This window comes from Rousettus aegyptiacus, unplaced genomic scaffold, assembly GCF_014176215.1.
Source record: "Rousettus aegyptiacus isolate mRouAeg1 unplaced genomic scaffold, mRouAeg1.p scaffold_m13_p_1, whole genome shotgun sequence".
In the NCBI taxonomy this organism is placed as follows: domain Eukaryota; kingdom Metazoa; phylum Chordata; class Mammalia; order Chiroptera; family Pteropodidae; genus Rousettus; species Rousettus aegyptiacus.
Window position 1 is genome coordinate 7,027,823 of NW_023416284.1, and position 63,820 is coordinate 7,091,642.

Below are 63,820 nucleotides of genomic sequence, written 5' to 3' on the forward strand. Positions count from 1 at the left end.
CCCCTGCCTGGTTCTGTGACCACCATGCGGGGGGTCTCTCCCATAACCGCTTCCTTAACTGTTTAATAGAGTCCCAGCTCAGACATCCCAGGACGCTGAGCCTGCTGCACCCCGGGGAGAGTCCAGCAGTGGGTGTCCTGGGAGAACGCCCCAAGGAGGGCAGTTTTTCCAAGTGGATTCCAGGAGCTCGAGGAAGGGGGGTCAGGTGTAGTGACTTTGTTGGGAGGTTCCTGGTGCGAGACAACTACTAGTGAGCCAAGTTGACAAGATGGAAGCCTGACATGACGCCTTGCATGCAGGACAGACCGAGGTGCGACCACCTGAGGGTCCTTGGGCCATTTCGAGCACAGGGAAAACAACTGGCCCTCTTTAATCAGAGAACCCGACCCTGGCCGCCTGTTTCTGAGCCTCGGTTTCCACCTCTGGCAAAAACAAACACGAGATCAGCAAATGAACTCTTGACCTGCAGCCTTCCTGGTGGATGCTCAATAAACATGTATGGAATGTAGAAGGAAAGTGGAGAACTCATGGAAAGGAGAAGCGCTGGATGGGAAAATCATCCCACTGCGAAGGAGTTCAAATGAGGCTTGTACAGTCTCTCTCTCTCTCTCTCTCTCCTTCCTTCCTTCCTTCCTTCCTTCCTTCCTTCCTTCCTTCCTTCCTTCTTTCTTTCTTTCTTTCTTTCTTTCTTTCTTTCTTTCTTTCTTTCTTTCTTTCTTTCTTTCTTTCTTTCTTCTCTCTCTCTCTCTCTCTCTTTCATTCTTTCTTTTCTTCCTTCCTTCCATTCTTTTAAGGTAAAACTACTAGGCTCCTCCTCTAGGTAGAAAACTCTCAAAGGGCAGAGAAACACCTGTGAATTGATAACCAAATGCTCTATTCTCTCCATCAGTCTCTCCAAGAGTCAGTCCACCTACCTAAACACCCATCCACCCACCCACCCGGGTGCCCACTCACCCATCCACCCACCTACCCACCTATCTACCATCCATCTACCGATTCGTTTTATAGTAAATATATACAAATGGGGGCGAGTGGCTGTTGGTGGCTTTCTCTGCAGTCCCTGATTCCAGTGCCTCCTGCGAACAATCTCCAGGGCAGGAGAGTAGGTCTGGGTTGATTAGTGTCAGGAGCAGGAAGTTACTCAGGTTTTGCTCTTCCTTGGGGTGGGGGTGAGGTGGGACCTTTGAGACCAGCTAGAACCTCCCAGCCTCCTGTCAATCTCCCACCTCCAGGGGCGGAGCTGCCCTTTCTGCCCTTAACCCCAGCTCCCTGGGGCCCCGGACAACCCAAACCTGTTCTATCAAATCCAGGCGGGCCATTCAAACGGCAAAAGGAGGGAGTGACTTGTCTTGAGTCATCTCTTCTCTCTCTTGGGCTGCTAGTGGCCGGCTCTTCCTGAAGCAGCTCTGGGTTAACCGCGGCGCCTCGGGGTAGGGGAAGGGAAGGATTAAAGCTGAATCCTGGAGAAGCAGCAGCCACTTAAATGACTTCATAGCTTGCGGTCAGGCGCCAGCAAGGTGCACCGAGGGAGGTCTGCCGGTGCCGAGGTGTGCCCCAGCCGGCGCTACACGTGGGCTCAGGCACAGCATGCTTCGCAGGCTGCCTAAGGTGGGCGCTGGCTGCCAGCCCGGCCCGCCCCCGCCCGGGATGTGCGCCCTCCGCACGCTGCTGGGACTCCTGCTCTTCGGGGCTCTCGGAGCCTTCCCGCAGGTAAGGGGGTGTTAGGAGCCTGGGGGAGCACCAGCGGTCCAGAGCCCCCTTCTTCTGACCGCTGCCCTGAGTCCCGGGCAGAGCGGGACACACGGGACGCAGAGGACGACAGGAACGCTCCTTATCGCATTCCCCGCCCAGCTGGCGTGAGGGGGCGCGGGTCACATGTAGAGGGGGGAAAATACGCAAGTCCTATAGGTAGGAAGTTGGCTGACAGCTCCCCCCGCCCCCACCCTTGCAGAACGCTGGTATTATTCATTTATTTATCATTGATTGAGCTGAGGGGACTACCCGCGGGAGATAGGATGTGTGCGGGTGGGGGTCCTGGGCGCATCAGATGAGGCCCCCCTGGGTCTGGGCACGCCAGGTAGGGCCTCCTATGGTGGATGCCTCCCTCCGTGGGCTCTCGCTGCTGCTTGACACTGGTCCCAGGCAAGGCGGGGTCTCCCTTGGCCAGAGAGGCTGCTGTTGGGGTGCTCTCTGCTACTCTCCCTGGTCCCCGAGCTGGCCACTGGCGGCACTGGCCTTGGGAGGGAGGGAGAGCGAGGCAAGGGTGACAAACAGGAGCCAAGGTGCCGGACCACGTGGATCCACTCCTCCACCCCAGTCCGCCAAACAGCACTCGGATTCCGTGCCCCGGAGCACGGAGCACATGTTGGGTGGCAGCCCCCGGAAAAAGGTCAGTGGCGGGCCTGACATCTGTTGTGGGGAGCCCCGGAACCAAATCTGGGGGCTGCTTTACGAAAGCTGAGCACCTTAGCGGCTAGGTGCTGGAGAGGGAGAATGCATTTATCAGACGAGGTCTACTGCAGACGGCTGAGTGCAGGGTCCGAAGGGGGTTCAGCGCTTTTTCTTTTGAACCTTAGGGCAGGGGGAGGACGGAAGTTGGGTGGGCTTCAGGGAGAAGGAGGAAGAGTGTAGGAGGGAAAAGGGGACAAAAAAAAAAAAAAGAATTTGTATTTAATTACACAAGGAATATGTGACTATATCCTGAAAGCAAAAAATTAAAACTCTATAGAGAGAACTAACTCTTTCGACATTCCTTCATCCTGATCCCTTCAAAGACATAACTGCCATTATTGCTTTGGCTTTGTAGAAATCTATAGGGTTTTCCATATACTACACTACACAGGACATGTGGTTCTTCACGGGGCTTTTGTAGTGTCTGCGGCAAGTCTTGGAGACCTTTCCAGGCCGCTACGAAGCCCCTGCTTATCTCTGAAAATGCTCTGTAGTATTCTGTCACTCGGGTTCCATAGAGTATTGTTTTTCTGCCCCTGACGGATGGGTGAGATAAAGTTCCCACCATTGTGTCTCACTTGTCAGTTCGTTTGCTAACGTGATGTACATACAGCCCCGTCGGGATGCTTCGGGGAATGTGTGGGCCTCCTTCCCAGAGAAGAGCGTGTGGAGGTGCTGGGGGAGACGGCGTTCATATAAAAAGAAGCTGAGAAGAGCGTGTGGAGGTGCTGGGGGAGACGGCGTTCATATAAAAAGACGCTGCCGAATTACCTTCCAGCGTGGCTGGACGACCTACCCTCCCGCCGGCAGTGCGTGAGAGTAGCAACTTCCCCACATCCTAACCGACGTTTGATCTTATCAGAGTTTTTATTTTTGTCAATGTGATCTGGTGACAAGGGCCATATTCTTGTTGTCTTAATTTGCATTCCCGCCCACTGGAGAGGCTGAGCGTCTCTCTCGTGGGCTCAGACGCAGGCCTGTTTCTTGGCAGGGTTGGGGCACCCATGGGGGAGGGGGCCGCTTGCCCAGCTTGAGAGTCTTCCTGACCGCCCCTTCAAGCCTTCTTCCACTTCTATTGCCCCAGTAGATTCGAGAAGTTCATTATCTAAAAACGCCCAAACTCAAATTGGGGCTTGAATTTTAAATCTCTTTTTTCATCCCTGTCTGATTTTACAAGATGCCATCATTTTCTGTGGTTTTACCTTGGGGCAAGAATGCTTTCTTGATGTGTGTCACCTTCTGAGAAAGAGAGTTAGCCTCTGACGCCAGGTACCACAGTCTCCCCAACAATGGTTTGTTTTTTTTCCCCGGTAATGTGACCCAGGATTACTCAGGCACAAATCCGGAGAGAAGAATTCTTTGTCCTCACACATCCCGGGCCTCCACCTTTTCCTTCCAGGCACCTCGGCTTGCAAATGGCAGGGGAGGGAGGCCCGGAGCCTTTCCGTGAGCTCCGCGGCCACAGAATTTCCCTGTATCATCTTCTGGGCCAATGTTAAAGCTACAATGAGCCTCCTTCCCGCATTCACGGCCTCCGATTCTAGCACCTTCATCCTCTAGCCAGAGGCAGACCTCTGTCCTGCGTCTTCTCCTGCCGGCGAAGGTTCCCATGGGTGGATTTTTGCCGGGGTGATAAAAACTCTATGTGCCATTCCTCCCATCAGGGTTTCCAAAGCGTGGCTGGCAGCCTCACAGAGTGGATTACCACTGACGGTGGGCTTTGGAGAGATTTTCTGGTTTTGTTTCGGTCAGGGGGCTTTTCCAGGGCTGCTCGCACCCTACGTGGAAGCCGGGTTCCACCTTACGCACCAAGAGGAGGGTACCCCAAGAGAGGCGCCCCTGATGTGGAGGGAGGGAGTGGGAAGGAGGTATGGGCTGGTCCCAATGGAGGCCTCCCCTTCCTCAGAGAGAGGCTGGGGCAGCCAGGGGAGCGCAGTGGGGAGCGTGGGGCCCGTTACTCAGCTCGAGAGCAGTCACTGCTGGAAGCGGGGCAGCACTTACTGTAAGTTTCTGCTTCTGTTCCCACTCATATCTGACCCAGCGTCGTTTCTTGGGTTGATTGTGATTCATCCTTAGGCTCGTACGCACGCACGTACGCACGCACGCAGCACGTTCCTCGCCCCTCCTTCGCCTCGGGAGCGGGCTGAGGGATCCCTGTGTCTGGGCAGGACGTGGAGGCTGGGGGTCCTCGGCACAGGCGGTTGGTTTAGCACAGCCTGGGTCAGCGTGGTGGCCTCGTCACGCCCGTGCACTGACACTGGGGCGGCTCGTCTGGGATCATGGTCTCCGTTTTCCGTTTTCCGGACTAGGATGTGAGGCCCAGAGGTGGGGGAGGGTCTTGCTCACAGTCCCAGGGTCGGTGGGGGGTGGAGCAGGACCAGAGCCCCAGACCCAATGGACAGAACGTCGGAAGAGGCTGCTCCGGACAAGGCCAGTTCACCAGCGCCACTGTCCTCCCACCTCCGCCAGGGGGCTGCGGGTAGCGCGGCCTCAGTCTGGAATCTTCGCCGCCTGTGATCGGAATCCACCGGCATTCTCCGCAGCCTCGCTGGTCAAAAGGGACTTTTTATACGCCGCTTGGTCCAGTCAGTCAGAGTGGCTAGATCCTTGGTGACATTCAGCCGAGTATCATTTATTTATTCATTCAGCAAATCCTAGAGGAGAAGGTGCCCTGTGCCTGGCCCTGCTCTAGGTAATCACCAGGCCTCTGAGCGTAGGCCTCCGGTGACAAGGGGGCTCACTCCCTCCTGTGGCAGCTGGGTTAGCTCTGACATTTAGGTGGTTTTTATGAGGCACCGAAATCTGTCGCCTCGAAGCTTCTACCCATCGGTTCTGGAAGCCAGAGCTGCATGAGCTCGCTAGTCATCACTAACCTTCCTCAAAAACACCTCCTAGTGAAATGAAGGCCGCGGCCCAGGGCCCCTGAGGTCTCCCAGCCAATCACAACTCCCAGGACCTCCAACACGTGTTCCTCACGCAGCGTGGGCTCAGAGCCTCTTCTTACCGATTCATTCATTCCGCAAACATTATCAAGCACCTACTGTGTGCCAGGGAGGGTTCTAGACGCTGCAGGGGCATCCACGCCAGTCTACCCTCATTTGCATGGGAACAGACCAGTGCTTATCGCCACGGAGAGGGTTGTAATCGTCTAGTGAGAGAGATGGGTGGCTACCCGAGGTGGGGAAGAGAGGGTGGCCTCTGAGGGACGGTGACGTGCACAGAAGGGAGCCCGCTGGTGGGACGTTTGCCGAAGAGTGAGGCGGAGGAACAGGAAGGAGCCCAGTGTGGCTGGAGTGGAGTGAGGTGGGGTGTGGCGGAGCCCGCGGTGGGGAAGTGGGGGAAGACAGGCCTTTGTGGGCTGCTGCTTTTGAAGGGAGTGACATCATAGGACACGTCTTCAAGTTTCCTCTGTCTGCTGGCATGAGGGAGGGCAGGAGAACGGGCAGCATGGGAGCAGGAAGACAGGCTGTTGCTGGGGTCTGGAGCAGGGGCGAGCAGAGCCAGGATACTTTGGAGCTGAATCCATAGGACCTGCCGATGGACTGGGGGCGAGCGTGGGCGGGGCCAGAAGGGATTTGGAGTCCTGTCCAGGTGTGGGGCCTCCACATCAGGTTGAATGGTGGCCTTGGTTACGGAGGCAGGAAAACTGGGCACAGGACAGAAAGGTGTTTCGGAGAAAAGCATGCGGTTCGTTTTCTCCACGTTCAGGTGTCCAGTGGGGGTTGAGAGCCAGAGTGTAGAGCTCTCTACAGGGCTTGGGCCCCGATGTGCGTCTCTGGTACCAGAGGCAACGGCAGAATTATTGGTGTCGCCTGGGCCCGTGCCCAGAAGCATCAACACCTCCCTCGCTGGAGCCGCCTTACTTCTGTCGATGAAAAGATGGAGCCCAAGGCTCCATCTTTTCTTGGCCACCACATTATCTTCTCCATTCATTCCAGCCCCTGGGTACAATGTCTACGGGCTTTCTCTTGTTGCCGTAACAGCTTATCACAAATTTGGTGGCTTAGGGCAGCACATATTTATTATCTTGGAGCTCTGGAGGTCTAAAGTCTAAAAGCGGGCCAGGAGGGCTGCATTCCTTCCGGATGCTTTAGGGGAAATATGTTTCCTTGCCTTTCCCAGCTTCCGGAGGCTGCCGGCATCCCGTGGCCCATGGCCCATGGCCCCTGACCACTCCGACGTCCGCTTCCGTTCCCACACGTCCTTCTCTGACTCCGCCCCTCCGCCTCGTTCTTCTGACGCCCCTGTGATCACACTGGGGCCTGCACGGATGACCCGGGATGCTCTCCTCATCTCCAAAGCCTAAACCGAAACCCATCCGATAGTCCCTTTGCCTTGGAAAGGACCATGTTCTCAAATTCCAGGCTGTAGGACGTGGGGCCTTATTCTACCCCACATTTTATTTTGCTGAGTCTGGCCCACAGCCTCTGTCAAGTCTCTTTTTTTGGGTGACAGTAGGGCATGATGGTCAAGGGTATGGCTTTTTTGGTCATCTTGCCAAGTGTGTATATCCTGCTCTTGGGCAAGTTTGGTCACTTCTTTGTGCCTTGGTGTCCCCATCCGTAAAATGGGGGTAGTAATAGTCCCCTACGCCGTAGGGCCCTGGAAAGGATTTTATGGGTTCACATGTGGAAAGTGCTGGGAACAGCTCCTGGCACACAGCGAGAGCGGCATGCAGGTGACTCGTTAAGTGCCTGCTGTGCGCTAGGCATTATGGGTGCAGGGCGAAGGTAAACCACTTGCAGCGCTTGCCCTCAGGGGTGGAAGCGTGGGCAGAGGGATATGGAGGACAGCGTGACCTCTACCGCGTGGAGAACTGTCCTAGGCCTGTGGGGTCCCACATGGGCCCGTCCTCACCCTCCCCTGGGTCGGTGGGGGCGCAGGCTCCCAGGCTCAGGTACTTTATGCAACCCCAGAACTTTTGTGAAGGCTGAAATCTGAACAATTGGCTCGCGAAACCACCCCCGGGGTTCCTCTAGGGCAAGGGGGCGTCAGCGGGAAGTGGGGAGCAAGCAGTTGCCGAATTTGGACTCAAGGGCACACCTTGGCGATGACAGTTTACTGGCCTCCGTCCCTCCCACCCCCTCTCCTGTTAGCTGCTCTACAACCAATAGTGGCTCCTGTTGCCAAAGGCAACATTTCCCAAAGTCACTTCCAGGAAGTAGTAGTTCCATGAGGAAAGGGTTCCATGGCGCGATAAGTTTGGGAAACATTTTTCTCTCTGCCCTGCCTGCCTTTCCTTGGAGAATAGAGAGCAAGTAAACCCACACGAGGCTCTAAGAGGCCCGAGAGTGATTTAAAATGAAAACCTCTCAGATGGAATCCAGTGAGTGTGTGTGTGTGTGTGTGTGTGTGTGTGTGTGTGTTTGGTTTGCTGTCACCCGTTGACCCCCTGCAGCACCACCATTTGCTAGAACACTAGATGGGAAATGACAAATGAGGGCGGGCGTCTGGCCCTGGGTCCTGGGCCCCTTTCCTCCGGTCCCCACCGTCCAGCCTGTGAAACCTCCGGAGGCTGCTGCTCTTTCCTGCCTCCGGACCTCTGCTGCTGCGGTGGCTTCTGCCCGGGAGGCCCTCCCCTCGCTCCCGCTGCCGAGCTCTCACCCACCCTTCCAGAATAAAGGGCGGTCTCTTCCTCCGAGAAGCCTCACGAACCCCCCGAGGTAGTTCTTCTTCTCGGCTTTCCTCGTGATGCTCACACTCTTCTGCTTCGCGTCGGTGGTCTGTGTGTTTTTCTGATCTCGTCTTCGAGGTGCTGCTTCCGTCATTCGTTCCGTGGATTGCTTCTCAGCGTCTCCCGTGTGCCCGTCCCGGGAGCTGACTTCGTGGCGCGGAGCTGGCTCGAAGTGGCCTTTGCGTCGCCTCCAGCGCCTGACCCAGCTCCTGGGTCCTGCTGGGCCTTCGGTGAACACGCGGTGCGAGGGGACTCAGGTTTATTCTTCGCCTTCTCAGTCGGGGCCCTGTTTTATTTTCCTGTCGTGGCTGTCATTACGACAAACGTGGTGGCTTAAAACAACACAAACTATTACCTTTCGGTTCCTAAGTCCCACGCGGTTGTCACTGGGCTGGAGTCAAGGCGTGGGCGGGGCTGCGTTCCCTTCTGGAGGCTCTCGGGGAGGGGAGAAAGCCGTTCCTTTGCCTTTCCTGATGCGAGAGGCCACCTGCGTTCCTCGGCTCGCGACCCCCTCCCGCACCTTCACTCCATCTGTGTAGCGGCTCTCGAAGCTAGCTCCCGTCATCACCGCCTGTCCTGCTGACTCTCCGACTCCGACTCTTCCATCTCTTTCTTGCCCTCTTAAGGACCTTTATGCTGACTTTGGGACTACCTGGATAATCCAGGATGACCTCCCCATCACAAGGTCACTGATTAGCAACCTTAAGTCCCCTTTGGCAGGTAAGGTGACAGTCATAGGTTCTGGGGATTAGGATGTGGACATCTTCGGGAGGGCACTACAACTTCTCATCGCCTTCCTTCCCGCATGGCAGATGCTCAGTGACCATGGGCACTCTTCTTGTAAACGCCATCTCAGAGAAGGTGCTCACCCCTTCCTGGGGCTCCTTCCTGCCTGGGGTTCCAGGACCCAGCCTCCATGGCTGTTTCTGGGTCTACCGCCTTTGGGTTTTGTTTCTAGCCGCCTGCACAGAGCCATGCATACTCCCCCTCAGCTCCTGGAAGCCAGAGGTGGGAACTTGAGGCAAGCCAGATCTGGCTCCTGCACATGGGTGTGACAGCCTTGAGGGATGTGACCCGTGAGTGAGCAGGGACAGACTGTGTGCCTGTGGGTGTGTTGAAGGTCAGGGAGGAGGAGGAGGACTTCAATTTTAAGTGATCTCTTGGTCTGCAGCTCAGGAGAGCCCTTGCCAGGGAGAGTGGGGTTCAGAGCCCCCCAGGACTAGGAGATGACCAAGCCCAGCCTAGTAGTTATTTATAAGCCTGGCTACGTTCAGCAGAATAACAGTGCCTTACAATGTCCGTATCCTAATCCCTGGAACCTGTAAATCACTTCGCATGGAAAAGGGAACAAAGTAGATGTGATTAAGGGTACGGATCTTGAGATGCAGAGGTTAGCCTGGATTATCCAGGTGCGCCCACTGTCTTCACATGAGTCCTGTAAAGTGGGGAACCTTTCCTGGCTGTGTTAGAGAGAGAGGATACAGAAGAAGGGAGAGGCGCGACAGGAGAAGGACTTGACCCGCTGCTGCGGGCTTTGCAGATGGAGGAAAGCAGTTCGCAAACCAAGCGAAGGGAGCCAAGCAACGGGGCAGCCTCGAGAAGCCGGGAACGGCCTTAGTGGACAGCAAAGAGAAGCACCTCGATCTTAACCACAAGGAGATGGCTTTTCCCCCTGGAGCTTCCAAAGGACCCAGCCTTTCCTACAGCTCGATTTTAGCCTGCTAAGACCTGACCTGGACAGGGGTGACCAGGGGGTGGGTCCCTCAGGAAGTGGCCTGTATGAGTGAGGTCTGAGGAATGAGTCGGGGTATGCCGGACAAGGGGAAGGGGGTGGCGAGGGGAACCGCGTGTGCAAGGCTGCGGGCGGGAGAGGGGGAGTGGGTGCAAACGGGAATGGGGCACAAGTGGGAATGGAAGGGAGGCAGCCATGAGGGGGCGCCCAGGTAAGCCAGGACCGGCGGGCCGGGGTCTCCTGGGCCACTGTCAGGACTTTGGGGTTTATCCACAGGCGAGTTGAAGCCATCTGAGTCTTCAGTAGAGTGAAGGGGAGGGGACCAGGTCTGTGCTTTGGAAAGATCCCTCTGGCATCCACTGTGGGTGGGCTGTGGGAGACGGGGTGGATGTGAGGAGACCCTTGGACAGCCACTGTCAAGTCCAGATGGTGGGGAGCTGAGGGAGAACCGGTGGACTGGAGGGGAGAACGGGGGGTTAAACAGACATGACTAGTGATGCAAGGCATGGTGGGTAAGAGCCGTGCAAGACGGCTCAGGCCGAATCCTGGCTCTAAGGCCGCCCAGCCGGGCGACTTGAGGCAAGTTTCCTAACCTCTGTGTGCTTCAGTTTCCTCATCCACAAAATGGAATAGATAGTAGGTCTGGGGTGGGGCCTGGGAGTCTGCATTTTGAGCAAGTTCCCAAGTGGTGTCAATGCTGCTGGCCCAGGCACCTCACCTTGAGTAATAAAGGTAGGGCTCTCCTGGGGTGGGGTTGGGGCGCACCTCCCAGCTCTGCCCGGCTCTGCCCAGCTCTTGGGATATTTTGTGTTTGATCTGACTTTCCCACCCCATCCCCCCCCCATCCCCCTTCGCTCTAGACGCTCAGCTCCTGTTCCTCTATGTGGCTGAGACCAGGTGGGTTTTTTTGAAAGTGAAATTTATTAGGTTTTGTAGGGAAAACCAAACCAACCTGAAAATAGAGAGGCCTAGAAATGGGAAGGTTTCAGGCCAGTCTCTCTTTATCTTGATGCCATTCAGGTTGGACCACAGGCCTTTGGTTGCACAGCTCATCACCCTGTGGATACCTCGTTCTGCCTCGAACCTGCTGGGGAACCCCACCCAAAAGCCCCCCTTCCAGTCCTTGGGCTTCCCCCTCCCACTCTTGCCTCTCTGACCCCCCTTTCCCTCCCAGGCCATGGCTAGAGCACAACCCAGCTGTGTCTCCCCCTTACCCAGGGGTGGCAGGAGCTGGTGGGACATCCAGGGTCTGGGCCCATGGCCAGTGGAAATTGGCGGGGTCCTTGAAATTCAAGAGGTCAGACGTCTCGGGGCTGCCGCAGATGCTGAGGCTGCCACTGCCTCCTCTGCCAGGAGCTGGGGTGGGTGAAGGGCCCGTGTGAGTGAGCAGTGGGGGCAACAGGGACATCATTGGAAAGACGGGAGAGGTGGCAGAGGGGGAGCGATGAATGCGCCTGGGACGGGAGACGGGGCCAGATTCGGGGACCCCAGACGGTGCTGTAGGGGCGAAGCTCGGGTCCCCAGATGCCCCCTCTTTCTACTTACGGGCCGGGGACACCCCCGTGAGGTGGGTTGTCTTCCTCAGGGGAACGACAGCTCGTGGAGGGCGTTCTGGGGTCCGTTCAGCTCTCTGGCACACAGTAGGTGGTCGATCCTCTCATGAGTTCAGTTGACTGGAACTCAGATCCCAACCCCGCCACAAGGGGTGACTGACCCTGGGCTGGTCTTTCGCCTCTGAGACTTGCGTCCGTGGTGTTAGGGTCTCACAGGCTGTGGGTTCGATGACTGCTGCTGTTAACTTCTACGACGTGTGTGCATTCCACCGACTCCATTTTCTGTGTGCTTATAAAATGATGACATCATAGGCAACCGCCACCCCCCCAAAAAAAGCCCAAAACCAAAAAAAAACAAAAACAAAAAACCTCCCCAGTGCCTTTGCTAAAGAAGGCCAGCCACAGCGGCTGGGGGGGAGGGGGGGGGGTCTCGGGGTGGATGTTGGGGGATGGGGCCGAGTGGTGCCCGGACCTGGACCCCACTTACATCTCCGGGAGTGGCTGAGAGAGCTGGGGCCCAGCACTTCCATAGGATTAGGGGTTTATCCCCTCCCTCCATAAACCTCATAAGGCAACTGAGGCCTCCAGTCCTCTCCTCCTCCCTTCGTGGGGTTCTGATGCACGCACGACATCTGGACATGCTGGCTGAGAGTCCACGCCCCTCCGGACCGCAAGAACAGAGCGCCCCCTGGTGGCAAAAGTGTGGGAACCACACCGATTTATTGTTGAGCCGCGTCTTTGTGAGGTGCTATTATTTACACATTTGGTTTTGTATAATAGCTTTATTTTCCACTTTATGTAGACATGTATGGTTATTACTCTCATTTATACTTTTTTTCTGAGCCATTTTCAAATTAGTTGAGGACATTTTGATCCTTCACCCTTAAATATTCCAGCATGTTTCTTCTACACCAAGGGGGTCTCGGACATAGACAAGTTATGGAGTCCAGGCCCTCAGCATCAGCAGAACACAAACAGACATTATGTCCATAGTCAAATTTCATCAATAGCTCAATATTCTCCTTTACGTCAATACCCGCTTCTCACCCCGACTCAGAATCCATCCCAGACATTGAATTCAGGCGTCCCGTCTCTTTAGTCTCCTTTATTCTGGAATATTCTGCAACTGTTTTTTATCTTTCATGCATTGGCATTTTTAAAGAGTCCAGGCCAGCCGTTTTGTAGAAAGGCCCTCAGTTTGGTTTTATCTGTCGTTTCCTCGTGGCTCGGTTCAGATTACGGGCTTTCGGTAGAAAGCCCGCGGATGAGGTTTGTCCTTCTCAGTGCGTTTTTGTTTTAAAGAGGGCAGCCTGTGGCCCAGGGAGGGGGAGAGACCCGGGGACACAGTAAAGCTCAAATCTCCCTTTTACATTCAGTTGTTGTGCGACCTCGGGTGGGTGGTGGTACCTCCCTGAGCTGCAGTTTCATCACCTGTAATGTGGGGCGATGATGATCTGGCCCCAAAGAGCTGGGAGTAGCATCAAAGGAGAGACAGATGTGTGTCTCCAAAAGAGTAACGTGCACTACTGTGGGTCCCCTGTTCTTCTCTGCACCTGTCACCCCTCCATTGCCCCAGGGCATGGCGGCAGGAAATGAAGGTCAAGCAGTAAGTCTCCCCTCATCTGCCCCCGCTGCTCTGGGGGGTTCGTAGCGGTCAGTGAGATGAGCGGGCAAGCCAGGAGGGGGAAAATCCAGGCCAAGGACCCAGGATTTTCCCCACACTCAGTAGGCGCAATGGGGTTGAACCCTCACACCCCTAGGCCACCCCACCTGTAGGCTTCTGAGCGCACTTGGTGAGGTGCTGCAGGTAAGAGAGAACCTCAGGTTGGCCTGGCAGGTCTCTGCGCCTGGAGGTGCCCCCAGGAGCCCCCTGCTTTATTTGAGAAGAGTGAGCTCCTGCTGGAGAGAGGGGCTGGGTCTGTGTGAGTGAAGAGAGTGCCGTGTGACTAGTGGTGTGCAATCGTCAGGTTTTATTTACTATTTACTATCCCACATTTATGTGGTGACATTTCTGGTGTACAAAAAAAAAAAAAAAAAAAAGGAAAAAAGAAGACTGTAATCCACGCTCCAAGTGTTCACCTTCTGGCTACACTGGCCTCCTTGCTGCTCTCTGATCAAACAGAAATATTTTTTTAATTTTCACTGTTCTCTTGAGTGGCGAGAAGATTGGGGGAGCCCCTTAGGCCACCTGGGCCTCTCCCAGGGGGAGGGGAGGTTAATGTCTTCTGTTTTCTGCCTCCAAACCAAGAAAACCCCACCCCATTCGTCCTACAAGTGGCCACTTCCTCCTGTGCCAGGCACCAGCTTGGATGCTGGGGGCGTAGAAGCTCCCTCCTCCCCTCTCTGCTCCCCTTCCTCCCTCTGCCCCCCTCCTGGGGCTCCTTGTTCTGGGTCTGCCCAGAATCATGCTCCATGCTTTTCCAGGTTCTCAGCAGAGACCTCCTCTCTTGAACCCCTAACAAAGGTGCTTAACTTTCAAAGAGCCCTGGAAACCAGTGGGGGCAGCTATTAAAAATGCATATTCCGTAAAAAGTGACTCTTGACTCTGCTTCACGCCATGTACCAAAAATGAAACCTAACCGACACATTTAGCAGAGATTCGTGTTGTGGGCCTGAGCCAGAGGCCACGTAGGAGGCAACTGAATGAATCTGAGAAGGAGGGGATGGGGCTGGGATCAGGCAGAGGAGTGGGAATCCTGGTCCCGAGAGGCTGGGACAACTTGCCGATGGGTCGCAGGTGAGCACTAGAGAAGGAGGGAGTCAAGAGATTTGGCCTGAGTTAGGGAGGGCTGGAGCGGGTTTGAGAGAGAGATGAAATCAGGAGTTTCCATCTTCTGCAGTGGAAGGCCTGGTCTCAGGCCTGGCCTTGACAGTGAGTGGAGACCGGCGTCTTGGCACCTGAGGGGCTGGAGGGAAGATGGGTGTCTGGGACCACCCAGGCCTCACCAGTTTGTCCTTCCCTTCAGGGTCGTGCCCCCACAGACCCCTGCGTTAGAGACCCCGGCCGCTACCATGACAAGGCTGCAGGAAGGTGCTGTTACCGCTGCCCTGCAGGTGAGTGGGATGCTGGGGCTGCAAAGAAGAGGGGCTTGGGGAGTGGGAAAGATGGGAGTCAACACCTCTCTGTGCTTTTAGTTAATAGCTGCCCCCGCTGAACGCATACTGTGGACACACGAGTCTGAGACCTTCACACGTACCGCATCGTCTCATCAGATCCTCGCAATTATCTGTTACTGTCCTCATTTTGCAGATGAGGCTATTGGGGTGCTGCAAGATTAAATAACTTGCCCAAGATCACAGAGGTGGGAAATGGTGGAACCGGCCGGGGCTTGGAGCCCGGGGTTCTTTGACCCCAGAGCCTGGGCTGTCAACACCCCCTGACCTCCCCTCATTTCTGGGCCTGGATACCCTTTGCAGTCCTCATTTCCTCCAGCCCAGAGGGTGCATTTGTCCCCGGGCCACCTGGACTTTAAATCTCTCAGTGACCAGTCTTCTGCAGGGAGCCCACTTCCTGAAAGTCGCACCCACCCCCAGCACAGCGATTGGCTCGAGCAGGTTTTCTGGAAGTCCTTCCCACTCTGCCATTGGGAGTGGGCTGGAGTCTTCAGGATACATAGGGTGCCCACCTATGAACCGTCTAAGCCCCCCAGGATTGCTGTGTGGAGGGTGGTGACAGGCCATCATGCACAAGGTCATTAAGGGTATGCGGTTGGAGCTGGGCAGGAACCCTGGTCAGTTCCTAGAACTGCGGCCTCTTTGAACCACCTTGAGGGCTGACCGAGCCCATGCTCAGGTCACCAAAGGACCGAGAGAAACATTTTGGAGAAGAATTTGGTATTTTCTATTTCCAAAACTGATTCAGAGTAGTCACTATAGGGAACAAAGTAGAGCTTTATTGGACTTTCTCACTTTTATTTTGGGATTGGGTGTTGGTTTTGAAGTATGTATCAGGTGGGTGGGTCCCTGTGCTTATTTTAGCACTTCACACTTCAACGCCTACCTAATTGGCCAGCCAGCCACCCACCCGCCCGCCCGTGGACCTGTCTGTCCACCCACCTGCGCTTTCCCCCACTCTGCCCTCCTCTTGTATCCTCAGGTGCCCCTCCTCCCCGCTCCCGTCCCATTTTCCATTCTTTTGGTCACCCGTCTCCCATCCATCCACCCATCTGTCTCAGTCTGCTCGGGCTGCCATAGCAAAACACCACAGACTGGAAGCCTTAAACAACATTTATTTTCTCATAGTTCTGGAGCCTACAAGGCCAACGTCAAGGTGCCGGCATGGTTTGCTTTCTGGTGAGAAATCCCTTCTTGGCTCTCAGACAGCCGCCTTCTCATAGCAGAGAGAGGGAGAGAGAGCTCTCTCTCTTTTTCTTCTTTGAAGGCCACCAGTCCCATCAGATCGAGGCTTCACTCTTTTGACCTCATTTAACCTTGATTATGTTCTAAAAGCCTTGTCTCCAGATACAGTCACATTGGGGGTGAGGGCTTCAACATAGGAATCTGTGGTCCAGCCTACCATCCAACGATTGTTTATTGCTCCTTCTAATAGAGAGGTCACTTGCCACCTTTCCAGCTTCTCTCCCTTGGTCTTTCTATGGGAACTGCTGTGCTTGGTGCGCTCTGAGCTTACTGTGTGTCTTCAGATCTGGGACTCTGCACACACCTGTCAGCACCTGAGATGCCTCCTGCTCCCCACTCCACCCCCCGTCTCTACCTGCTGCAATCCTGGCACCCCTTCCTCTATGAAGCCTTGGGGTACCAGCCCAGTGCTGTGTGGCTGGTCACACACTGCTTCTCCCTAGGCCATCTGCAGTCGAGGTTCTGGAGTGCTGTGGCCACACTGCTCTGTGACTTTCCATAGGACCCACAATCCCCACTGCAGGAAGAAAGACAGGCACTTCCTTCCCACCTTCTCCAGCCCCCTCAAAGCCAGCCTAGTGAGGCCTTGACAGAGAGCGGGTGGAGAGAGAGAGTGGCATCCTGGTCCTGGACCCCCTCCACTTAGGCGCTGCGACTCCCTTCCCCCCAGGTTCTTTCTGCAAGGCCCTGGTGACTGAGTGCCCACTACCGCTGTGGTGGGCGGGGCATTTTACTGGAGTTTTATTGACCCTGTGCTTCCGGGCAGATAAGAAAGGAAAAATGAAAAACCCACAAAAACCCCTTCCTTGGTCTCTTGGGGAAATTTATGACATTTTGCTTGCCCTCCGCCATCAGCACTCAGCTGTGTGGCAGGGTTTGCATGTGGGCGGGTTGGTGGAGGAAGGAAACCGGGAGACCTTTGAGATTAGAAATTTAGATGTCATCAAATCTCTCCTCTCACCCGGGCCTGTAAAGCCCTCTCTAGCATCTTTGACAGCTCATCGCCAGCCCTCTACTTACATACCGTCAGTAACGGGGAGCTCACTCACTGTTTCATAACAATGACAGCAATTAACAGTGAAGGAGCATGCTCCGTGCCAGCCATGCTGCTGAGCCATTTACCTACATATCAGCTTACTGAACCCAGATAAGAAACCCAGAGGGGGAACTTGGACATGGTGGGGTTTGGGGATTTGCCCATGGTCACATGCTAATAAGTGGCTCAGGTGGAGCTCTTACATGGTCATCTAGCTCAGAATCCCAAGTCCTTCAGTCTTATTTGGTGATGACATCCAAAGGATTGTATTTGGGAGGCAGCAGAACATATCAGAGAGAGCTCATGTTGGGGGCTACAAACCCCTCACTATTCTGCACCCAGCTTTCTGGGTCACTCTCCATCTTGTGCCCAGACTCACTCCACATAGGAAGGGGTCTCCCTGCAGATGTGCAAGACCGGCCAGGCCTGGTGTTAGGTGGACAGCATGGTTTGTGCGGGGCCTGGCAGGTGTATCCCATCTTGCCCCAGGAGCTGAGAGTTTCTCCAAGGGCTGTGAGCAGAAGGGAGAGGGAGAAGGCCTCCCCTGCCTTCCCCATCCTAGGCCAAGTTCAGCCGGCTCACAGTCCCCTCCCCAGGTTGCGGGTCTCCTTCAGGGCAACAGGAGGGGCACTGGACACATATCTTTCGGTCGTAATTCTAAAGCTAAGAGGAAAGCCTTCAATGGCTCAGATAAGTCCAGATGTCCACCTCTGCTCTGGTTCCTCAAGTGCAGCACTGCCCTGGACCACTGCTGTGGGGCAGGGTGGGATAAGGGACAGTTCCCCAAGAAGGGCAGCCTGTGGGCTGGGAGCCCTTCCAAACACATGTCTGCTGCAACAGGCTGTTTGCTGGGGTGGTGCTGCTGGGAGCCGTGAGAACACACTCCTGGGGGACCTGACCTGGCCGGAGTATTCACATGGGGGTTTCCTTGAGGAGTTGGCATCTAAAGGAGTCTTGGGGATGAGCAGGAGTGTGCCAGGCCAAGGTGGGGAGAGGGCGTGCCCTAGTTAGAGGACGCAGACTATGCCAAGGCCTGGAGTAAGCAAGGGTGGGCCACTCAAGAACTGTGAGGGGTTCCATGTGGCTGAAGCACAGGGTGTTAAGGGGAGTGGGGGAGGAAAGAGAGGAGGGGCTGGTGGCTCAGACTCAGTGAGGGGAGTTTCTGGGGCCAAAGCAGCTGGGGCAGGGTGGCCTGACCGCCTGGATGCTGAGCCAGAGGTGAGAGGTGGTGACGGGAATGTTAGGACAGACTCTGAGAACGTCTGCAAGGCGCCGATCAGAGACTGGGAGTGGAGTGAGGTTGGAGGCGGGTGAGGGCAGAGGGACACTCGGGAACCAGTGCTAAGAGCACCACCCAAACTCGGGAGTCTTTCTTAACCACTTTTTGTTTGTTTGTTTCTGATTATGAAAGAAATACTCAGTGGAGAAGATCTCTGTGGAAAATGGAAAAATGGTACCCAGGTTGGCTGAAATATACAGTGTATGAAGTGAACGATGTACAATAATGCCAGACCAGGAGTCCGGAGACAGAGCGAGGCCTGGGGGGTGCCAAGATGAAGAGTCTATTGATTAGATAGCCAGGACATGTATTGATCAAATACATTCCAAAAATATGTTCCAGGCACTGTGATAGGAGAATCATTGGTGAGCGGAAATGGAAAGATACATCCTTGAGGAGCTGCCACTCATGTGGAGAATTCAGACACTGAAAAAATTTATATGACAAATAATCATGAGATTACAACAGAGTTAGCTGTAAGAGGGTGAAGTACATGGGTCTCTGACAGTTTATAGCAGAGGCCCTACCCAAGCTGCTAGGAAGTGATGCCTCCATGATGGTGTGAAGGCTGATGGGAGTTTACTGGGGAAAAGGGGAGGGGAGCATTCCTGGAAGAGGACTAGCTTATGCAAAGGCCTTGGGGATAGAGGGGAGCATGGTCCCTTTGGGGAACAGGAAGACCCCAGTGTGGCTAGAGGTTAGAGCAGGGGGGGCACAGGTAGGCAGAGCCTTAACGACCATGGTAAGGACCTAGGCCTCTATCCTGAGAGCCACAAGAAGCCTTTAAAGGTTTTAGGCAAGGAGTGCTGGGATCAGATTCACCCCTGGGAAAGACCACTGGGGAGCTTCTGAAGGTTGCTGAGCCAGAGGGTGCCAGCCATCAAGCTATTATTTTTGAGAGGACCTCAAGTGTGATTTTAGAGTAAGGGCTCTGACTTTGGAGCTCACGTATCCCAAGGGTCTGTGAGTAGATTTTAGGGGGGTGTGAACTTGAATAAGTTCACTTATTTTTATTAGCCTCTAACTAGAATTTCCTTTATGAATTCCTTCCATTATGAGTTAAGGCAATAATGCACAGCAGTAATAGTACCTGTAGCTTTTCCATTGGTGGAAATCGGAAAGTAATATAATATATTACAATTATATTATATTACAATGGCTGCAGATATCATGAAGTATCGTTTATGCTCATTACTACTTTGAAACTATATTGGTTATTAGGTCTTATTTAATGAGTGTACAAAGAATCACATATATTACTGTGTCTTAAATTGATTTATTGTTTTGATAACTGTGTTCCAACACACCTGGGTTTCTTTGTAATGTATTTGACTTTATGCACTTAAAAATGTGATTCTGAGCAGTGTCCACAGGTTTCCCCAAACTGACTGAGGGACACAAGAGATGTTGAGAACCCCTGGTCCAGATTCTGTTGTAACTAACAGAAGCCCAAGTCACTTAGGCCCAAACAAGACAAAAGAGAGATAATTGGCTCTGTAACGGAGAAGTCCATGGTGCCATAAATACAGGTTTGCATGAGGTTATCAGGAGTCCGTTTCTCCTCGTCTGTGGGTTCTGTTGGCCTCTGAGTCGCCTCCTTCTCAGGTAGGCCCTGCCCGCACTGTAGCAGCCGTGATCCGGCAACTCTGGGCTTAAAATGCCTGTACCACCTGGAGTCCAACAGCAAAGACAGGGTCTCTTTCCTGGTGGTTTTCGTCAAACTCGGAGATGGAGCTCATTGTCTAGCATGGGTCATATGACCACAAACCAATCAGTGATGAGGAAGAGGTACTCCGATTGGCCTGTCTGGATCACGTGCCCATCCTGAAGGATGAGGTATTCTGATTGGCCAGCCTGGGTCATGTGCTCATCCCGGAAGCAGGCTATGAGAGGCGTCCCAGCTAGAGCATCCCAGAGAGTGAGGCTGGGCAGATGCCCACGCTGTGAATGTGCGGGACGCCTCTTGTCCTTTTGTCCCACACAGTCGGTCTCAACATCGTACATTTCCCATCCCTGTACACTGGAGGTCAGGGACTGCTGGGCGATTTGTTTGCCTCTCAGGCTGGATTAGGCTCCTCACAGTCTGCGGACTACGGCTCCCCAGTTCCCACAGTGCAGCAGGACTCCTACCAGGGCTGCTAATGACTGGAGCTCATCCAGTGCTTGCCGTGTGCCAGAGACGGCGTTTATGGATGTTCATCTTCACAATCTCTAATCCTTGCACCGAGCCTAGGAGGTGCACCCCACTATTAACTTAATAGTGACCATGAGGTCATCGTAACTTGCCCAAGGCCAAGCAGCTGGCATGTGGCAGCCCTGGAATCCCAGGCCCAGCTCTGATCCTGCCTCCCAGGTGACCTTGGGCAAGGTCTGCTCGCTTGGGCGTGAGTGCTCCCATGTAAAACACAGGAGTTGGGGGGATGGGACCTTTGCCGAGGCGGCCTGGCCTGGAGCTTCTCCGCTTCTCTCCCCAGGGCTGTCCCCACAGCAGCCATGCCCACAGAAGTCATCCGACTGCAGGAAGCAGTGTGAGCAGGACTACTACGTGAACAGCGATGGCCGCTGCACGGCCTGCGTGAGCTGCAGAGGTAAGAGCCTTGTTCTCTAGAAGAAGTTGGGGAGCATCTCGATTTGGCGACTGTACTCCGAATTGGTCCCCTGGTGCCTCAGTTTACCCCTCTGGATTTGTGAGTTGATACCAGCCATAACCTTTTGCATCCATACTTGTTGGAGAGACTTAGTTAACATGTTTTCTCAAGAGAGGGACTCACATTTATTGAGTTTAATCTTCGCAAAAGCCCCAGGAGAAGATTCTGTTCTTATCCCTTGCTTTACAGTGAGAAAATTGAGGGTTAGGGAGATTTCGGGCCTTTCCAAAGTTACAAAACTCTGTTAAGTGGTACAATTAGAGGTTGAACTGATGGTCTGAAACCAAGAGTTGCGTTCTTTCCCCGAGATTATAATGCTTCCAGGAGAATCTTTCAATAAGCGCTTTGGTTGTTCGTTTCTGATGATGGTTAGTGAATGTGGTTTGTGTGCTGTCTGGTGTTTATTTTGCTTTCGAATGGGTTTTTTTTTTTTGGTGGGGGGGGTGGGGAAATTTGTTAGGATTTCTTGGCCTAATAGCCATTCATATTTCTTAACATGTTTAGTATGTTTGAAAAAAGTACATATTCTGTTTGTGGCATATGAAATTCTATATATACCTATTAGGTCAAGTTTGTTCATTGTGTTATTTAAATAATATGCATTCTCATTTATTTTTGTCGCCTTCACAGGGGTTGATCTCTGAGGTGGATGTGTTTAAAAAAACTCTCTCTCGATATGCTTGTTTTTCATCAGATTTTCACTGTGTTCTATCTTATTTTTGCTTTATATATGTCAAAGCTATGTTATTAGGTAAATGTTCATGCATATTATGCTTTCTTAGTGAGTTGGCCCTTTTATCAACATGAAATATACCTCTTTGTTCCTTGTCATGTCTGTGCCTTAATTCCATTTTCGTTCGATATTAGTATTGCCATTCTTTCTGTTTATGTTTATTCTCTGGTATAGCTTTACATTTTTAAAATTAATGACTGCATTTTATTAAGTGAGTCATATGTGTTCACTATCAAAAATCCAAGCACTACAGAAGCGCCTCCTCCCCCATCACTGGATGACTGCCATTTCTCTGCACCTCTACCCAGAGAGAAAAATGGGTAGGTTAGTAGCCAGGCTACAGAAAGAAGGAATTTTTAAGAGGATGAGATCATACTACTTATGGCATTAAAAAGATTACATTTAATTTTATTCAAGTGTATTAGAGGAAGAAGGACCTAAAGTGGAGAAACTAAACTACAAGAGAGAGTAGTTCCTTAAAAAAAAACCTCTAAAATTAAGAAAAGAGGTTATGAAAATCAATAAGTGGTTAGGAACCACTACGTCTTGTTTCCAAGTCCTGTTCTACTCATTTCAGTTCTGGGACAGTGTAGCCTAGGTTGACTCCCTGCGGTGAAAAATGAAGTAATTCGCTCGCCCACCTCCCTGTCCTCTCTCTTCCTGACTTTTATTGCTTCCACATTTTTATTTCGTCATAGTCAGTGATGTTTATATTCTTTTTCTGTGACCTTAAGTCCCTCGGCATGTTAGCTTACCTTTGCTCTGTAAATTTACCCATTGCGCAGTGTGGGTACATTTTTACCACGACTTCTCCATTCCCGAATTTTCCATTTTGATTTATTGCTTGATTTCACAGTCACGTGGATTTTTCAGGAAAGACTCATCTTTGTACATGCCTTTATTCCTTTCATGTTTGAGAATGTCTGTTGTCTTTATACTCGGATGACAACTTGGGTTGGAATAATATTATTTCTGGGACATATTTTCTCTAGAGCTTAGCAGGCACTGGTGCATTGTCTTCTTGTGATTAATATTGCAGTTAGCCTTCTCCCCTGCCCTTCGTAGATCACTGCGAGAATAACTCTCGTTTAATCTTTAAGGACCAAAAGGGAACCCAGAATTTGCCTTGATAGTAATCGTTTGGAAGCAGCTCCTCCTGGGACCGGTATGCCTGTTCTAGCTGTGGCTTTAGTCCTTCCTCCATCCCAGAGATGTCGACGTGGATTTTTCTCTCTGCTAAGTATGCTTGTTTCAATGCCGCCTTTATGGAGTGCAGTCATTCTTATGTTCGATTATCTTTGCCTTTCCTCTTTGTCTATCTCATCTTCCCTGACGGCATTTATATCTTTGTCTTTTTACTTTGCATTCACTGGTATTTTCTCAATCTCTTCTCCATGCCATTAACCCAGTTTTCTGTCTAATCTGCTTCTTGCCTCCCAGGTATCCCCAGTGCTCAGGACACTGGAAGTTTATTGATTGCATTTCTAATGATGGTGCTGTCTTCCTTCTTATCTCAACCTTTTTAAAAATCATCTCTTCTTTGAGCTCTTCCTTTATTGATATTCTTAGCTAAGTTCCTTTAGGGTGTGAAGCTTATCGTAGACTCTGGGTTCTTTGTCTTTGCAAATGACCTTCCTATCTTTTTTAGATCTTTCTCTCTCTCTCTTTTTTTTTTTTCACCTTCCCTCCTCTCTTCCTTCCTTCTTTCTTGCTAGAGTATGTTTGCAAAGTCGCCATGTTACAGCTTTTTTTTCTTGCTCAAACTTACTTTCTTTCTGCCCTGATGCCATGGGGGTGACTTATCCTATACATCTGCTCTAGTTTGGGCTCTAGTTTGTCTTCTCAGCTCAGAGCTTCAGCTGGGGACTGTTACTTTAAAAAAAAAACAACAACACTGTGGTAAAATATACATAACATAAAATTTATCATTTTAGCCATTTTTAAGTATACTATTTAGTGGCATTAAATACTTTCACATTTTGGGGCAATGATTATACCGTCCAGCTCTAGAAGAATTTTATCTTCCCCAGCAGAAACTCCACCCCCATTAAATATGGCTCCTCTTCCCTCGCCTCCCTCCCTTAGCTTTTGGCAACCACCATTCTACTCTGTCTATGAATTTACCTACACTAGGAAGTTCGTATAAGTGGAATTATACAATTTCATTCTTTTGTGACTTCTTTCACTTGGCACAATGTCCTGAAGGTATCTGCATGTGGTAGCATGTGTCAGAATTTCAAATTTCCTTTTTAAGGCTAAATAATATTCTACTGAATGGATCTACCACATTTTTTTATCCATTCGTGTTGATGGACATTTGGGCTGTTCCACCTTTTAGCTATTGCAAATAATGCTTCTGAGAATGTGGGTGTACAAATATCTGTTCAGATCCCTGCTTTCAGTTCTTTTGCAGTATGGGCAGTAGTGGACCTGCTGATCGTGTGGTGATACTGTTTCATTTTTTGAAGAATCCCGAGTGTTAGTTTTGAAACTCATCTTAGGAGTCTGGGGTCAGGATGGGAGGCAGCATGTAGCCAGAGATGGGGGCACGGATCTGCTTTCCCTTCTGTCAGCCTTTTCCAGAGCTCATGCTGCTTAGGAAGGGGTGTACCCCACTCCTGGGGCTTCTGCTTACTTCCACAACTTGGCCCGGCTTCCCGGAAGTTAAGCCCAGGCAGTCTTTTCTACCTCTGCCCAGGCCTGTGATATTATGTGCCGCTGCTACTCTGAGAATTTTTTTTGTGTTTTCCAGGGATGTCTACTCACTGCCCTCAGTCTACTTCTCTCCAGATTTTTTAGGATTCTCAGGATTTTATTCTCTCCACAGTACAGTACCTGAGGTCTAGGTGAGAGTTAGGGGCCACACCAGGGTCACGACAACAAGGAACAGAAAGTGGAGAGTGTCCTGAGATGGTTTTAGGAGCCAGGCTTGGGGGAGGTTTTTATCACTGCTGCCCATATCTCATTGGCTGGACCTTATCATATGACCCCAACCCAACTGCAAGGGAGGCTGGGAAATGTAGTCTTTCTGAGCCCAGGTGAAACAAGGATCGGTGAACACAACATTATGCTTGAAGGGACTCCTTTTTACAGCTGCAATTTCCCTTTGCATCTGCGAGAATAGTGATTATACTGATTTCAAAGACGTGTTCTGTCTTCTGTCTGCGTTCTCAAGCGTTAGGGCTTTTTGAGTTGGGGGCTGTTTATTCTTGGTGTTTATTTTCTCTCGAGTTTGGTGACTTCTAGTTTGGCACCCCATATCTCATGACCTGATTGCATGCAAACCCCAACTCTGACAGAACCCCAACTCTGACAGTCGTGGGGGTAAGCCAGTGGGGGCAGGGCACCAGGCAGGGTTTGCCAGTGGCTGGGCTTCTGGGTCTGTAGGGTCCTTTCCTCCCAGGTTTGATCAGCCCCAAGGCAACGCCCAGCTCACTTCTCACTTGACCCAAGAGTCTCCTTGGGGAGATGCTTGGTTTCTAGCTCTGCGGTGTAGTGGAGGAACAGTCTGGGAAGACTGACCCACCTGGATGCTCCTGCTGCATTCTCTGTAGAATTCCCCAGGGCCCACCTCTGCCACGTACCCACTCAGAGACGGGGGCTGCCCCAGAGCCTCCACTCCTAGCACAGTCCTCTTGGGTATATTTTTAGCCATGGTCTCCTTCTCCCACCCACTCCCATCTGCCTTCCGTGTTTCAGGACGTCTTCATTTCCGGTTGACCAAGGATGCCTCTCTTACTGTTTTCCAGGGATGTTTGTATCAATTAATGAATTTCTTTTACCAGTGACCGTTTTCAAGTGTACAATGCAGCGGTTTTATTATATTCACGATGCACAACCACAGCCACTATGCAATTCCAGAGCATTTCTGCCTCTCTAAGAAGAGACCCCTTCCCTCCCAATGCTCTCCTCCTCCCGCCGCCTCCCATCCACTTTCTGTCTCTGTGGACTTGCCTGCTGTGGACATTTTGTATAAACGGAATCATGCTGTATGTGACTTTTAGTGTCTGGCTTCCTGTGCATAATGTTCTCAAGGTTCATCCACGTTGTAGCATGTGTCAGGATTTCATTCCTTTTTGTATGCGTGGATAGAGCACATTTTGTTTATAATGTTGATGGACATGTGGGTTATTTCTACTTTTTGGCTGTTAAGAATAATGCTGCTGTGAACATTCACCTACGAGTCTTCGTGTGCACAGGGGTTTTCAGTTCTTTTGGGTATATACGTAGGAGTAGAATTGCTGAGTCATACGATAAATCTTTGACTTTTCGAGAACCTGCCAAACTGGTTTCCACAGCGCTGTCTAATTCCTATTCCCAGAGTATGGTGTGAGCATTCCGATTTCTCCACATCCTCGCCAACGCTTGTCATTGTCTGTCCGCCCGGTTCCTGCCATCCTGCTGGACGTGAAGTGCTATCTCACTGTGGTTTTGGTTTGCATTTCCCTAGTGCTGAGTGATGTCGAGCATCTTCCCATGTGCTCACTGGCCATTTGAATATCTTCTCTGGAGAAAAGTTTTCTCAAATTTTTGGCTTATTAAAAAAATACTTAATGGACTCCTTTTTTTTTTTTTAAAGAACAGTTTTAGATTTATTGAAAAATTGAGCAGAAAGCACCATCTTTTCCAGAATGTCATGAAGGTGGAATCACAGGATGTAGCCTTTTCGGCTTGGCTTCTTTCACTTGGAAATGTGTACTCGATGACCCCCCCCCTTTTTGCCCACTTTAAAATCGGGATGTTAATTTATTTGTCATACCATTTTAGCAGTCTCCAGGGATGCGGGCTGGTGGTGGGGGCTGGCTCGTGGACCCTGCCCGCCCTCAGGAACACTCTGGAAAGAGGGGCTGAGCATGCCGGCTGCCATGCCCAGCGGAAGGCCGCAGCAGCACCCTCTCTCACACGCCAGACTGCCCCTGGGAGCTCATCTGGATCCCTTCCCTCGCCCTCCCCCTGTCCTCTGTGACCCTTCTCTGTGTCCCTTAGATGACCTTGTGGAGAAGCAGCCGTGCTCGTGGAACTCCTCCCGCGTCTGCGAGTGCCGGGCTGGCACGTTCTGTGTCACGTCAGCCACCAACTCCTGTGCCCGCTGCTCCCCGCACTCTGTCTGCCCCGCAGGGAAGATTGTCAAGTTCCAGGGTAAGTCCCCCCACCCGCAGCCCAGGACCCCGACCTGCACCGGTGCTGTCCGCACCGCCCGACCTCCAGATGACTTCTCACCTCTCACTTTCTGCTTCCCGTGGGACAGACCACCTTCCTCTCATGACCTTGCCTTAGGTGCACCTGCTGCCCCTTCCTCTCACCTGTGTCTTAGGCTCAGCGAGACTCTGCTGGCCCAAGGCATGGGCCTGGCTGGAAGAGGTCTTTGGGTTGGTTTGAGGCCCAGCACAAAAGCTTTCTGATGCCTGATAAACAGGAAAGAAACCTCAAGTTTGTGTCCTGGGTGTTTCTTGGAAGGTTAGGGCTGGTCTCCCTGTTTCACAATTGATGCTTTGGGAGTTGGAGGAGCCAAGAGATTGGGCACCAATATCAAGACTGAGAAACCTGGGTTTCTTTTCCAATTTGCTGTGTGACCTCAGGCAAGTTCCTTGTCGTCTCTGGGCTTCTAATTTTCTGACAGTATTAGGCCAGTTGGTAACCAGAGAGGAGGTAAGGGCCACAGAGCCTGTGCAGGTGGCATTGAGAGTGTGGAGAGTGGGTGGGCTGTAGAGCACAGGCCAGAAGAAGTGCCACAGCCCAGGGGACACGGGGAGGGGGCAAGATAGGATAGAGCCATGTCCACTGCGGAGAAAAGCACCAACGCTGAGCTCATGGCTCCTCCCCCCGACCTGGTTCTTTCCCCAAGCGCCGCCCCACCCCTCCCCCGCCCTCCTGCCTTTCTCCCTTCCCTCACTGACCGCGCTGCACGTGCACAGACAGCCCAAAGCCCAGTCCCGCGGGCTTTGCTTCCCAATTCCCTTCCTGGTTCCCTACCTCCTACTTCTCTCCCATGGCACACAGCCAGGGCCTCTCTTGCAAAACCAAATCAGATTGTGTGTGTGTTTCTTTCTGTCACAAACACACCTGCCTGACACACTAGTATCTTCCCGTTGCTCTAATGATAAGGACACAATCCTTTGGTAAAAGAACACAGGTTTTCATGGGACATTAAAAAAAGTCTTCGGCATTTCTGGGTGGCAGGCTTGTTGGACTTCAAGTCTGGGAGGGTGAAGCAAAGAGAAAAGCCAGGGACTCACCGCTGAGTTGTTCCTTGGGTCCCAAGGCCCCTCGCTAAGCTGCCTTTTCCTCCCCACCTTTCAGAGTCTTTGCTTTACACACGAGGTCCAGGGCTTTTAGCCGTGCCTTGTGGGAGGGAGCGGGGGAAGTGCATCCGCTCCATCTTCCCAGAAGCAGGGTCTCGAGAACGAGACTTAGCACAACCCGGGACGCCCTTCCCTCCCCATTCACTTAGTTACCTCCCACTCAGCCTTGGTCTGGGTCACACAAAACACTCCGCTAAGGGGCGTGCAGAAGCCCACCACCTGCGCGCAGGGGCGGGGTGGCGGAGTGCAAAGCACTCCGGACCCGGCACGCAATCACTGGGGTTTTGTATAGCCTTGCGTCTATGGGCATGTTCCCACCCCTCTCTGGGCCTTAGTCTTCCCAGCCGTCAACTGCGGAGGTGTGGCTAGAAGGCCTTGGGGGCCACTTTCCAGCTCAGGAACTCTTGCATCTCTGTGAAAAGTAACCTTGAGTTCAGTTGCGGCAGCCCAGGTGGGTGGACCAGCTCAGGCTGGTGAAGCGTTCTCGGTGGTGTTCCCGTAACTGCCACACGGTGGCGCCAGAGGCCTCTTTGCTGCCCCTACACCTGTGCTGCCCAAGGTGGTACCACTAGGTGGCCACATGTGACCCCCCGAGCGCTTAAAACGTGTCCAGTCGCAGCGAGATATGCTGTCAGTATAGAATATATATTGGATTTCAAATATTTAGTATAAAAAATGTAAAACATTTCATTAATTATTTTGTATATTGATTATCTGCTGACATAGTATTTTAGATCTATTGTGTTAAGTAAATCTATTATTTAAATTAATTTCATGTGTTTCTTTTTACTCTTTTAAACGTGGCTACTAGAAAGTTTAAAATGACCTGTGTGATTCACTCATATTTCCATTGGACAGTGCCAAGTGCTCCAACCTTTGGCTGCGAAACCCTGACTAACTTCTAAATTCCCCCGTGGGCTCTCCCATGGGGCAACTCCCAGGGCCTCCATCCCTCCAACTGGAAAATGGAGAGTCATTTCCGTTTCAGATGCAGCTCCTCGCAAAGCCCCACGCTAAGAGCTCATATAGTCTCTCTCTCCTGAAATTCTCAAAACTCCATAAGGCAGACTGTATTAGCCCCGTTTTACAAGTGAGGAAATTGAAGTTGAGAGATGGCAGGCAAATTGCTCGGGTCCACAGCCCAGGGAGCATCCGAGCCGGAGTCTGAACGTCACCTGCGGGCCCTGTCACCCCAACACACAGCAGGTATACAAGATAAGTCAACATTGCTCATGCTACCTGCAGTGAAAATGTCAGATCATATCCCACACATGCAGGCCGCGTTCTAAGTGACGGGAAGGGGTCCAGATGAGGAAAGGGACGTACTGTTTATCGGGCACTTATTACATGTCACACCGTGTCATAGGCGTGTGAGGTACACCCTTTGTTTATCCTGACAACAGCCTTGTGAAGAGTGTGTCATTATAATCAGTGGGCTCACCTGGCGCAGCTAGGACATGACGGAGGTGGCTGGCAAATCAAATCCACGTGGCGGAAAGTGCTGTGTATTTTCCTCTCCACCCTGCTTCCACCCGCTAGTCTTCAGGACTCTCTGTGTTGCAAGTAACAAAATCTCAAAAATTTTTTGGCTTATGTAACTGAAAAGTCTGGGGATAGCTCGGAATAACTTCAGGAACGGCTGGATCCAGGAGCTCTGTCTTTCCCTCTTTCTCTTCTCTACTCCCCTGTGTCTGGGTATCTGTAGGATGCTGACCAGCGACTCCAGGCTTGCTTTCTGTCCAACCCCAGTGGAAAGACAGCTTCCTACATTTTCAACAACTGAAAACAGAACCTCGAAAACGCATCTCATAGACATGGCCTGGGTCACGTGCCCATGCGTGAGCCACTCCATCATGGCTAGAGGGATGAAATGCATTGACTGGCCCAGCCTAGTCCCATAGCTACTCCTGGAAGGGGAGAGGGGTTCAGTCAGTCCCAGCCCCTAAACACAGAGCCTGAGATTGGGTAGAGTAATTCCCCAGGGAAAATCAGACTGCCGTACCCCGAGGAGGAATGGATGCTGGGCAGGCGCAAACGCCAGGTGGCCACTGAGTTTTCTAAGTGCCCATCCCAGACCGTGGTTTGCGGTGGTAAAAGTTTAATCCTGGAGTCTTCGGACTTCTCAGCACCGACTCTGAAGGCATTATGTCTCCCCTGCAGGTACAGCGGAGAGGGACACAGTCTGTGAGTGGCCCTCCCCAGGGACCAGCCGTGACTGCAGCACCGACCCAGAGGACTGCAAGGCGCTGGCCAGGTGACTCCCAGCTCCCTCCCATCCAGCTAGCCTAGTGTGGGGCTGTCTCGCCCCACAGGAAGCCCAGGACACAGTTGGGCCAGGTGTGCGGGTGGGGTTCAGCCCACGAGGTCAGGCTCCAGGGTGCCTCTCTGCCAAGTCCATAAGTCATATGCGGTCCTACTGTGTGCCAGCCCGCCCTGCACACACAGGAGACCCAGAAGCCTAGAAAACAGCCCTTGCTCCCAGAAGCTGACGGTGGGCCCAGCAGGGTCTGTGGGCCGAGGGGCTGGGGACCCTGTCTCTATAGAAACAGTTACCCCCGAGCAGAGTCTTCCCTTGCCCTACCAGAAGAATTTGTCAGTGCCATCTCTGGCTTCTTTCTCAGGGACACCACCCCCCAGGCCAAACCCATTGTGACCTCAGCAAGCTCCAATGCCGGGACCACGCTTCTTGGAGGGGGCCGCACCCCGGAAGGTGATTCCAAAATGATGCGGGCTCCCAGCCCTGCCCTCTCCTCAGGGAGGCCCGGGCCAGGGCCAGGTAATTTCCCCAGGGAAGCTGCGGGCTCTTTCCCAGAGCACTGGTGTCTGATGGGCGGTGGTGCTGTGTGGGGTGGGGTGGGCCGGGCAGGTGAGGGGAGAAGAGGGTCCGAAGGTCTGGGCACTGAGGGCACCGAGGGCCAGAGTAGACAGCGGAAGGCCTCGCTCATTTCACACTGGCCTTGAGCGCCTCCTAGATGCCAGCGCTTGTAAGGGCGCAGGTGAGCCCCTGTGTGTGTTGATTTGATACCCTTTTGGTTCCCATGGTGATGGACTGAGAGCTTCCCTCCTCCCCCCATTCTCCCCTGCTTATTACTGAATAGCCCTCCATTGTAAATGCACACCACGCTTCGCTTATCCAGTTTTTGGGTAGTTGGGTTGTTTCCGCTTTTGACTATCATGAATAAGGAAGAACAAGTCTTTGTGTGAATGTATCCTTTCAGTTCTCTGTCTCGCTTTTAAAAGTCGATTTGTAGGACTTCTTAGAATTCTGGGTTTTGAGCCCTTCGTCCTAGGGTGGTGCTCAAATATCCGCCCCGCCCCGGGTCTTGCCCTCTCATTCTCTTCGCGGTGTCTTTCCACGACAAGGCGGTCTTCAATTTAATGCGGTCGAGTTGATCCATCTTTGCCTTTATGCCTTGTGCTTTTTACGTTCTGCCTTGTACGCCTTCTCCTCCTCTGAAGCCTCAGACACGCCCTGCGTTCGTTTTCTGGGATCATTATTGTTTTGCCTTCCACATTTAGATCCGCCGTCCACCTTGGCTTGTAGGTGTGGTGAGAGGCCGTGGGGTGGTCACAAGTGTCCACGTGGAATATCCAATTGAGCCAACACTGTTTATCAAATAAACTCTCCTTTCCCCAGGGCCTTGCATGCCAGCTTTGTTGTAAATCGAAGGTCCCTGTCCGCGTGGGTGGAATTCTGCACTCTGTTCTAGTCCGCGGGTCTTTCGGTCTGTTCCGCGGGAATACCACACTGAATCCATCATTGTCATTTTTCAATCGCTCTTCGTGGAGGGCCGAGCAGCTTCTCCATCTTTGTTCTTCAACAGCGTATTGGCTAGTCTGGGTAATTTGCATTTCCATATACGTTTTAGAATCAGCTTTTCAAATTCCACAGACTGTCCGTTGGGATTTTGATTGGATTGAACCATACCCGTAGGTTGGTCAGTTTAGAAAGAAGCCACGGTGTTGAGGTGTCGCGCAGATGCGGATGGCACTGCCCTGCGTTGGCCTGGGCAGTCTTCACATTCTCCCAGCAGAGCTTTCTCATTTTCCACGTGGAGATATTTACATCTCCTTGTTAGATTTCCATCTAGTATTTGATATTTCTGATGACGACGCAAATGGTATCTTTTTCAAGGTGTCCTGTTCTGACTCTTTATGGTCAGTATGATTTTGCACCACGTGAAATTGCCAATCTTTGACTGGCTGATCTATCAAAACAGCAATTTCACGAGGTTCAAACCAATATACAGACATTCAGTTTGTTTTGATCAGTAACATTGCATCCGCTACCTTGTTAAATGCACGTGGTCGTTGTAACAATGTACCTGCAGATTCTTTTGGATTATCTGCACCCTTCGGCATGTCATCTGTCCCTAACAGATTGATACCTTCCTTTCCAATCGTTGCCACTTTCATTTCTTGTTCTTGCCTGGAATCCGGGTACCGTGCTGAACAGAAGCTGTGACAGTGTGTGGCCTTGCCTTGCTGCCGAACTCAAAGGGGAGGCTTGAGGAGGGCGGGGCCGTCACAGTGAGCCTGGGGAGAGGGTGCTGGCATAGTGGAAAAGGTGGACTGAGAGGGGTGGGACCAGAAGCGGGGGGGACGCAGGGGCTCTTCTCCTGTGTGGCCTTAGACACGTTCCTGACCTCTCAGCCTCACGACTCCCGCTGAAGGCCTGATGGGACATGCGCAGAATCTGGGAGCTGCCCGTGGAGCCGGGGGCTTCGCCGATTGGCGGGGGGGTGAGGCCTCTGCCGAGCGCGCCCCGACCTTCTCCGCTTCTCTCCCCAGGGCTGTCCCCGCAGAAGCTGTGCCCTCAGGGGTCCAGCAACTGCAGGAAGCAGTGTGAGCAGGACTACTACCTCGACGGGGACGGCCGCTGCACGGCCTGCGTGAGCTGTTCGGGAGGTGAGAGTCGAGTCCTGTTTTTCCTTCCAGGGCTCTTCCAGGGAGCAGGGGGTGCGGGTCTTGCAGGAGAGGCTGAGACTCGGGGGGCGGGGGGCGCCGAGCTTGGCCTTGGGCTTCTCAGCCCTCGGAGTCGGGCTCACCGCCCTGGCGTTTCGAGCAGCCAGCTCCCAGCGACGCCCACTCGTGATGGCGGGTTTTTGATGGCGGAGACCCCTTTTCGGAGAGTTTCTATTCGCTCGCTCTCTTCTGCAAGGAAACATTTGTTAATCGCCTCCCTGTTCCACACTCCTCTCATTCTTTTTTGTAACTGTCGTGTGAGGCACAGATTGCGATTGTCCTCATTTTAAAGATGAGGAAACTGAGGCTTTGGGAAGTCAAGGGACTTCTAAAGGCCACAAGCCCTCAGAGTGGCAGGGCTGGGACATAGCACGTCTGCCCCCCGGATTCTGGGCTCCGGTCACTCCACTGCTCCGCCTCTCGGAGCACACTCCGGACGAGCGCTTGCTGAGTGACCGCTGCGTGCGTGGCAGAATCACGGCCTGCAGGTGTTTTTCCTGAGCCAGCTCACCACAGCCTCCTAGCATCGCCCACCGCCCTGTGACTGCCATGACGGCCACACGGGGCGGGGCGGGGGGTGGGGTGACCCAGGACCCAGCCTGCCATGGTCGCGAGCAGCCCAGCCCACTCGCAGAGGCCGCCGGGGGGCACGCGTGATTCTTTCTCCTGGTGTAAGGTTCCTTTCATGCAGCACCTCAGGCCAGGGGCACCAACCAGAGAGAACACTCAGTGTGGCGTCACCAGGGGCCACCGTTCAGTGGCTAAGGCCACGTCGTAAGTTTTCTCAGAACTTAGTGGTGAAAAACAAACCATTCGTTGTTCTCAAAGATGCTGTGGGTCAGAATTCAGACAGGGCACTGTGCGGACAGCTGGTCTCTGCTTCGTGCTGTCTGGAGTCTCATCTGGAAAAGTCGAAGGCTGGAGGCCGGAGTCCTCTGAAGGCGTCTTCATCGGCGTGTTGGGGGGTCGATGGCAGCTGCTGGCTGGGGCCTCAGTGCCTGTCCGTATCAGCCTCTGTGTGGCTAACTTTGGGCTTCCTCAAGGCCTGATGGCCAGATCACAAGGATGGGAGTGGAGGGAGGAGAAGCCACATCCCTTTTTATGACCCAGGCTTAGGAGGCACGTGGTGTAACTTCCCCAACTCTCTATGTGTTGAGTTGAGGGAAGGAAAAATTCGAGCTTCTTGATGGGTAAGCGACAGAGGTCTGGAAGAGGACATGGGGCCAGAAAAATTGCTGTGGCCTTTTGGAATAAAAGCTATAATCTGTCACAGCCGCTATGTCAAATGGAGACATAAAAGATGGCTCTGGGCCCAAGAGTTCCTTTAACCCCCATAGCGAAGCCCTGCAAGGCAGCGGATGGAGCAGAGGGGCTGAGAGCATGGGCCCTGGAGCCCGCGTTCCCCGGGCTCAAATCTCGGCTCAACCACTTCGTAGCTTAGAAACTCCAGCAAGTTCCTTAACCGATTTGTGCCTCGATTTCCTCATCCGTGAGATGGGCGTAGTAATAACGGACTATCTCAGAGAGTCGCGGGAGTGAAGTAGGTTAAACGAGTTTGATCTGGGTGGAGGGCCGAGAATACTGCCTCCCACACGCTCGATTACATTGATAGCTGCACTAACGATGACAGCTGTCATCGCCCCAAGTCATCTCGCTGATCGCCGAGCCCACTCTTGCCTTCTGCACAAATTCCCCAAACCCTCCCCAGTTCCCGCTGCCTCTGGAGGCTGCGGGAAGAGACCGTGCAGTCCCTATCTCCGTCACGTGCGGTCTCTGAGTATCCCGCCCAGGAGAAGGGTTTTTGCTGAGCAAGTCATATTTGTCTGATCTGCTGCTGTAGTGATTCCATTTTCACAGAAATAGCGTGTGAGAAACATCCCCAAACACATAAGTGCTTTATTATACCTTTTCTTTGACAAAACCTCTAACATTTTAATTTTTTTGATTTTGGAAAAAAAAAAAAAGTTATCATTGAAACTTTCAAATGTATTCAGAAGTGGAAGGAATTGGGAATGGTTACGGCCTATCACCCAGTTTTAGAGAATCATCAAGTCGTGGCCAGTCTTGGTTTTTCTCATACCCATGCCCGCTCATCCCTGTCCTCTAGGTTATGGTAACAGCTTTATTGAGATCTAATTGACGTACAATAAAATGCACATGTGTAAAGTGTGCGATCTGATACGTTTTGACACATGCACGCCACTGTGAGACCATCACCACCTGTCAAGATAACGAGTGAACTATCTGTCACCTCCAAAGTGCCCTTCCGTTCCTTATCGCTCCCCATGCCCACTCCCATTCCCAGGCTATCCTCCTCCTTCTTTCTGTCTCTGCATTTTCTAGTTTGCATTTTCTAGTATTTTGTACAAATGGAATCATATAGAATATACTCCTTTCTCATCTGCCTTCTTTCACGCAGCATAATTATCTTGAGTCTGCAGAAAGATCTGCTCAATGGAATAATCAAACGAGCATTTGCCTTTGGAGGATGCTTTTCCGCCCTTCCGGGGGTTCTTTGCGCCCCTGCCCTTGCCATCCCTGATCTCGCCCCGTAACCCTCCCCTCAGATGACCTCGTGGAGAAGACGCCTTGCACGTGGAACTCCTCCCGCGTCTGCGAATGTCGGCCTGGCATGTTCTGTGTCACGCTGGCCACCAACTCCTGCGCCCGCTGCGTCGCCTGTCCCGTCTCCCCGCCGGGGATGGTCCAGGGTAAGCAGCCCCCGTCTCCCCGCCGGGGATGGTCCAGGGTAAGCAGCCCCCGTCTCCCCGCCGGGGATGGTCCAGGGTAAGCAGCCCCCGTCTTCCCGCCGGGGATGGTCCAGGGTAAGCAGCCCCCGTCTCCCCGCCGGGGATGGTCCAGGGTAAGCAGCCCCCGTCTCCCCGCCGGGGATGGTCCAGGGTAAGCAGCCCCCGTCTCCCCGCCGGGGATGGTCCAGGGTAAGCAGCCCCCGTCTCCCTGCCGGGGATGGTCCAGGGTAAGCAGCCCCCGTCTCCCCGCCGGGGATGGTCCAGGGTAAGCAGCCCGTACCCCCAGCCAAGGGGCCGAGGTCCGTGCCCCCACCGCTGTACCTCCCCCACCCCCAACTGGGCAAACAGCCTTCAACCCCAGCTGTCAACCAGGTCGGGCTTGGGCTTTTTTTGTTAGTTCTGAATAGTTAGAAACCCTCATAGAAACCAGTGAATGGAATGAAGTCCAAATTTCTCATTTCAGTAAGATGATTTTATAAAAAAGCTTTTTATCATCGATGATTCCTTTTTTTTTTTTTTTTTTTTTAAATTCTTCCTTTAATGGTTGGGCTGGTATTATCTTGACTTGTTTGCAAGGCTGTTTTATTCACTCAAGATAGGTGAATATAAAGTCTATGAAGAAGTTTCCAACTCAAGACGGTAGACATATGCTCGAGTGCAGAAAAGTACAAACTCTTGATAGTAAAACAAACGAACGAACAAACAGGATTTATCAGCAGCTTAGAGATTTTAACAAATGTCCAGAAAGCAGAAAACCGACGGAAGTGTGGCGACAAATGAAGCCAAGTGGAGGAATTCGCTCCGTGAGGGCCGCAGGGAAGGTGAGGGGTCACTTGCTCGTAAGACCCCCAGATAAGCTGTGGGCTCAGAGCAGGCAGGTAAACTGAAGGATGGGTGTGAAGTGGAGAACTGCAAAGTGCAACTTCATCTTGAAAATGAAATTCAAAAATTCTTAAGGGGCGTATACCATGGGCACTGGCCGGTCCGAACAGATGGTGCCTGGGTTTTTATCCCCTGGCAACGATAATCAGCATTTTGGCCAAAGATGCTGAAGGGGTGCCTACGGAGAGCCAGGCCGCCGGTGTGGTACTGCCACTCTGGTGCGAAGCCCTCTTCAAGCATTTGGGAGCGCGTCCTGTCAATAGGCCATTGCTGCTTAGTCGCGGAAGTGAATGAAGGCTGCCAGCCCCTCACAGCCCCACCTGCGGGCCCCGAGTCTCCAGGTGGGCCTCAGGGAAGGGACCCGTTATGAGAAAGGCGGACTAAACGCCACAGCCGAAGAAACCTCGCTAGCCGTTGGAATATTCAGCACAGTCCCTTTTTTTCATAGTGTGAATGCGCAGTGAAGATCGTCAGACTAGAGAGGAGCCAGAGAATAACAAGATACGCAAACGGGAAAGCTCACTGCGGATGAAGCAATGATAAATCTAGATCTAGAGGGGAACTTAAAGCGATCAGATTAGTCCACAGCAAATTTCAAGAAGTTGTTATATCCGCCAAGTGAGGACAGAATGCTATGAAAAAAAAAAAGAGTAAAAGAACAGAGGACAAGACATGGCTCTTAGAAGGTGTGCTCGTTATTCATCTGTGGCCTCTCAGCTTCCAACTAACTCACGCTCTCAGGACCTGCTCTGTGAGAAAGGACTGGCGGCCTCTTCAAGCCTTTCTCCTTGTGAGCGCGAACTTAAACTTTGCCAGTAGAGGGCGCTGGGGGCATTGCATCAGGAAAGAGGCTTCTCCTGGCTGCATCTGCCTTTTGCTGGCCCTGCTGCATAGCCTGGGAGGAGGGCAGGCGTGGGACCATCTGGTGGTGCTCTGTCCGAGTTGTGCTCCCCGAGCCGGCAGCCCCCTGGCAGCCTCGCAGCCCCAGCCTAGGCCTGGTGGCCACCTTGGCATGGCCCTTCCAATAAGGATACAGCCACACTCCCGGGCTCATGTCGACAGAAGGGCCACGATTCGCTCTGTGCACCCCCTATCGGCCTTGGGTCTTCCGAACCCCGTTTCTCGTGCCCCTTCCCAACACAGTCACTGCGTGCCCAAACTTTCCCTGTGTACCCGACCTGAAAAATATGAGACTTCAGAATGAAAAATCCTACCAAGAGCAAAGCAGGACGAAAAAAAATTGCCCACGCCTGGACGTGATAGACCTGCCACCATTTATTATTTATTTAATTTAAAAAATTTTAATTACAACTGACATTCAGTATTATATTAGTTTCAGGTGTATAACATAGTAATTAGACATTTTCGTAACCTACAAAGTAATCGGCCCGAGAAGTCCAGGACCCATCTGACACCATATGCAGTTACTACAATATTAATAACTATTCCTGATGCCGTACTCTACATCCATGCGATAAACCTTTCATCTTCCTCGTTCTTCCAACTCTGCGCCCATCTGGCAACCATCAGATTGTACTCTGTACCTATGAGTCTGTTTCTGTTTTGTTTGTTCATTTATTTTGTTTTTAGATTATGCATATAAGTAAAATCGTATTGTGTTTGTCTCTTTATGACTTATTTCACTTCACATAATACCCCTAGGTTCATCCATGTCATCACAAATGGCAAGATTTTCTTCTTCTTTTTTTTGTTTTTATGGCTGAGTAATATTCCCTCGTATGTATGTACCAACTCTTTATCCATTTGTCTGTCAATGGACACGTATGTGGCCTCCATATCTTCTTGGCTATTGTAAATAATGCTGCAGTGAACATAGGGGTGCGTTTGAGTTACTGTTTTGGATTTTTTCAGGTAACTAACTGCCCACAGTGGAGTTGCTAGGTCACATGGTAGTTCTATTTTTAATTTTTTGGCGGCGCCTCCATACTGTTTTCTATAGTGGCTACACCAATCTGCAATCCCACCAACAGTGCATAGGGGTTCCCATTTCTCCACATCTTTGCCAACACTTGTGTTTGTCGATTTATTGATGACAGCCATTCTTAGACGTATGAGGTGACATCTCATTGTTTTTAATTTGCATTTCCCTGATGATAAGTGATGTTGAGCATCAATTAGCTATCTATATATCCTCATCAGAGAAATGTCTGTTGAGGTCCTCTGCCCATTTTTTAATTGGATAATTTGTTGTTTTGTTGTTAAGTTGTATGAGTTCCTCTTATATTTTAGATGTTAGCCCCTTATCGTTGGCAAAAATCTTCCCCCATTTGGTTGGTTGTCTTTTTGTTTCATTGATGGTTTTCCTTTGCTGCTTTTCAGTTTGATGTAGTTCCAGTTTTTTGTTTGTTTGTTTCCCTTGTCCGAAGAGACATATTAAAAAAAATATTACTTAGAGTTTCCTGCCTACATTTTCTTCCAGAGTTTTATGGTTTCAGGCCTTACATTTAAGTATTTAATCCACTTTGAATTTATTGTGTATAGAGTAAGGAAGTGATACAGTTTTATTTTTTACGAGTATCTATCCAGTTTCCCTAGTACCATTTATTGAAGAGACTGTATTTACCCCATTGTATATTCTTGCCCCCTTTGTCATAGATTAATTGACAATATAGGCGTGAGTTTATTTCTGGGCTCTCCATTCTGTTCCATTGATCTGTGTGTCTGTTTTATGCCAATACCATGTTATTTCGATAACTATAGCCTTGTGGTATAGTTTGATATCCAGTAGCATGATACCTTCAACTTTTTCTTCTTTCTCTAGATTGCTTTGGCTATTCAGGGTTTTTTGTGGATCCATATAAATTTTAGGATTGTTTGCTCTGTTTCTGATAAAAATGCCATTGGTATTTTGATAGGAATTGCATTGAATCTATAGGTTGCTTTGGGTAGTATGGATATTTTCATGATGTTAATTCTCCCTGTCCATGAGCATGGTATAGCCTTTTATTTATTTGTATTTTCTTCAATTTTTTCTTCAATGTCCTATAGTTTTCTGAGTGCAGGTCTTTTTGTCTCCTTGATTAAATTTATTCCTAGGTATTTTATTGTTTTTGATGCAGTTGTGAATGAGATTGTTTTCTTAATTTCTCTTTCTGATAGTTTGTTATTTTTGTATAAAAGGCAATTGATTTCTGAATATTAATTTCGTATCCTCCTACTAATAAATTGATTTATTAGTTCTAATAGCTTTTTGGTATAATCTTTAGAGTTCTCTCTATATAGTATCATGTCATCTGCAAATAATGACAGTTTTACTTCTTCCTTTATAATTTGGATGGCTTTTATTTCTTTTTTTGTCTGATTGCAGTGGTTGGGACTTCCAGTACTATCTCGAATAAAAGTGGTGAAAGCGGACATTCTTGTCTTGTTCTTGATATTAAGGAAAAAGCTTTCAGCTTTTTATCACTGAGTATGATGTTAGCTGTGAGTTTGTCACCTGTGGCCTTTATTATGTTGAGCTATGTTCCTTCTATCCTCTCTTTGCTGAGAATTTTTATCAAAAATGGATGTTGAATGTTGTCAAATGCTTTTTCATCTTTTGATATGCATATATGATTTTTATCCTTCATTTTGTTTATGTGGTGTATCAAGTTAATCGTTCTAGACCTTGAATGGAGTTATTGTTACAGAGAAGTATACATTCTTCAAAATTCATCAAACCGTACACTTAGGGGAATTGTCTTCTATATAAATTATGTTCCAATAAAGTTAATTTCAAAAGAAAGAACTTTATGTTTACAGCCATGCTACCCTGAACAAAACCAATCCTGTCTGATCTTGGAAGCTAAGCAGGGTCAGGTCTGATTAGTAGTTGGATGGGAGACCACCTAGGAAGACCAGGTGCTGTAGGCATAAAAAATAAAAAAAATAAGGGATTGTAAGCTGACAAGGTCCTTACAATCTGTGAGGTCAACCAAAGGTTGCCTCGCCTAAAACAAAAACAAAAACAAACAAACAAAAACCAGACCAAAACAACAACAAAAAAAGAAAGAACTTTAAAAATTGAGACTACCTTTAAATACCAAGAGATATTTAAATTTATTTATTTATATTTATCAGATTTCTCATAAATAAAATCAGAAGGTGATCATCACCGGGCCACCTTCCTACATGATCACAGTTGACTGGAGATGAGGAACATTTTTTACACTTCGATCTTTTGAAATAGAAATCTGATTGTCCCAGACAACTACAGCGGCAGGAACAGTGCATCACAAACAACCTTGATATTCACTTCAGCGTTCATCTCTCACTCCGGGGGTCAGCTAGACAGCTCTGCTGTCTTGCCTGGGCTCCCAGGTTTGGTTTAGTTTTTCTCTGTGTGTTTCTCACACTTCCGAGACCAGCAGGAGCTGGCTGCCCACCTGGGTCTCCTCACGGCAGTGGTGGAAGTGCAGAAATTGGGGTGAGTGGAAGAACAGATGCCTCTAAGGCCCAACTGGGAATGGGTACACTGTCACTTGCATCCCATTCCACTGACTGGAAAAGTCTGACAGCCAAGTTCGGGCATCAGTGGGGCCTGGGGCACAGATACACAGTACTTGCCTCAACCTGGAGGAGCTGCAGAGTCACCTGGCAGAATGTCGATGTGGAGCAGGGTGAGAAGTTGGACCCGTCATGCAATCTGCCACACCAATCCCATCTTATTGTTAATTACAATCATCACTTTGGGGAGAAAGACTCTATTTTTAAAACGGCTTTGTCGAGGTATGATTTCTGTGCTCTAAAATCTCTTTGTTTTAAGTGTACGATTCTATGATTCTTTAAGAAATTTACAAAGTTGTGAAACTATGACAACTGTAAAAAAATAATATAAACAGAGGTACTTTAAAAATGGAGTCAGACTCTTAGAAATGATAAACAATACAGCAAAGTTTCAGGGTTCAAAATTGATGTACAAAAAATCCATTGCATTTCTGTATACTAACAGTGAAATGTCAGGAAAAGAAATGAAGAAAACAAACCCATTTGCAATGGCAACAAAAGGAATAAAATACCTAGGAGTAAACTTAGCAAAAGAAGTGAAGGCATGTACACCGAAAATTACAAGACATCGTTGAAAGAAATTGAAGAAGACACAAAGAAATGGAAAGATATTTCATGTTCGTGGGTTGGAAGAATGAACATAGTTAAAATGGCCGTATTATCCAAAGCACTATACAGATTTAATGTGATCCCTATTAAAATCCCAATGGCATTTTTCAAAGAATTAGAACAAAAAAATATTAGATTTGTATGGAATCACAAAAGTCCCTGAATAGCCAAGCAATCTTCAGAAAAAAGAACAAAGCTGGAGGTATCACACTCCCTGACTTCAAATCCTACTACAGACCGACAAGAATTAAAACAATATGGTACTGGTAGAAAAAGAGACACGCAGACCAATGAAATAGGATTGAGAGCCTACGATAAACCCGCACATATAAGAGCAACTAATTTTCAACAAAGGTGGAGAAAGGAAAGCCTCTTTGATAAATGGTGCTGAGAAAAATGGGAAAGCCACGTGCAAAAGAGTGAAACTAGACTGCTATCGGTACCATACACAAAAATTAAAGTGGATTAAGAACTCGAATATAAGACCTGAAACAATAAAATACATAGAAAAAGACATAGGTGCTAAACTTATGGATCTTGGTCCTAGAGGGGTTGTTGTGAACTTGACCCCAAAGGCAAGGGAAGTAAAAACGAAAATAAGTAAAGGAGACTATACCAAATTAAAAAGCTCTGCACAACCTAAAGAAAACTGAATGGGAGAAGATATTTGCAAACGATACCACCTGTAAGGGGCTGATATCCAAAATATATAAAGAACTCACACAACTTAACAACAAAACAATCCAACTAAAAAATGGGTGGAAGACCTGAACAGACACTTTTCCCAAGGAGACATACAAATGGCCAACAGATATATGAAAAGATGTTCAGCTTCATTAGTTATAAGGGAAGTGCAAATCAAAACCACAATGAGATACCATCTCACACCTGTTAGAATGACTATTATCAATAAGATAAAAAATCACGAGTGTTAGAATATAGAGAAAAAGGAACCTCTGTGCACTGCTGATGGGAATGTAAATTGGTACAGCCACTATAGAAAATATATGGAGGTTCCTCAAAGAATTAAGAATAGGATTATCATATGACCTACCAATCCTTCTTCTGGGTATCCACCCCTCAAAATCGAGAACATTAATTTGTAAAGATATATGCACCCCTATGTTCATTGCAGCATTATTTGCAATAAGCAAGATATGCAAACAACCTAAGTGTCCTTTGACGGATGGCTGGATAAAGAAGAGGTGGTACATACACACAATGGAATACTATTCGGCCATAAAAATGATGAAATATTGCCATTTGGGACAACGTGGATGGATCTTGAGAGTATCATGCTTAGTAAGTGAAATACGTCAGATGGAAAAGGACAAGAACTCTATGATTTCACTCATATGTGGAATATAAAAGAGAAAGCAGCAAATGAACCGAAGAACCAACCAAACAAACTCATAGACACAACAGTATGGTGGTCCCCAGAGGGGAAGGGGTATGGGGGGAGGATGAGGAGGGTAAAGGGGGTCAAATAAACGGTGACAAAATGAGACTAGACTTTGGGTGGTGAGCACACAGTGCGATGTACAGATGTCGTATCACGAAGTTGTACACTCGAAATTTATTAATGTCATTAATCGATGTTACCCCAATAAATTTAATAAAAAATGAAAAAAAAATGGGATCAGACCTGCCATCCAAGAGGAATCGCCTTGCTCATCTTATGCCTCAAACCTTTGGAATGTTAAAATGGCAAAATAACCTTTGGATCGGGCCTAAAGAAGCGCTGTGCCCCAAAGAACTGTTTGCAAAGATAACAAGAAAGCAGATATTATGACCACTGGACTGGTGACCACTGGACTGACAATTAAAACATCCTTTAGAGTAAACACCACTGCGTTTATTTATCTGCACTTACAGAAACGCCTGCCTTCTGTTGATATAGCTAACATTCTATTGATGTAGTCGTTCCCCTTCCTTTTCTCATAAATAGCCTCTTCCTCTGCCTCCTAATCGGAAAACTATTTGGGTTTCTGCCTGAATCAGTTCTTCCCAAATAGCTATTGTTTTGGACCTTGAATAAACACCTATTGTCTCTTACTTTGGGTTTTATTTTCAGGTTAACATCACGACCTAAGAAACCTCATGCCCGTTAGTAGGCAACTGATCCATCCCCAGCCCGGACAACCGCTAATCTATTTTCTGTCCCTCTAGATAAGGATTTTTTGGACATTTTTAATATATGTTTCTTCTGTTGGGCTTCTTTCACTAAGCAGAACATTTTTGAGGTTCATCCATGCTGTAGCATGTATTAATACCTCCTTTTTTTATTGCCAAACAATATTCCTGTGTCCAGATGTCCTACATTTTGGTCAGGTTCCTTGGCATTGACTCTTAAGACCACTCTCTGCAGGTACAGCTGAGCGGGACACCACCCACGGACCACCTCCCCTGGGGACCCACCCCAACTGCAGCGCCAATCCAGAGGACATCAAAATGCCTGCCAGGTGACTCCCTGGCCCCTCTGGGGGTGGCTGGGCTTGGGGTAGAGGTGGGGTGTGGGCTGGGTTTCTGTGCTGAGCCCGCAAGTCACTTTGGAGACTGTGTGCCCAGCTCTGTGCTGGCACCATTGGAGAGCCTAGAAATGCAGTCCCCGCCCTCGGGGCGGGGGCAGAGGTTGCGGGCAGATGCTCTGGGGACTCCGGCCCGTCTGTGCCGTCTCTAGGGACAGGGAATTATTCCCGAGCACACACTTCCCTTCTCCCACCTCCATGGTCATCAGTCTTGCCTCTTGCTTCTCTCCCTGCAGCACTGTCCCCTCCCGGATCCCCCTGTCCGAGGGGCATGGAGGGGGTGTCACCCATGCCTGGGGGTACACCTTCATCTCAACGAGTGTTCCCATCTCTTTCCCCTCCAGGGGAAGGCCCCTTCTGGTTTCAGGTAATGATCACACCCCAGGAGTCAGAGCCTTCCTGTCTGGCGGCCAGAAGGAGGGTGGCTTCTCCCCAGGTGATGGCATCCACTGGGTGGGGAGACCAAGGTGGACCCCAGGTTTCCGGCCTCTTGGGCTGGGGCTGTGGCTCTGTCACTTGCTAGTGATTCTTCCTTAATTCCTGTGGACAGGGGTTTCGTTCACAGCTTCCTCCCCACGACCCATAACTGCCACTCAGAAGCTACTTGGTGAGTGCTTTCCTGACCCCGGCTAGTCGCCTGGTGTCTGTGAGCACACTGTCTCCCGTGTAAAGCTGGACTGGCATGTGCCACGCAGGGTAGTGTGTAGCTGGCAGCACATCCCCGCTCCACGCAGAGTTTGCACTAAGTGCAGCTCATTTCGGGACTTGAAGTTCCAGTATTGGGCCCTAGGTGACGGTAGTTCTCAGACCGGGCGTTCTCAAAACGTGGCGCCGGACTTGCAGCATCAGCAACTTGTTAGAAAAACAATTGGGGGCCCCACCCCAGCCCTACCGAATCAGAGTCTGCATTTTAACTTGGTTCCCAGGAGATTCATGTGCACGTTAGAGTTTGAGAAGCACTTACTTGCCACATATGACTTTTTAACCTCTCAAAATGCGCTAAAAGCAGTAACTAGTTACGCCATCTTCATAAACAGCAAAAGAAAAAGAGGAGGCAAGTTAAGTACTAAGAGGTGAAGAAATAGACCCAGGTTTAGCACGTGGGTGCTGGAGGCCCCCCGGCCTGCCCGCAGGATTCTGCCGTTTACCCTCAGGCTGACATTGACCGAGTTACTTGGCCTTTGAGAGCCTCTGGCCCCTCGTTTGTAAAACGGAGAGGGCAGTGGAGCCCGTGGCCTGGGGCCGTTGATTCCCTCGCTCAGGGAGCACTGTCTGGGTGTGTTTGTGGTGGCACCGGCCCCACGCCTGCCTTCGTGGAGCGTCGGTCTGGAGGGGCGGCTGGGAGCTTTAGCAGACTCGGCACTCCTTGTCCGCTTGCCGGCTGCCCAGGCCGTCCCACGTGCCCTCCTCCGCAGTCCCCAGACCTTGTCCCTTCAGACCTCAGTTCCTTCTTCATTCTGGCTCCTTGGCTCAATTTCTCACCCTCTGGAAACGGTTTGCTCTTTTCTCCCTGTTAAGCCCCCCCGGCGGGGGCTTCCTGGAGCCAGGCGAGGGAGGGAAGGTGGGTAAAGGGCTGGTCCGGGTCGATCCCGGGCCCGGGTTTCAGTCCTGACAGCCACACGGAGGCGAGGGCTGGCTCGCACGCCCCTGGCTCACAACCGTAACGCGGACTGAGGGCCTCCCCGTGTTCCAGGGCCCGCGCTCCTCTGGTTGGTCCTCGTGCTGGTCGTGGTCGTCGGCTCCAGCGCCTTCCTCCTGTGCCACCGCAGGGCCTGCTGGAAGTGGATTCGGCAGAGTGAGTGGATGTGCCCTCAGGGCCTTGGGGAGGGCCGGGTGCCGCCCTGCCCCGCCCACCGAGGCTCTCTGAGGCTGGCATCTCCAGTCCTCCTCTGCTGTCATTTCAGAGCTCCACCTGTGCTACCCAGTCCAGACCTTCCGGCCGAAGCCAGAGCCCGTGGGTAAGTGTCCGGACGTCCAGAGGGGCTGCTCGAGCCACATGGACGTGTGACAGCCCTGGGCCCTGGGTTCAGGGCTCCCTCGGGGCTCCCTCTGTATGGCTCCCCTCAAGCGCTCCTCCTCTCTCTGACCTCGTCCGGGATGGGGGTGTAATGCGTGGAGACTGAGGGCCGCGGACAGTGCGGGCGGGGAGCTGGCGTGAAGGTTTGGAGTCCACTTAGCTTTCCGGGGTTCCTCCGCAGCGCCCCGGAGGGGCTTCCTGCATGCCCTTCGTTCCTGTCTCCCAGCTTCCCAGCCTCCCATTCCTCCCACCCCCTCTCTCGGGCTGGCAGCCAAGGGGCATTGGAGTCAGTAGGGCAGGCCGGTAGGGCTGGAATCCTGGTGCCGCTACTTACAAGCCCCACGACCTGGGTGATTTACTCAATTCCTCTGCAACTTAGTTTCCCCGTCTGTAAAATGGGGACAGTGGCACCTACTTCAGAGGCTGGCGTGAGGCTCAGTCAAGATAGGGCCTGTTAAGTGCTGTGCAAAGTGTCCGCGGTCTCTGCTCAGTGAACCGTGGCTGCTGTTTGCTGACTGGCTTGTGTCTGGGGCCTCTTTCCTCATCAGGAATCCTAGGCCTTCCTGAGTTCTAGGTTGTTCTCAGCCCCTCCCTGGTCCTTGCTCTCTGATCCCTTCCCAGGCTCCAGGCCACCTCCTCCAGGCAGCCTTCCAGAGCCCCTGGCCCTCCTCACCCATCCAGGCAACAGCTCCCACCTCTTACATGGTGGGGGGGGGGTCTCCAGTCATCTCATGCCAAATGTCTTCTCCTTCCCATGCCATCCCTTTCAAGTCCCTTTCAAGGCGGGGCAAGGCCTCCCTCAGCAGCTCATGCACTGGGCCCTGGCCACGGGGCAGGAGCGAACACAGTTCCAGGCAGGCTGCCCTGGAGGCTCTCACTGACCTAGGAACCTCAGGGGAGGCGGGTGCTGATCTCCATTCTGTAAGGAGGTGGCTAACGGGCCCACAGTTAATAAGTACCACTGCGAGACTCCTTGAGATCTGGGTTTTGTTTGGAGAGGGCTCAGTCCTGTCCCCTCTGCCTTCCGCCTCCCGAGCTCTATCCACCACCCCACGTCCACCCAGGAGTCAAGTAGTCAGCCCAGGCCAAGTCATGGCCCTGTGGCCCCCGTCTCCCCAGGCCCTTGGAGACCCTTGCTGTAGCCTGACTTCTGACTTGGGCATAAAAACAGTCCACTGAGGCATGTTTTGAATTTGACGAGTTTCACAAGCAGGTGCTAGTGTTCCCTTCACAAGGGGGGTTTTTGTGTTTTGATAGTTTCAAGCCTTTTTCCATGAGCTGTCAGGCTCAGTGTCTCATTGAAACCCATGTTTGCTTTCTTGACATTTTTCTAGTATTAAAATTTCCATTGCCGTCAGTTTATTTTTTTTTTCTTCGAACCTTTGTGATAGCAGTTTTGTTACACACAAAAAAAATAGAGAGAGAAAGAGAGAGAAGAGCACCTTCCCTTCAGAAGCCAGGGCTATAAAAGAAGCCCGAGCCCTGGGACTCAGTGGTGACCATCCAGTTTGGGGCTGGTTCTGGCCCTCTGGGTTCCGGTGGGTCCCTGGGGGTCTGGGTCCCCAGGCCTGAGACGGAAGGAAGGTGAGGCCAGGGTCGGCACGCAGGGTGCAGGATGAGAACAGACTGAGCAGGGTGGACACCCCATCCCTCTGGAGCTGTGGGGGCCACATGGGCTAAGGAGGAACGTTCATCCGCTTGTTCTCGTTTACATATTCAAATCACATCTCTGAGCTCTTCCTAGTGGCTCTGTGCTGGGTACAGAACCTGTTCTAGCTCAACCCATGTCGGTTGCTCAAAAAGACTAAAGGCCGGCAGGACGGAAGTGGGCGGTCCAGCTGTCCTGTCTGGGAACTGCAAGGCTGGGGCAGCACCCGGTGTGACAGGCCGCTCATTGGTCACCTCTGTTATCACCCCGCTTCACCACGAGGAACTAGAGGCACAGGAAGATGAGGGAATTTGTTTAAGGCCATCTGATTAATAAGCAGGACAATCAGGGTTTTGTGGGTGGTGAGATTTTTGTTAAAAGGGTCTCTCACCCTCATACTATTGACATTTGGGTCTGGATCATTCTTTGCTGTGTGTGTGTGTGGGGGGGGTGGCTGTCCCATGATTGTAGGGTGTTAGGCAGTTTCCCTGGTTTCTACACCCACCGGACACTGGGAGATAAATAATAATGTCTGCAGACTTTGCCAAATGTCCCCTGGGAGGAAAATCGTTTCTGGTTGAGAAACACTGATTAAAATTCTTTTAATCTTTCATTTTAATGGACATCAAAGTCATTACTTTATATGTTACTCCAGGCATGAAAAAATTTTTTGTTTGTTTTGAAACAATTTCAAACTTACAGAAAAGTCTCAAGTACAAAGAACTTACTTTTTCTGACCCGTTTGAGAATAAGTTGCTGGCTTACTGCCTTACCATCTCTGGTATTTTAGTGTGTATTTCATATACCCTCAGGGCATATTTTTACACGACTGTAGTAAAACCATCGAAATCACCTTGATGCATCATCACCCACTAATCCTCAGACCCCATTCAAGTTTCTTCTTTTATCCCAAAAATGTCCTTTAGAACAAAAGAATCCATCATGTTGCGTTTGGTGGTCGTGTCTCTGGAGTCTCCTTGATTTTGGGGTCTGTCTCTTCCTTCACACCCACAACCTCGCCACTTCTGGAGATCCCACCCGCGGTTTTGTAGATGCCCCCACCTCAGGTTTATCTGACGTTCCCTCACGACTGGATCCCGGTGGGAAGAGCCCAAGAGGGATGCTGGGCTCCTTCGCGGCCTCCATCCCCCCCAGGCGTCATTTTGTCTCTTTCCTGGGGTGGTTCACTTTGAGCACTAGATTAAGGTGGTGTCTGCCAGGCTTCTCCACCTCGAAGTTGCCAAAAATTGCCAAGTGTTTTGAAGGGAGGTGCTTCGAGGCCACGTAACTAGCCTCGAGCTGGCTCCCGCGTCCTTTCTTCCCCATCCTTTTGGGTCTGGAGCACTTCCAAGAAGTTCCCATCTTAGCTTGTACTTTTCCCGTCCCCGCCTTAGAGTCTGCCATCTCTCCAAGGAGCCCGGGGATTTGAAGGAAGGAGTGCCAGTTGCTGAGGCCTGGCTGGACCTCTGTGCCAGACTCCCGCCGTGGGTCTCTTCTGCTTCCCGTGGCAGCTGGGACCCCAGGCCACAGAGGGGATGGGGCTGAAAGGGGAGAGTGAAGGGAACGGAAGGGACCATTAATTCACGAGCCGGAGCTCAGGTGCTCAGCGGCGGTGGCCCTCAGGGCGGCCCAGGGATACCATGTCCTTGTAGGGGAGAGGGGGCTGGCATCCTGGCTGTGTTTACGGGAACATCACAGTCATTCCAAAAGCGCTGGAACCAATAGAGGAAGACAGCGGACGGAAGTTGCAGTTTTAAGGTAAAAGCACTTAGGAAATCTGACCTCTGTACTTGGCACAATTTGTTCTGGGTCTTTATCAAAGTGCACACGTGGGTCATGACATGGCTAGAGGCAGGTGTTGATGCCTTCTGAATTCTGCCTTTTCACCTTCACATTATTCTGGGCTTGTTTCTCAGAATCAGTATCGAAAGCTGGTTGTCTCTTCGGCGTGATAGAGAACCAAGCCACATGACGTCCTGAGACGCACTATGTGCTAAGCAGGGTCCTGGGTGCCTTCCCTTTTTAATGTTTTAATTAAAAAAAAAAAAAATTTAAATAAACAATTTTTTTAGAGCCGTTTTAGATTTACAGAAAACTTGAGAAGATAATAGAGTCCCCATATACCCTTTAGCTAGTTTCCTCTCTCATTTTTTGGTGGGTAATTTGTCACAATAAAAGAACTGATGTCGTATCACCATGAACTAAAGCCCATAGTCTATTCAGATTTAGTTTCTACTTAATGTCCCTTTTCCTGTTCCAGGATCCCACCCAGGACACCACTTTACGCTTAGTCCTCAGCCTCCTCTGGGCTGTGACAGTTTCTGACATTCCTTGTCTTTGACGACCGTAGCGTTTTTGAGGGGGACTGCGCAGTTATGTTGTAGGGCACCCCCTCTGTTGGAATTTGTCTGGTGCTTCTCTCCTGACCAGATCGGGGTCACAGGTTTAGGGTGGCACACCGTGCAGGTACAGGGTCATTTTCATCACCTCATATCAGAGGGACAGGATCTCAACGTGATTGATCGCCGGGCTCCTTTATTTTTGAGAGCTCATTTAATCCATTTTTTTAAAAAACTAATTTCTTTATCTTTTAATTACAGCTGACATAGAATATTATATTAGTTTCAGGTGGACAATATAGTGATTAGACATTTACGTAACGTATAAAGTGATTATCCCAATAGAACTAGTACCCATCTGAGACGCGTAGTTATCACAGTACTATTGACCATAAATAACATTCCTTGTGCTGTACTTGACAAACCCATGACTATTTTGTAACTACTAATTTATGTTTCTTAATCCTTTCCTGTTTTTCACTGATCTCCCCAAGCCCCACCCATCTGGTAATGTTCTTTACCTATGAATTTGTTTCTGTTTTGATTGTTCATTTCGTTGTTTAGATTCCACATGTAAGTGAAAACGAATGGCATTTGTCCTTCTGTGTCCGACTTAGCCCGCTCAGCACAGTGCCCTCCAGGTCCATCCGTGTCGTCGTAGACGGCAAGCCTTCATTTTTTTGTCATGGCCGAGTAGTATTCTATTATATATATGGACCGCCTCTTCTTTATCCGTCCATCCATGGACGGACGCCCCAGTTGCCTCTCTATGTTGACTATTGTAAATAATGCTGCAGTGGACATATGAATGAATGCACACGTCCCTTCGAAGGAGTATTCTGGGTTCGTTCAAATAAATACCCAGAAATGAGAGCTCCTTTAATCTTCATAAAAACCCTCCGAGGCTGGCACGCGTTCCAGATGCGGGGACCAAGGCCAGGAGAGGTGGAGGAGTGTGTCGGGGTTTCACTGCCAACGCTCAGGAGTGCTGGGCGGCCTCCTCTTAGGCACCTGGCTTGTTTTCCGCTTTCTGGTGGTTACCAGTGCTCCTGCTGTGCTCGGCCCTGTTCGTTTGGTTATTTCCTGAGGGTGTGTCCCAGAAGAGGGATTACTGGGTCAAAAGGTTTTTATTTCCAGATGGCTCTGGAGAAAAATGGAACCAGTTCACTGGGCACAGGCACCTGTGTTCCTGTTTACCCATGGCCTCTCCAAGGCTGAATTTTACCACCTTTTATTTATTTTCTCTTGTTATTTGTCACACTTCCCCTACCCATCCCACCATCTCAGTGACTTGGTGCCAAATCACAGTTGGCTGTTTGCAAAACTCATCGCTCTCAAAGGACGAAGATTTGGCTTTGCTGACCTCATTTAAAAGAATGTGCCTCAAGCCAGAGAGTATTTCTCAAAGTGGTGTCTTAGGCAAGGGACAGCGGCTGCCCGGGGGAGTGAGTTGTGGCCTCCCAAGGTGGTCACTCCACTGGGAACAGCAGTTATCAGGTGAAATAAGCTCGGCCCATTCGTTAAGTCGAGAATCAAGAACTGTGTCATTTTACACACGTACTTCTTTTCATAATCATTCTGGTCTATTTCCGCATTAAACACGCTCCGTGCACTGATGGGCATCAAGAGGGACATGTCACAGTGTTTCCCAAACTGGCCTGGTGACCACCCGGCCCATCTGGTCTGCCCTTCTTGTTTGTGTTGTTGTGGTCGCTTGGCCTCCAGCGAGTTTTCAGCTAGGATTCAGAGCTCGTGATTCTGCAGAACTACTGAAACCAGAGAGAATGTTCTGGAGGTAACTTAGCTGTCATACTGGCATCTCCAACAGATCTCTCTGCTCAGGTGTGCACACCTAACAGTAAGGTAGTCCGTGTCCCCGTAGGAGGATTATAAGAGGCTGTGCATCCCTGCGCTGGGAGTTGATTTGCTCAAGGAGAGGCCAGACGCCCGGGCTCCATTGCAGGCTTTCTGAGCCACGGTTAAATGTCAACATGCACTTGACCGTGACCTGGCACCCTACTTAATTTGAGAGAAAAATTGGAATGGAGGGTGGGAGTTTGGGAGGAGGAAAGAGAGGTTGCGCCCTAAAGAGCATTGCGTCGACACCTCCTGAGCCCACCGAAGGGTCGGATTGCAGGGAGTGGGGTGGGTGACGACAAGCAGTTGTCCTCTTCTTCGAAGGTGGTCACGTGGGCTCTTCCAGGCACAGTTAATGGCATAGCGAACTCAGGCTGGCCTGAGCCGGAAGGGCTCCAGGGTCACCTGGCTTCAGGGATGTCTGGCTCTCCTGAACCAGTCTCTGTGTGGTGGCGGGGCGTAGGTGGGCTGGGAGGATCCAGTGTGCAGAGCAGCTTAGTGGCTGGAGGAGAGGTGGGGTTCCCCAGTTCCCTGTCACTGGACAAGGGAGTTCCTGTGACCCAGGCCTGGGGGAAGGACACCGACCCTGAAACCTGAGCACTGTTCTCCAGACTAAGGGCCTAAGTACCAGCCGCCACTGGGAAAGGGGTGGGGGCATTTGCCCACTCGGGGTGGGGCAGGACCCTCGGTGAAATCATTGCTTTTTTCCTCTTTGCAGGTTCCAGGCCCCAGAGGAACCCCATAGTAAGTAGCCCCACGCGCCGCCCCCAGCTTGGTGCCCCTAGAATGGACTCCTTCCCTAACATGCCCGCTGGTTCTGAGAACTGCCCGGGGTCGTCCCCCTTCCACAGGGCCGGGGGCCGGCTCCCCCTGCAAGTTCACACTGGGTCCGCCCTGTGCAGGCGGCTCCGAGCAGTGGGGCCTCAGCCAGGTTCTGGCCAAGGTTGCGGCCCCGCCCCCACAGCAGCCTCTGGCTCTTGGCTCATCCTGCTGGGGACTTCCAGAAGGGCCTCCCGGACCTCGGATTCGGTCTGGGCCACTTCGGGTGCCAGGTGTGGTCAGGAGGAAGGCTATGTTTATTTCCTCTTTTCTCCTTTACTCTTCCACGAGTCGTGTCCTCGCAGCTGAGGTGATAAATCAGGAGCTCAGCTTTTTAAAAACTTAGCCATCACACACCGAGGACTTACTAGGCGCCTCGCTTTGTGCTTCCTTGAAGCCGTCCCAGGAGTCCTCACGACACTCAGAGGTCAGTACAGAGGAACCAGAGGCGTAGGCAGGAAAGGTGGCTCCACAGCTGGAAAGTAGATTGACTAGGATTTGACCCCGGGTTTGTGTGACTCCAAAGCCAGTGCTCTGAGCAGTTACCGGGAACTGCCGCCTAGCCATGCCACCTTCATCTGCTCTTGACGAAGAGCTCGCTTTTCCCAGGCTCTGGGCTGGCAGCTTTGCCCATGATCCTGCCGTTCCCAGGATCACCTGGGACGGGGCCCAGACGCCGGGTCCTCACCAGGCTTGTCCTCCCGGCTCTGTGCCCGGCCTCCCAGGGGCAGCTTGAGGAGTGGGCGCAGGGGCGCCGCCTTCCAGAGCTGAGGGAGGAGGCCCCCCATGTGGCCGGGTCTCAGGATGTATGGTTCACCCACTTTTTTTTTTCACTTATCAATTCTTCCATGACTTTTTTTTTTAACTCAAACATTCATACATGGAGAAAAGTTCCCATCCTTTAATTTTTAAACATAATAGATCCACAATATGAGTTCAATTTCAAATTATGGGAGATCACATTCAAATGTGCTTTGTTAAAATACTGAGCTGCTGTTAAAACGTCGAGAAATTTCAGGAAAAGGGCATCTATCGGTTTGTAAGATAGTCAAATGTCTTTTGGCTATGTGGGCCAACACATTAATAGTAAATTGTATAAAATGCCATCTTTGGACTTCAAGTTAATATAAAAGAATATTGAGGATTATGTAGCTATATGTTACGAATTACTCAAACTCGTTCAGTTTTGAAGGCTGCAGGTAACTGTTACACACGCAAAAAGTTCACAAAAAGTTCTCTTTGCACTTCCTAAACCAACATTTTCTCTAAGACACAGCCATTTTTAGACTAAATTAGTGTAGTTTTTAGAATACATTAGTGTAATAAGAGATGACTACCGTCCAGGACATAAGGGCTGGGCAGTTGGAGTGGCCTGGAGCTGACATGTACAATTGTGGATTCTGGAATGAGATACCAGGGTTCAAGTACTGGCCCGGACACTTCCTAACCCTGAGTAAGTCACTTGACTCCTTTGTGCCTCAGTTTCCTGACCTGTGAAATGGGGAGGGTGCTAACATTTGCCACCTCATAGGGTGGCTGTGAGGACTGACGTGTGTCGGGGGCCACGCACGCGGGATGCACCGTATCAGGTGGCCACGATCTTTATTATTCCGTGCAAGTTAAAAGCGGCATGACTTCTGGCGCACAGGCGCATCGGCCCATCGAGCCTGAGGAGCCGGGGGCAGAGGGTGGCAGCTTTAAAGCAGAGGGGTAGAGTCCCCGGGGGCCGACAGAGGTGGAAAATGGGGGCGCCGCAGTTCCGAGTCCGGGGGAGGGCGGGGCGCCCGGCGTCAGCGCGCGTTTCTGTGCCCGCAGCAGCTGAAGCGGAGCCCGTCGGTGGCGGAGCCCTGCGCAGGCGCGCTGAGGCTGAGCCCCCTGGCCGTGGCCACCTGCCCCGACGTGGGGACGACCTGCCCTGAAAGGCTGCGGCTGCTGGATGCCAGCCCAGCGAGCAGCCCCCCGGCCCTCGGGGACGCTCCCGAGCCCCGGGTCACCGCGGAGCACACCAATAACAGGATCGGTGAGTTGGCCTGTTCCGGGCTTCCCGGTGTGATCGGGTTTAAGAGGGCCGTGGGGAGATGGGTGTTGGGCCCTGGGCCCCCAGCTGGAACCAGAGGCTTTGGGTCCGGAAGGACCAGCCAGGAAGAGGTGTGGATACTCCCACGGGCCCTGGCAAGTATGAGATGCTTTTTGTGAAATCCTTAACCTGGACTTAGGTGCACCACGCAGCTCGTGAAGTAGCGGTAGTCGTGGCTCTGGCGTCATAGGGCCGGTGTGACAGTTCGCGACGTGATCACCCGAAGCCGTCTTGGTGGGGCTCCTCCTACGTGGCGCCTGCTCTTATTAAAGAGAAGAGCGAATGCCACCCCCAGGACAGGAGGAAAATACACAGTGACATAAGGCCTGCCCCTTGCCTGATGTATTCCGGGCACCGTGCGAACGTCAGCCCTCATTGTCGCACGACTGTCTGAGGGTGGCGTCTTCTTCCCCTTTTCACAATTGGGGAAACTGTGGCTCAGGGGCGAAATGCTGCTTCTGAGCATACAGCTGGGCAGAGCTAGGACTCGATGCCACAGCTGCGAGACTCTGAAATCGCTGGCTTGTCCACGCCACCACCACCACCTAGCCTCTGCGGGCACAGAGGCCAGCGCTTCCCGAACTGCAGCCACCGCCTGCCCAACTCCAAACCTTCCGCCTCGGCCTCCCCGCCCCCCGCCAGGCCCCCTGCCTCCTACTTCTCTCTACCCTGGTTTGACGAATGTTTCTCCCGGACCATAACCCTGTCCATGTCACACCCTGCTTGAAACCCTCTGGGGAGTCCCTTGGGATAAATTCTAGGATTCTTATTTCCACATTCAAGGCTGGGGATGGGCTGCCTCCTGCCCTAGACTCCCCCATCTCCCGACCCCGATGTCCTCCCACTCGGTGGCAGTTCCCTGAAGTTACTAAGTCCTCTCTTACCTCTGAGCTTCTTTGTGGGAGCTGCTTCCTCACCTGGGACAGCCAGCTTCACCCCCTTGAATCATGCTCCTGATGTCCTGAGTACCCTGCTTATTTGCCTCCTCCTCCAGGAAGACTTCCCTGCCCTGTCTACTCTCCTGTATAGACTAGATGCACCCCAGACCCAGGGCCTCCCCACCCAGCGTCCTCAGCACTGGGCAGTGTGACTGTGTCTGTGGCCTTCCCCTGACCGCTTACCTATCTGTGAGCTCCATCTCTGTCTCCTCTGGCGAACTGTCACCGGAATAAGGCATTTGTGATGATCCTACACATTTCTATGGCAAACGTTGGTGGACAGAACTCTTTTGGGCAGAGTCTTTTGTACCAAACTGAAACTTTTGAAATTGTGGTTTTCACAAGTTTTATCTGAAAAGAATGTATTTTGGGAAATACCGCCAAAGGCATGTCCTTCGCATTTCCTAAGAAGCCATAATTTGGATGCTTGAGGCCATGCTGACAGCAGTGCCTGGGGGCGGGGCTCCGGGTGTCTGAGGGGGTGGCCAGGCAGGTACCAGCCCCCAGGACAGCAGGGGCTGGGGGTGGGGAGAGCCACGCTGGCCTGCAAGACTCGCTGGGGCAATAGTGGGGAGGGAAGGCCGCAGAGGTCCCTCGGGACACTCAAGGGACAGTGAGCCCTCTGTCTTCCTGACACCACCCCGGAGGAGTACCGCATCTTGTCCACTTCCCACGGGGGACCAAACTCTGGCCCTGAGCTTTGTCACCTTCCCCCTGGCACCAGGCAGGGCAGCCCCTCCCCCCACCCCCCGCAAGGACAGCGTCTTTGGATTCTGGAGCCCTGGATGAGGCAGGAAGTCCAGCTCCTGGAAGACCCTCCCCCTCCCAACTCGGGGATGGGCAGCGCCGCGATGGGGGACAAAGCCAGAGGAATCGGGAGCCAGGGAGTGTGAAGGGGTGACAGCCGAGCCCCCAACTGTGTTCTGCCTGGACAAACCCACCCCCACTTCCCTTGTACCCCTCTTCTGTGTCTTTCTGTCTGTCTGTCTGTCTCTCTCCTCTCCTCTGTCCCTGCCTGGCTTCTTCTGTGTCCTCTCTTACCTCCTGGGGCAAGGGAGGTAAGAGTCTTGATAAAGAGTGCATGGCTGAGGCCTGGGGCCCTGCCATCTTTTAGGGTACAGGGGAGCCTAGCGCACAGCTTGTCTTACTCTCTTAGCCTTCTTTCTAGTTCTTGCTGCTACTTTGAACACTTCTTTCTTTCCTGAGTGTTCAAACCAAAACAGAAGGGCCAGGGTTATGCAATGGGGTGGAGCACACAGGGGCCCCAATACTATTTTGGGGGTTCCTGAATCAGAGGGATATGACCGAGTCTCCCAGAGAGGCAGGGATCCCCAGCCCCTCCACACCCCAGCTCTCGAGTTCCCTCCTGAGCTTCCGCATTCAGTCCCCAGAGTCCATGTGCTGAGCAGCTGGGAGCTGGGACCCTGCCCTGAACTCAAGGCCATCGGGAGCAGGGCCGCTTCCCCTGGGCGACAGTCTCTGATGCCCCACGGGGGACTCACACCTCTAACAGGCCATTCATCCAAGTGATGCACACAGGCAGCCCTACTCTGTGCGAAGCAGGCACAGTCGCGTGGCCTCAGGTGGGAGATACGCAATAAGCGTAAACCCCGAAGTACTCGGCTCCGCGCAGAGCTGGCCGAGTCACAGGCTGGTGATTGTTAACAGGTCTGCGGTTTCTCTAGGTGGTGACCAGCTGTCTGGGTTTGCTCAGACTGGAGAGGTTCCTGGGATGGGGGAGTTCTACTGCTTAAAACCAAGAGCATCCCTGGCATCTGGGATAAATCGGTGGCCCCAGGTTTCTGCGTTAGGCCTGTGGAGGGGAGCAGATTACAGCCAGGTTGGGCAGGAGTTTCTTTGGGGACTTCTACTAATTACCTGGTACCCTGGGCACGTCATTCCATGCTTTATCTGTAAGTGGGGATAACAGACTATTTACACGGCAGAAAGGATGAGAAGGTTCAGGGGCTAAATTGCGGAGAGCGTCAGGAACTGCGTCGGGTGCAGGCCGGCCTCTGCCGGAGCGCCCTGGCTGCTGCTGTGAGCGTTGTTGCCCGCTTTCTCCCCGCAACTTGCTTCCTCTCCCAGCTCCGCTCCCTCTTCCCTGCCCCATACCTGCAGAAGCGCTGGAAAAATCACAAGCGTCTCCCGTAAGTAGTAAGTGAGCCAGTTTTTAACTCCTCAGCACACGGTTCCCAGCCGATTTTGTCTCCTCCTTCGAGCCTCGGGACACCTGTAAGCTCGACACGGTTCCCAGCCAATTTTGTCTCCTCCTTCGAGCCTCGGGACACCTGTAAGCTCGGCAAGGCTCACCGTGCATCGGAGACTCTGTGTCATCGACCTGAGGCCGCACAGGCATTGCTGGGGCCTGGGCCCTCCTCTGCCTCCCTGCTTCCATCCTCACCTCACCCATCTTTTTGCTTTGCAGAGAAAATCTACATCATGAAGGCCGACACAGTGATTGTGGGGACCGTGAAGACCGAGGCGCCCGAGGGCCGGGGCCTGGCGGGGGCGGCAGAGCCTGAGCTCGAGGACGACCTGGAAGTGGACCACGCGCCACACTACCCAGAGCAGGAGACCGAACCGCCTCTGGGCAGCTGCGGGAGCGTCATGTTCTCGGTCGAGGAGGAGGGGAAGGAGGAGCCCTTGCCCATGACTGCCTCTGGGAAATGAGGCCTGGTCTGGGCTGGGACTGAGGGCTGCTGGGTGCCCCCTGGGAGGCCAGCGGTGCACTGGTAGCACCACGCTGGGGGCAGAGGCCCATCCGGCCTGAACTGAGTTTCCAGCATCCGGCGGTCGACCAGCCTGGCAATACGGGGGGGCTTCTGGCGGTCTCTACCTGCATCCCCTCCCCGCTGCCTCCCAGCCCCAGCCCTAGGGGAGTGGGTCACGTAGAGGAGACAACCAAGGGGCTGGATCTGAGCGGCAATATTTGTTGAGGCAACACATAGACGGCAGGGAGTGGGCATCTTGCTTTCTGTCCGGCTGAGAAAATGCCCCAGAGCCCTGGGCGTCAGGTACACGCACAGGGCCGGAGCCCGCATGAGGCAGAGGGCACGAGGCCCGGACCCCATGCCTTCTCCCCTCGCCCTGGGCCTCAGGAGTGACGCCACTGGGCCTTGCTGACATGCCAACAATGACCAGATGCTATCAATGTGCCCCCCGCCGTGCCGCTGAGCGAGTGCTTGTGGTTTCTCCTGAGCCGAAAGGGAAGTAGAGAGATGGGGCGTTGTTGGCTGGCCCCATCTCGGCCACAAATGCCGTGGTGTTCTCTGTGCCCTATGCCTAGCCTGGCCTCCAGCCCGGTTTGGGCCGAGTGGAACTTCCTGGTGCTGCCCTTCTTCCTCGTTCTGTAGCCCCCACAGTGGGCCTAGGATCAACTCACTCATGTCAGAATGTCCCTACCAGTCCCCTCAGCAGGAGGCGTCAGGACCCAGATATCTGCGGACTCTCAGCAGCGGCCGGTGCCCCGCCCTGGTCAGAGGCCCTGCCGGCCCCGCTGCCACCTGGAGCAGGGCCTGCTGAGCTTCCCAGGGGCTGCTTCCGCACCTGGAGGAGGGGAACCGGGGGCCCTTCCCAGGTCCTTGCCTATTCGGTGGACCCACCTGCTCCATCTCTTCCCCACATCTGCCACATGCAAGGTCCCTATGGTACCAGGTCCTGCCCTCTGGCTGCAGCTGCTCAGCACCCTGGTTGGGATGTGGATGTCAAAAGCCACATTCTGCCTCATTCTGGACTGCCCTCCTCTGCCGGCCTGCTGCCCCCCTCCCCCAGGGCTTTTGGACTTGTGTAAACAAACGAGTGGCCTTGGAAAGGGACTGCCGGGGAAGATGGCAAGTCTGTGGCAGCCTGGGGCTTTGAGCCTCAGGTCACCTTAACACCCCTGGAATTACCCTCTGGAAGCCAGGCCCAACGCTCCTGTTTACTCACCAGCCTTCTCGTCTCTGGAGGAAGTTGGGGCTGTGCCGGGAATCACGAGGGTGGTTTCTGAAACCACTCAGATGTTTTGGGGAAAGTTGGAGTGGCCGAGACACTGTGAGGAGAGGCGGTTACACCAGAACCTGAAGAAGTTTACATGGGACGAACATTTGCCAAAGTGCCTCGTGCAAGGACAGCGTGGGCAGCTCAGTGCCCCTGAGCCGGCTCCGCGTGGAGCCCGAGGAGGCCCCACACCCAGTGGGCAGGGGCTCAGGCTGTCCTGAGGTGAGGATTGTTGACATGTTTAGTGAAATGATACACTTCCTCACCCCAGGGCCTTTCATAAAACTTTTTTTCTTCTGGCTTTGTTGAAACATAATAGACAAGTAGTTGCTCGTATTTACCTTGTACGATTCAATGAGTTTATTTTTTTTTTCAGTTGTAGTTGGCATACAGTAATATACCAGTTTCAGTCACGCCGCGTAGTGATCAGAGATCCACAACTCGCAAAGTGATCACCCCACTAAATCCACCACCCCTCTTCCCCTTTACATATTTATTACAACATTATTAACCATCTTCCCCATGCTACATGCTACACCTCCATGTCTATTCTGCAACTATCCATTTGTACCTCTTAATCCTTTAGCCTTTTTTTTTTTTGCTGTCTCCCCTCCAACTGCCCTTTCATCTAGTAGCCCCCAAAATATTCTGTGTATGAGTTTATTTCCCCTTTTATTGTCGTTGTTGTTGTTTTTAGATTCCACATGTACGTGAAATCATGTGATCTTTGTCTTTCTCTATCTGACCCGTTTCATTCAGCGCAATACCCTCTAGGTCCATCAAGGCGATGTATTTTTCCATTCCCTTCCTTTTAGTCTGTGTGTGTCTTTTAATCTGAAGTGAGTCTCTTGTAGGCAGCATACGTTGGGGCCTTGTCTTCTTATCCATTCAGCCACTTTATCTTTTGGTTGGAGCACTTAATTCTTTTCCATTTGAGGTACTCGTCGATAAGGATGTAGTTATCACCATTCTTTATTCTTGTTTTTGATACGTATTTTTCCTTCTTAAAGAAATTCCTCCAACATTTCCTGTAATACTGGCTTGGTGTTGATAAATATTTTATTTTTGTCCAGGAAGCTCTATCTATCCTTCGATTCTAAATGATAGCTTTGTTGGATAAAGAATTCTTGGTTGTAGATTCCGAGTTTCATCACATCAAGTATTTTGTGCCAAGCCCTTCTGTCCTGCATAGTTTCTTTTGAGAAATCAGCTGCCAGTCTTATGGGTGCTCCCTTGTAAGTAACTAACTGCTTTTCTCTTGCTGCTTTTAAGGCTCTCTTTTTGTATTTAACCTTTGGCATTTTAATGATGATGTGTCTTGGCGTGGGCCTCTTTGGGTTCATCTTTCTTGGGACTCTCTGAGTTTCCTGGACTTGTATATCTATTTCCTTCACCAGGTGAGGGAAGTTTTTCCATCATTATTTCTTCAAATGATCTTCAACGTTTTCCTTCAGGTACCCCTACGACACGGATATTTTTATATTTAATAGTGTCCCATAGCCTCCTTAAATTATTATTATAGTCTTGTCTTTTTTTTTTTTCTTGCTATTCTGATTGGGTGTCCTTGGCTTCCCCGTCCTCTATCTTGGTGGTTTGATCTTCTTCTTTATCCACTCTGTTTATGCCATCTAATATAATTTTCAGCTCAGATAATGTGTTCTTTATTTCTGACTGGTCCCCTTTTATAATTTCCATTTCCATTTTTATGGCTTTTTTTTTTTATCTCTTTGTTACAGTTCCTGCTGAATTCATCTACACTTCCCCTAAGTTCATCGAGCATCTTTATAACTAGTGTGTTGAACTCTGCATCTCTTAGATTCCTTGACTCCATTGTTCCTGGATCTCTGTTTTTTTATATGGTTCCTGCTCGTCTTCCTATTTTGGCTGCCTTTCTGTGTCTGTTTCTATGTAGTAAGCAAAGCTCGTAAGTCTCCATTCCTATAAGTGCGCCTTTGTTTAGTAGGTCTCCAGTGGCGCAGTCCTGATAGGGGTTCTGCTGCAGGCCCAGTCCCAGCCTGTGCCCCTCCGTGGCCACCTTGTAAGATTCAGCAAGCAATCGATGGATGCGGTGCTTATAGTTGCCTCAAGAGGCCACACTAGAAACCAAGAACAGTTGCCACCAGAGCGAGTCTTGGCGCTGCTCAGCAAGGAGCACCTGACTCCCCGAGGACACACCTGGATGTGGCTTGGGTGCGAGTTGTGGGAGGCGGGGTTTCGGGGAATCCTCTGGGCGGAGTGACCTCTGTTACCCAGTCTGATGACGTCTCTGCTGTGACAGCACCAAGTCCGCACACTGGGGAGGGTGAGGGCTCAGCAGAGGGATTACGGATGCTGCTGGTGCTTCCGTCCAGGAGAGGGCCTCGCCTCCGGCCCTCACTCCGACAACTCAGTGTCCCCCCGTAAGTCCCTGGTGCCCCTCGCGCAGCTGACCCCGCGCTGGTGCTCAGAGCGAGCAGGTTGGTCGCCGTGGAGGTCCGCTCGTGGACATGGCGCCTTTATGAGGCGTCCGCAGTTGCCTCTGTCCCACTCGGCCTCTGGGGCCCGGGCGGCCTTGCGTCTTTGCCGCCTCCTACCTCCCGCTGTTGCAGGTTGATTGGTTATTTCTCTCCGTAGTCATAGGGTTCCTGTTTGTCTAGATCCCAGGCGACTGTGCTGTTTGCTCTGTGGTTCTGTCACAACTTTGATTTGATCACAAGAGGGATGAGCAAAGCCTCATCTACGCCATTTTTTCCCCTCCCACAGACCTTTTGATCCTTTAAAAATTCGTAAGGTCCCTTAAAAACGATCATAGAGCTAAGGAAACATTCACTGAGACTGAGAATATTTGAGAAGCTCTGAAGACAGTGGTTCACCCTCGTCACCCCTCTGCGCCAGCCTCTGGGGACAGGGAGCCCACCGCCTGCTGGGGCAGTTGCTGGTTCTTCTTTATCCCTCCCCTATGTAACTCCCACTTCCTGGTTCGAGGCCTGCCTTTGAGGAAACTCAGAATAAAGCTGCTCTACATGAAGCTCCCTTTGAGAATTTGCAGAAAGGGACCCACGGCATTTCCAGGGCCTGCCCCTCTCAGAGCTGAGTGGAGCAGCCCCACAGCATGGGGCAAAGGCGTTACAAAAGTAGTGTGAATGCCCCAGCCCGGAGGGGCAGGGAGAGGACCAAGGGGTTAATATGAGCCTGGGGCTTCATGCCTGAGCTGGGAGGGGCCCAGTCTGTCCCCCTGGACACAACTCACGGGCAATTTGGGGCCTGCTCCCCACCACAGGCAGCCAGCCTGGGCCCCCTCTGACTGTGGCTGCCTTGTAGGGTGATGGAAGGAGACCTGGGGTCATGGTCAGACCTTACCTACTCCATCCCCAGGACTCCAGGCCCTGCTCAGACCTCACAGTTGAACCGTCTGTCAGAGGGCCAGGCCTACCACTCGCCCCGCCTGCCAGCGATGAGGGCCCTTCTTAACTTCTGGCTATTCTGACATCCAGGCAGGCAGATGAACAAGGCTCCTTGCTATGCGGGGCCGAAGTTCCCAGGCTATATGGCACCTCTCACACACGTGCGCCCTCTTCCTGAACAACTGGGGTCAGGGAATGACGGTGAGTGATGCATGGCCCGCAGCGGCTCTTGCGTTGAAGGAAAGGCCGCTGTTTGCCAGGCAGTCTTGCGAGCAGGAAATTCAGTAGGTTCTTAGCAACTCCAAGGCCAGGGCTCACCCCTTACGTGGAGCAAGTCGCCGAATCTCCGGAGCATTTCTCTCCTTTTCCCACCCTTCCCGGGATGGCATCTCGGTCACTTCTGTCCCACAGCCACTGGGAACTGCTTTGTTGGGCTGACTAGGAATGACGACTGTGCAGAGACAGAGAGGCGGTGCTCGGAATGCAGTTTCTCGGGGGCCTCCTCTCCTCCACGCTCCTCCGCGATCTTCCCTGCCCTCCGACACGTGGGGAAGTGTTGGGGAAGGGGCTGGGCCAGGCTTCCGGGCCCTTCAGCGTGTCAGTACTGCCCCACTGGGAGCCCAGGGGAGAATATTCACAGCTTCAAGGGCCACTACTTGGGCTTAAGGGGAAGCTGGCCGAGCCCTGCTGAGGCTCCTGCACCCTCCCGCGGGCCCCTTGCCCTGGGCCAGCACCCCACGCTGGGCGCATACCC

At 51.7% G+C, this 63,820-nt stretch overlaps 1 protein-coding gene and 1 pseudogene across 6 annotated transcripts; both read left to right on the plus strand.

The window, feature by feature from the left end:
• The first annotated feature begins 1,609 nt into the window (after positions 1-1,609).
• Positions 1,610-60,011, plus strand: TNFRSF8 (TNF receptor superfamily member 8). Of its 6 annotated transcripts, none has more exons than XM_036228808.1 (15): positions 1,610-1,710; positions 14,377-14,464; positions 20,559-20,672; positions 26,452-26,604; positions 29,928-30,021; positions 30,389-30,543; positions 32,559-32,675; positions 35,300-35,443; positions 43,848-43,941; positions 44,244-44,374; positions 45,701-45,802; positions 45,912-45,965; positions 52,587-52,612; positions 54,503-54,707; positions 58,131-60,011. In XM_036228808.1, the coding sequence occupies exons 1-15, from the start codon at positions 1,648-1,650 to the stop codon at positions 58,373-58,375; spliced, it is 1,785 nt and encodes a 594-aa protein (XP_036084701.1). In that variant the 5' UTR covers positions 1,610-1,647; the 3' UTR covers positions 58,376-60,011. The 6 variants fall into 6 exon arrangements, 4 of the variants coding, with proteins under 4 accessions (XP_036084701.1, XP_036084707.1, XP_036084703.1 ...); XM_036228810.1 differs by lacking the exon at positions 1,610-1,710 and adding an exon at positions 2,216-2,389; XR_004953376.1 differs by lacking the exon at positions 58,131-60,011 and having other exon boundaries at positions 52,587-54,140; positions 54,503-54,602.
• Positions 40,119-40,237, plus strand: LOC118606640 (annotated as a pseudogene).
• Positions 60,012-63,820: the final 3,809 nt, after the last annotated feature.

Excerpts from the sequence above, each read along its gene's own strand:
- TNFRSF8 (XM_036228804.1), top strand. The coding sequence starts at position 20,390 with ATGTGGCAGCCCTGGAATCCCAGGCCCAGCTCTGATCCTGCCTCCCAG. Across the intron at positions 43,942-44,243 it reads GACATCAAAATGCCTGCCAG|CACTGTCCCCTCCCGGATCC; the intron begins GTGACTCCCTGG and ends CTCTCCCTGCAG. Across the intron at positions 44,375-45,700 it reads AAGGCCCCTTCTGGTTTCAG|GGCCCGCGCTCCTCTGGTTG; the intron begins GTAATGATCACA and ends CCCGTGTTCCAG.